This window comes from Equus asinus, chromosome 13 (assembly GCF_041296235.1).
Source record: "Equus asinus isolate D_3611 breed Donkey chromosome 13, EquAss-T2T_v2, whole genome shotgun sequence".
NCBI classification, from domain to species: domain Eukaryota; kingdom Metazoa; phylum Chordata; class Mammalia; order Perissodactyla; family Equidae; genus Equus; species Equus asinus.
Window position 1 is genome coordinate 30,720,832 of NC_091802.1, and position 71,136 is coordinate 30,791,967.

A 71,136-nucleotide genomic window follows, 5' to 3' on the forward strand; every position below is an offset into this window, starting at 1 on the left:
AGCAATTCTAAACAATCTCTTCCAGAAAATAGAAGAAGAGGGAACACATCCCAACTCATATTATGAAGCTATTATTATCCTGACACCAAAATCAGACAAAGATATGACAAGTGACTGAAATTGCAGACCAAAGCCCTTGAAGCTGGGTACCTGAGGGTGACTGTAAATATTCAATAAGAACATGATTACTCTTTGACCTTGGTCCCAACACAGACACAGATGAAAAGAGTTAATCTTGTTAATTTGCTCTTTTCTTGCTTTACTTGAGAGGTGACTCAAGGGTCACAAGGATTTATGAGCTTGTTTTGCAGAATAAAAAGAATGCTTTCAAGGAAGTTATGATCACCAGATAACCAGCCCCAAGCTCCCATTGACCGCAGAAGTCTGATTGCCCAACAGCATTTCTAGAGTGAAAGAAACAAGAATTTCCTCTTTGTTTCTCCAAAACTCCTCCTCCCAAGCTCCTTAGCTCTGTAACCCCCTCTGCTCCCACCTTTCTTCTTTTGTTAATGTGGATCTGACAGAACCTATCCTCCTGCCCTCTCATTTTGGCTAATTCGAATAAAGTTTTCTCCATCTCCAAGCATGATCTCTTATTGCACATCAGGCACACAAACTTGAGATTTAAAGTTTTGATATCATTCTCATGAATATAGCTGCAAAAATCTGTAACAAAATATTAGCAAATAGAGTTCAGCATTATATAAAAAGAATTATTTACCATGACCAAATGGGATTTACTGTAGGGGTGTAAGGCTCAATATGCAATATTAAAAAAATTAATTGATGTGATCTACCATATTAACAAGATAAAGAAGAAAATAATATGATCATATATATCAATGCAGAAAAAGATCTTGACAAAATTAAACATCCATTTATGATAAAAACTTTCAGGGGCTAGCCCGGTGGTGTAGTGGTTAAGTTTGCATGTTCCACTTCAGCAGCCCAGGGGTTGCTGGTTTGGGTCCCAGGTGCAGACCTACACACTGCTTGTCAAGCCATGCTGTGGCAGGTGTCCCACATATAAAGTAGAGGATGATGGGCACAAATGTTAGCTCAGGACCAGGCTTCCTCAGCAAAAAGAGGAGGATGGGGGCAGATGTTAGCTCAGGGCTAATCTTCCCCCCCCCCAAAAAAAACCTTTCAGAAAATAGAAATGGAGGAGAACTTCCTCAACTTGATGAAGAACACTGACAAAAACCTACAGCTAACATAAACTTAATGGTGAAAGATTGAACGCTTTCTCTCTAAGAGTGGGAAAAAGGCAAGGATGTCCACTCTCACTGCTCGTATTCAACGTAGTACTGGAACTTCAGCGGTGCAAGAAGGCAAGAAGAGGAAAGAAAAGGCATACAGATTTCAAAGCAAGAAATAAAACTGTCCCCATCTGAAGATGATCTGATTGCCTCATAAAATCCCAAGGAAACAACACACACCAAAAACCCTTCTGGAACTGATAATTAGTTCAGTAAGGTTGCAGAATACAAAATAAACATGTTAAAATAAATTGTATTTCCATATATTAGCAGGGAACATATAAACACCAAAATTAAAAATACAATGCCATTTACAATTGCTCAAAAAAAAAAAAGAAATACATAGGTGTAAGTCTATCAACATTACGTATAGGGTTTGTATGCTGAAAACTACGCAACCCTGATGAAAGAAACCAAGATCTATATAAACAGAGAGACATATTGTGTTTACGGATTAGAAAACAATATAGTAAAATGACATTTATCCCCAAATTGATATGTAGGTTTAACACAACTCCTATAGGAGTCCTAGGAAGATTTTTGTAGATATAGACAAGATTATTCTAAAATTTACAAGGAGGGGCCAGCCCCATGGCTGAGTGGTTAAGTTTGTGCTCTCTGCTTTGGCGGCCTGGGGTTCGAGGGTTTGCATTCTGGGTGCAGACCTATGTACCACTCATCGAGCCAAGCTGTGGTGGCATCCCACATAGAAAAACTAGAATGACCTACAACTAAGATATACAACTATGTACTGGGGCTTTGGGGAGGAAAAGAAAAAGAGGAAGATTGGCAACAGATGTCAGCTCAAGGCTAACCTTCCTCACCAAAAAAAAAAAAAGAACTTAATTAAAAAAAAAAAACAGAATTTACAAGGAAAGGCAAAGGAACTAGACTAGCTAAAACAATTAGGATGAAGCATAAATAAAGTGGGTGGAATTAGTTTACCTGATTTTAAAGCTTACTGTGTAATTACAGTGATCAGGAAAGATTGTGTGTTATTGGCAGAGCCATAGACACACAGATCAATGGAACAGTACAGAGAACACAGGAAAGGCCTACACAAATATGCTCAACTGATTTTCAACAAAGGTTCAAAAGCAATTCAATGAAGGAAATATAGCCTTCTCAATAAATGGTACTGGAACAATTGGATATCCAGAGGCCAAAATAATGAACCTCGATATAAGCCTCACAGTTTACACAAAAAATAACTCAAAATGGACCACAGACTCGAACGTAAAACATAAATTTAAAAATTTTAGGGAAAAAAGGAAGAAAATATGGAACATAGTGTTGGGCAAAGAGTTCTTGGATTTCACACCAAGAGCATGATCCACAAAAGGAAAAATTGGTAAACTGGACTTCATTAAAATGAAAAACTTCTGCTCTGTGAAAAGCCCTGTTAACAGAATGAAAACACAAGCTACAGAGTGGGAGAAAATATTTGCAAACTGTATACCTGACAGAGTACTAGTATCTAGAATATATAAAGAACTCTCAAAACTCAACAGTACAAAAAGCAAGCAATCCAAGTAGAACATGGGTAAAAGACCTGAGGAGACATTTCACTAAAGAAGATGACAAACACATGGAAAGATGTTCAACATTACTGACCATTAGAGAAATGCAAATTAAAACCACAATGAGATACCACTACACATCTGTCAGAATGGCTAAAATAAAAAATATTGACGATGCCAAATGGTGGCCATGATGCGGAGAAATTAGATCACCTCATACGTTGCTAGTGGGAATGCAAAATGGTGCAGCCACTCTGGAAAATAGTTTGGGAATTTCTTGAAAAACTAAACATGCAACTATCACATGACCTAGCAATTATTCTTTTGGGCATTTATCCCAGAGAAATGAAGACATAAAAACCTGTAAATAAATGTATATGGCAGCTTTATTTGCAATAGCCCCAAACTGGAAACAACCCACATGTCCTGCAACAGGTGAATGGTTAAACAAACTGTGGTTCAACAATACCATGGAATACTACTCACCAATAAGAAGGAACAAACTATTGATATAAACAACAACCTGGATGAAGCTCCAGAGAACCATCCTGAGCCAAAGAAGCCTGTACCAATGTCACATCCTCTACGATTCTACTCATAGAACTTCTTGAAATGACAAAATTATAAAAATAGAAAACTTTGTGGGTGGCTATAATGGAGCAACAAGAAAGATCATTGTGGTGACGAAATTGTTCTGTATTTTGACTGTATCAATGTCAAAATCCTGGTTATCACTGGGGGCAATTGAGTAAAGGGCATATGGGATCTCTCTGTATCATTTTTTACAACTGCATGTGAATCTACAATTATCTCATATTGAAAAGTTTAATTTTAAAAAAGAAATCAAGTAGAAGCATAAATATATGCTGTTCTGCTCGTTGCTCTTTCTCTCATCATACCTTAGACACCTTTCCATAGCAGTATATGTGGAACTACCTCAATAGGGATTTCACTGAATAAATTACGATACATCCATACAGTGGAATTCTACACAGTCGTTGTATGGATGTAGACTAATTTATTAAATTAAATCCCTATTGATGGGTATTTACTTTTCTTTGTCACTTGCTATTGTAATGTTTCAATAAAACTTGCACAGGAGTCTTTGCACATCCCTGTTAATTTATCTGTAGGATAAATGCCTAGAAGTGGAATTGCTGGGTCAAAGGGTACACGCATTTATAATGTAAACAAATATTGCCGAATGACCCTTTAGAGAGCTCTAAATTACCTACAAAGGGCCATTTGACAAAAAGTAGATCCCTTTCTAGAAATTTTTGCAATCATGAATATTGCAAAATACAGATAAGCACACAGTATTGTGTACCTACCATTCATCTTCCTTTTTCACCTCCTGTAGTCTTTCTTTTTCTTCTTCTTTTTTTTTTTTTTTTGAGGAAAATTAGGCTTGAGCTAACATCCGCTGCCAATCGTCCTCTTTTTGCTGAGGAAGATTGGCCCCAAGTTAACATCTGTGCCCATCTTCCTCTATTTTATGAGTGGGACGCCTGCCACAGCATGGCTTGATAAGTGGTGAGCTTGTCTGCACCCGGGATCCTAACCCGCGAACCCTGGGCCGCCAAAGCGGAGCACACGAACTTAACTGCTGTGCAAATAGGCGGTCCCTCAGTCTTTATTAAAATAATGTTAACACTTTGGTTCTGAGGCTTACTTTAGATTTGACAATCAGATTAGATCTAAGATTAGATTTTAGATCAGATCTGACTTTTGTCCTCACTTGGGTCCCCCTAGTTGGGAGAATGGTGGTATTTTACCTACCTCTAGGAAAGGAAAGGAGAACAGCCAGGTAAGCACTTAGCAGCCACCCACTGCTTAGGTAACTCTGCACGTTTTGGAGCAGCAGTCTTCAGACTGGGAGAAGTATATCCTGAGGAGGACTCAAACACTTTCCAAGGCGAGGCGGGCATGGATGGTTTTAAGAGAATGAAGTTCCACATCTCCCTCTTTCACCTGGACTCTTTCCTAAAGCTGATCACCTCAGAATGTGCCTGTTTCTGTTCTCCCAAAAGAAATGCATCTATCCCTCCACATCTACATAGCCTCGCTGGCACCTATTTCACTTCTTTGTTTCTATCAGGTATTATTAAATTTAGATTAACTTTAAGGGGGGAGGGCAAAAGGGGTGATTAGGCTCACATGTGAGGGGATGGACTATAATTAGTTTTCGGGTGGTCAACATGATGTAATCTACATAGAATTTGAAATATATTATGATGTACATCCAAAAATGAATGAATAAATAAAATTAATTTAGATTAACTTGAGAAAAAAGTAGCGGATTCTACTGTAAATAATGCACATAACAGCAATCATTGATACATAAAATCTAGTAAGTCCCTGAACTTAAGAAAACAGCCTCATTTTATTGGGATTAACTCTTCTTTCTTAGATGTTGATATGCTCTTCCAATTCTGTAAATGCTTATTTATAACCATATTTGATTTCAAGTATCAGTATAAATTGCTAATCTATATATAATAGTCCACGAGTGTTCATCTCTCTATCCACCTCTCATGAATATACAGTTCTTTGACCACAATCCCTATTTTTATGGAATTGTTGTTTTTACCCTAGTTTCATCTAATTTTAGCTTCATAAACCAGGCACCTCTAAATGTAAGAGTAAGCGGTATAGTAATCACTTAAGTTCTAGGAGGGCCTTCCCAGATATCAAGAAAGGAAATGACCCAGGTGGCTGGGTAAACACACCTTTTGAAAGTGAAGTGATGCTTAATTCTTTGTTTTTAACATGATCGAACCTAAGTGAATTCTTGACTCACGGAGTACTGAAAATAATTTTTAAAGAAAGATCTCTAGGTGATTTTAGCATGTAACTTGGAAGGAGCTTAAGAAATTGACTGACATTGCCAATAACATAAGTCCTTCCATTCTTACTTACTTACATAAATGAACAAGTTGTCTCAGGACTTCATATCTATAAAAAAAAAGAGGTCCAGAATTGATGTGGAGCCCTAGTCTCATTTAGCAACATCCATGCACAGAGACTTGGACTCATTAAAAAAATAAAACCACACAGCTCCATCTATTTCATTATCAGATATGTTTCCATGTCCATTTTACTTTCCCAATTAATAATTATGTACCAAAATGTGTGATGTTTTATGCTATTTTGATCAATTGTGTACCACTAATAATAGTAACGATAACTCAATCCAAAAGACCTAGAGCAATAGGGTCTAAGTAAAATAAAACTTAAAAAATTTTTCCTTTTTTTTTTGGTGAGGAAGATTAGTTCTAAGCTAACATCTGTTGTCAATCTTCCTCTTTTTTGCTTGAGGGAGATTAGCCCTGAGCTAACATCTGTGCCAGTCTTCCTCCATTTTGCATGTGGGTCACTGCCACGGCATGGCTTAAGGAGCCATGTAGGTCCATGCCTAGGATCCAAATCCGAGAACACCAGCCAGCGAAGGGGAGCATGCCAGACTTAACCACTGTGCCAGGGGCTGGCCCAAAACTGAAAAAATTTTTTCAATGTATCTACTGACTGCAAGGTATTAGCCAGTGACCTTGGGGAAGTTACATAATCCCTCTCAACTTTTTTTTTAATTTTCAAAATGGGAATAGTAATAGTTCATAATTCATACCTTTGTCAGGAAAACTTGGAAGTGTTAACGTATTATGTGGGCAAATGGCCTGGAAATTCAAATGATGTAAAATTTCTGATTTACTTACCTAAAGGTTAATAAGAGATCTTATTTTTCTATTTTAAAATATGGATGGTGGTAGGTATTAAACTGCTAAGGTATTTAAATTCCACTGGCTACATTTAAAAGAGTGATTAATAGTTTTATTTTAAAATGTCAATATTTGCAATACGCTAGGAATTCCATCTTTTGCAACTCTTCATGACGAAAAATTTTGTTAACTAATTGTATGGGGAGTTAGTGTGTTTTGAAATTTGGTATATAAGCAAATATCCTAGAAGATCATTGCTGAGAAGTGCTAACAAGCACTTCAAAACCAGAGAGTTGCCTAAATTCGGACACTGCTTAGCAGGAAACGGATAAAGGCATTTCATTTACACGCTTCCCTAGCCTTGTCGTGAAGAGAATTGAATTTGCGTCAACCCGGCCCCGCGTTCTTGCCATTCACGCAGCCTGTAGTAGCCACTTGCCACCGACAGGTGGCAGACGTCAACAGGCTCCAGGGGGCGGGCCGCCCGAGCACGCCTCTCCGTAGCCCTCTGGTGCCTCTCGGCTTCCGTTGAGCATCGAGCAAGATGGCAGCCTCCGAGACGGTTAGGCTACGGCTTCAATTTGATTACCCACCGCCAGCCACGCCGCACTGCACTGCCTTCTGGCTTCTGGTCGACTTGAACAGATGCCGAGTGGTCACGGATCTCATTAGTCTCGTTCGCCAGCGCTTCGGCTTCAGTTCTGGGGCCCTCCTGGGCCTCTACTTGGAGGGGGGGCTCTTGCCCCCCACCGAGAGCGCGCGCCTGGTGCGAGACAACGACTGCCTCAGGTGCGCGCGCAGCGGGCCGGGCGGCGGGCCGGGGACGCGCCTGCGCACGCCCGTGGGCGCCTCGGGGCCGGGAGACCGCGAGGGAGTGGGGGAGGGGGAGGCGGAGGGGGAGGGGTGGGCGTGGGGTGGGGTTGTCAAACCGCACATTTGTGAACCCAGAGATTCTGATTGGTCTAGGCAGGTATGGGGCTCCGGAATCTGCATGGTAAGGAGCATCCTTCCTCGGGATGCTTCTGGTGCGGCTGGTTGGTGGACCAAACTTGGAAAAACTCCGATCTTGTGTGTGGGTAGGGCCGGTGTTTCTTAAAGCTTGATGTAGGAAGCCATCTCTTAGCCAGGCGCTGTGTGAGGTGCGCAGGAGGCAGGTGTGCCTGCGACCCGGCCTTCCCCTGGCGGCTGGCGGGGTCAGGGGCGGGAGACCCAAGCAAGCAGAAACAGTCCTGTTTTCCGCATAAGGGCAGGTTGCTCGCCCTTATGCTCCTGCGAGATTCCCTGAGACTTCTGGTGGGTGTCATTCTGTGTCCCACTTGGGCGTTTTGTGGTTCGCTTAAATAGGTGTTCGGGACTTTTTGGGTTGTGAATTGCGAAACAAAATAGTTTTAAATATGCTTGTGGAAATTTTTAAAAATAATACTGAAATGAGTCTAGAGGAGCAATTGTGGTATGAGTCGTCCGTGTGTGGTTGATTTGTCCCAATAAAATAAGACATGATCATTTCAGTTCGGATTCGTATCTTGGACTGATTTCTTCAGGGCTCCTTTGTAAAGCTTCAGCTACAGTGAATAAATTCTAGAGCTGTGACTCAGGCTACTTCCTCTTGCTTGCCCTTTGTGGAATATTCCTTTCCCCAGAGCATGTCCAATTCTTAAGATTTCTTCAGAACATCAGGGAATTTAATTGGAACAATTACTACCTCTTTGAGAGTGTGTGTATTGCTCTCTCTTAAAATCAGGAATGTAGGATTTATTAATATTGTTTAGCTGTTTCTAATGACAATCTGAAATAGTCCAATTTTCAAAGAGTTCTTTTTCCTTTTTATTGACTGTGAAGTGGATCTCCATTCTCACTGCAGTTTAGGGACTATTTAAATATTACAATTGTAATATGAAGTTTACTTTCTGAACTATCCCCTGCCTAATGAATTAATAACTTGCCGCTAGCTAACTGCAGTTATCCTTCAATCAATGAATCATTTGGGCATCATACTCTTTATAATGAACTTAATGTCAAAAGCAAACTATGGGAGCTGTCATAAGAAATACATACAGCACAATGGCAGGCAGAATTCCTACTAAACATTTCAAATGCATGGTTGCCTATGGCAAGAAATACCTCTGTCGCTGGCTTCAGTGGTAAATGATACAGATCTTAGGAAAAAATTGAACCTGGAAAAGTTTTATATGTTTTTGTGGTTTCCTGTCCCCCCAGTCATTTTCTGTCTTCCCTTGACAGACTCACTTTTGTCAGAACAGAAGAAAACGTGTTCTCTTTTCTCAAAGGTACCTAGTATTGTTGGAGCAGCCAAAAATAACTAGTTTCATGCTTCTGTATATTCTGTTGTGTGAGGCTGGCAGTCAGACTGGATAATTATACTAGGTTATGCTGCTATGTGCAGAAGATGGTCGAGAAAGGAGAGATCATCGCGGAACACAAATGGTCGGGGAATTTAGCTGTGCCTTGAAGAATGGGTAGGAAACGTTGGACGGCCTCGTTGTGGAGGCGGAAGCCAGCCTGACTTGGTAAAGAGACAGTCCGACCAGCAGAAGGATTCTGTGGGGCTTGCTGGGAGTACCAAGAGAAGCCTAATGGGGAAAGGTGGAGCGAGGTTGGGGGAATCTTGAAATAACCCCAGAGCTTCAAGAGGCGTCTCTGTGCTTGTGTGCCATGGTCGTTTCCTCACAGCCCATTCCCAAGGTGAAGGTGTTGGCAGGTTTTTTTTTTTCGGCGGCCTCTCTCCTTGCCTTGCAGATGGCTCCCTTTTCACTGTGTCCTCACATGAGCTTTTCTCTGTGCGCAGGCTTTCCTGGTGTCTCTGTGTGTGTCCCAATTTCCTCTCTTAGAAGGACACCAGTCAGATTGGATTAGGGCCCACCCTAATGGCCTCATCTTAATTTTATCATCTCTTCCAAAGCCTTGTCTCTAAGCACCGTCACTTTCTGAGGTACGGGGGGTCAGGGCTTCAACATATGAATTTTTAGGGGACATAATTCAGCCCATAACGCCCCCTGAAGAGGGCTCCACAGAGGCCTGGCCGCAGCAGCTGTTTGGGAGAGCGACCAGGTGGAGTGGAGGTCTCTCTGTTAAGTCATTCTGTGAGGAAACGAGAGGTGTTCTCTCTTTCACTCTTTTGACTCTCTGTGGCACTTAATACTTGATTAATTTTAGTAATGGATTCTCATTTCATATTACTGTAATGAGTAGCTCCTTGGCTAGCCAGTCAAGCCCCTCTGAAGTGTCTGTGAGGGCTGACGTGTCTGTGAGGGCTGACGTTGCCTAGGAGGGCTGACGTTGTCTGTGAGGGCTGATGTTGCCTGTGAGGTCTCATGTGTCTGTGAGGGCTGACGTCTGTGGGCTGACGTTGTCTGTGAGGGCTGACGTTGTCTGTGAGGGCTGTTGCCAGTGAGGGCTGACGTTGCCTGAGAGGGCTGACATGTCTGTGAGGGCTGGTCATGGGAGTTAAGAAGACAAAGTGTCTGAAGCAGGCTGAGGGTAGTTTGGTTTCCTGAAACCTCGAGTGCCAGAGATGATACCTGCCATTAAGATTGCTGATCTTTGTGCAGCTCTGGGTCTCTTGACAGTGAATATTGTTTACAGCATGCTAGTGGTTTCTAGGCTATAAAATACTGAGAGCTGTTCTCTCTCACTGAGGAACATGTTTGTCTAATGCCTATGGGTAAACAGAGACCAGTGGAAGTTAGGCCTGGGCTGCTTTCATTCTGGAACATTTATTTGTGGTCCCTTCCCATTCTTTTTTTTAAAACAAAAACAAAAAAATGTTTATTGTTAAAGACATTGTATTTCAAAATTGTTCAAAGTAAAAAAGTTCCTTATTTCTCTTCTCACATACTCTTCCCACATCCCACTCTCTGGAAGTATCCTCAGTTATGTTTGGGGCATAGCTTTCCAGATCCTTTCCATACAAGTGCAAAATAAGTACTTATACTTTTAAATACACGTGTCATCATAATATACATATTGTCCTGCACCTCACTTTTGTACCTGACATATTGTGGATATCCTTCATTTTAGTATATACAGTATGTGATGTATATTCTTTTTAAATGCCATACAATACTCCTTTGTATGATCATGTCAGTTCTTTTAACCAGCCCCTTGTTAATGGGCATTTTAGGATTTCTTAGTTCATTTGAGCTGCTATAACAAAAATACCATAAACTGGGTGGCTTATAAACAACAGAAATTTGTTTTTCATAGTTCTAGAGGCTCAGGAGTGCAAGATCAAGGTGCCAGCAGATTCAGTGTGTGGTCGGGGCTCGCTCTCTGGTTCACGGATGGCACTTTCTCATTGTGTCCTCACATGGTGAAGGGGAGTAGGGAGCTCTGTGGGGTCTCTTTTGTCAGAGCACTAATTCCGTTCATGAGGGCTCCACCCTCATGACCTAGTCACTTCCCAAAGGCCCCACTTCCTAACACCATCACCTTGAGGGTTAGGATTTCAACATATGAACTGGGGGGGACACAAACCTTCAGACCATGGTAGTTGTTTTCTGTTTTTCACTTTACATACTTCTGTAATGAATATTGTATGTTTTTGTGTACTTTGGTAATGATTCAGTAGGATACATTCCTAGAAGAGGTATTCCTTGGTCAAATGTTAAAATTTGATAGATACTGTCAAATTGGCCCCCAGAAAACTTGTGCAGTCTGTATGTATGCCAACAATATATGGTGGAAAGTTTGGTCCTAATTGGTTGTCTCAGAATTGTAACTTGAATCATAGCATTGCTACAAATGAAAACAAATGGATCAAGAATGTCAGAGAAGGATCCAATATTCTGGAAGTTCCCAGAAGTTTTTAGATTCACGGGATGCCCAGCTAGCTTTTGCCAGTTTAAGAATTACTTCCTTCCTGCTAGATGCTGAGGTCCACAGCTGGGAACAGAAGGTAATGTGTTTTTATAACTTAAATCCCTGCTCTGTCAGAGTTTTATTTCTCTCGATATCAGTAGCATTATGTTACCTTGACTTGTAGGTGTCTGTGTATTTGTGTATTCTGAAGAATAATTGAGGAATTTTTTCAATTACCACATTGAGATAACTCCACAGGATTACTATACCTTGAAAAAATTGAAAGAATGCTTATAACTTCTTATTAATCAGTTGTACTTTATTTTCAAATAGGATTGTGTACATCTTTCCCTGGTCACTGAAAAAACTTGGTGAAAAATATGGCTGGATATAAATGTACTGAAAGTGTAATGTGTGTTTTTAGCAGGCATCTTTAAGTACCCAACGTGTGCTTGACGTTGGAAACACTCAGCTTTCTGTCATTGGGCCGCATGTGTTAGAATTAGCCATTGCCAGTTCATGGAAGAACAGAATTCCTTTACTATAGTGTAACCATTTTGGATGGAGTGTGTATTAGTCAGAGCTCTGCAGAGAAACAGAAGTAATAGGAGATGATATAGGTAGCTATATAGATAGAGATATGAGATTTATTGGAAGGAATTGGCTTATGAGGTAATGGAGGCTGAGAAGTCCCAAGATCTGTAGTCGGCAAGCTGGAGACCTAGGAGAGCCAATGATAAAGTTATAGTCCGAGTCTGAAGGCCTGAGAACCAGAAGAGTTGGTGGTGTTTAAGTTCTAGTTCTGGTCTGAGTCCAAAGGCAGAAGACCCATGTCCCAGCTCAAAGGTAGTTAGGGAGAGAGAGCAAATTCTCCCTTGCTCAGTCTTTTATTTTATTCTATTCAGGCCTTCAGCGGATTGGGTGAGGCCCACCCACATTGGGAAAGGCAGTCTGCTTTACTTAGTGTACCAATGCAAATGTTAATCTCATCCAGAAGCACCCTCACAGACATACCCAGAACAGCGTTTAAGCAAATAACTGGGCACCCCATGGCCCAGTCAGGTTGACACATTAAATTAATAATCACAAAATATGGAATTTTACAATGGCTATCACTACCCCAGAGAACATGAATTATTCAGTAGTTTCCTATTTAATTTAACCAAAATAAAAATGAAATCTGATTTCAAAAAAAGCAGCCCACATTTCAAAACAGAAATAGATACTTAGCATTATCACCATTTGGGGTAGGCAACATAATATAGTGGAAGGATGGTGAGCTTTTTTTTTTTTTTTAAAGGTTTTGTTTTTCCTTTTTTTCTCCCCAAAGCCCCCTGGTACATAGTTGTGTATTTTTTTTTAGTTGTGGCTCCTTCTAGTTGTGGCATATGGGACGCCACCTCAGTGTGGCCTGATGAGCGGTGCCATGTCCATGCCCAGGATTCGAACCCGCAAAACTCTGGGCTGCAGAAGTGGAGCACGCAAACTTAACCACTTGGCCACGGGGCTGGCCCCAGATTGTGAGCTTTGAAGTTAGACAGACTGAGGTTTGAATCTCATTTCTGCTGCTTATTAGCTGTGCGTCTTGGGCAAGTTACTTGTCTGAACTGTAATTTTGTGATCTATTTTAAAGTGAAAGATGCCTACTTCCTGGTGGTGTTTAGATTAGAGAAAATGTATGGAAAATGTTTGGGATGCAGTAGATATTCAATAAATAAAACTAGTCATTTGAAAGTTGACCATAAGTTAGGTCATTTAGGCTATTTTGTTGAAAAGAGTCTTTTGTTCTTAAGTGACGTTTTCTCGTTGCCTGATGGTAGTGACAGTTGGCAGTCATCTCAGTATGTAACCACGTCCTGGAGACATGCTTATGAATTACTCACCCTGGCTTTCTCTCTTATTCTTTTGATAGAGTTAAATTAGAAGAGAGAGGAGTTGCTGAGAATCCTGTAATAGTCAGTAATGGTGACGGTACTCATTCATTACCTAGAAAAGCAAAGAAGCGGGCATTTAAGTTGGAGGAGGATGAAGAAACCGAACTAGGTTACAGAGACTCAAAGAAGCATTGGAAGAGGCAAGAGAACAATGACAATGAGAGGACCTTGGATCCAGAATCAAAAGCTGTCACAAATGAGAGTGTGAGGAAAAAAAACAAGAGGAAAAACAAAGCCACATGTGGTCTAGTGGATGATGATGATGAAGAGACCAAAAGAAAATCACCAAAGAAAAAGGAGAAATGTGAATATAAAAAACAAGCAAAGAATCCCAGGTCTTCTAAAGCACAGACAGTGAAGGAATGGCCCATCCAGAAGCATAGTCCTCCAAAACATTCTCCTGCCAGAAACAGCACTGTTAAATCCAAAAGGAAAGGTGCCGTGGACGTTCGTGCAAAAGACAGTCCCAGTTCCTCCTCAGAGTCTGAGTCTTATCATGAATCAACCAGTGATGGTCTCAGCAATGTCATCGTGGAGGTCAGAAATTCCTCAGAGAAAATATCCACTGAGTTATCAAAGGGAATACCCTCTACAAAAAAGACAGCTGCCAACAAACCGAATATAAAAACTGCGTTTAACTCTACCCCCACCAAGGGCAAGACCACCAGAGCATCATCTTCTAGTTCAGACTCTAGTTCAGATTCAGAGGACCAGTGTGTGTTGTCAAAGAGCACCCCGGAGCGGGCTGCAGGTCTCTTGAAGACAGTAGGCCTCTTTGCAGGAAGGGGTTGTCCAGGTCCAGGGCCATTAGCACAGACTCCACATGCTACTGGATGGAAACACTCTGACTCAAATGCTGGCAGGCAGGCTGCTGGGCCTCCTCCCAACGTGACTCTCCCCACCAGTATGGGAAGAGGTTGGGGTAGAGGAGAGGACTTTCTTTCTTGGAAGGGAGCTCGGGGTCGGGGCATGCGGGGGAGAGGCCGAGGACGAGGGCATGCTGTTTCCTGTGTTTTAAATAGAAACGCTGAATATCAGAAGCAGCAGCAATTAAATGAAATGATAACAAACTCATCTACTATTATCCAGGCAAGTATTATTTATTGTGAATTTACCCTATGTTGTGTGTCTGGAGTTGATGTCATGGGTTCCCAGTTTCTCACCAGTTACAAAGTCACACGACTAATACTGTTTTTCAGAATCCAGTAGAGACACACAAGAAGGACTACAGTCTGTTACCGCTGTTAGCAGCTGCCCCTCAAGTTGGAGAAAAGATTGCATTTAAGGTATGTTTTCAAACAACAACAAAAAAGATTATTCCCCCTCCAAATGAGCTTACTCATTAGCAGATCAGGTTAAATATATTTTAAAAAAACCTTTCCAGATCATATCTTTCATGTTCTCTTGCCTAGCTCAGTGTTTGCTTTGTGAATGAATAAAAATGGCTTAGCCTGGTGTCTAGGACCTAGCAAGGCTCAACGAAAGAAGGCTATACATATCACCAGAAAGCCCCCAAAACCCAGAGAAACCTCTCCCACTGGAACCCCTGTTTTACCATAGGTTCATGGCAGGGCTCCCCGAGTGGTGGAGTGGGCACCCCAACACTGCATGTTTTCTCGGGGGTTGGGGAGAGGTGCTACAGGGCTTGTGAATTTGTGGGGTTTTTCTTTTTTAGCTTTTGGAACTAACATCTGATTATTCTCCGGATGTGTCTGACTACAAGGTAAGGCTGTTTATTTGAAAATAGTTGTGTCAGTGTATTAAAGAAGCTAAAGTCATATTTAATACTGCTAATGTGGATAATATAGATTTTTTTGAGTAAAGAATGTTGTAAAGTAGAAATGGAAAACGTCAAAATGTAAACTTTTGAGTAGTATCCCTGTGTGGTCTCCCAGTGGTATATTCCTTAGGCTTGGGAAGATTGTAGAATGAGAATGACGACTTTAATTTTTTAGTCACTTTTTTCTAATCAGCTTAGACATAGAGACTTATTTGAGTACCCCTCCTCCATGATCCTAAACTTTGAAAGAAAAGAATAGCTCTCAGCCAGAAAGTTTGACTGTTTTCATCACAGGAATCTATTTTCTATATTTGTGAATTACTACTGGTTATTATGGTCTAATATGGTTTCTTTTACCTGAACAGTTAACCACAGGTAATTCACAAATACTATCCTTGGCATTTACTCACTTAGTGTCTATATGAGACTTCATATTGGCATATGAGCTTTATAACAGCTCAGTAAAAGCTTGACTCAGTCAATGGGATTACAGAATTACGTGTTTCCTTCCCTTTTTCACTCATTCAAAATTTTGTTGAAAATCTTGTTAAAATGCATAGTTTCTTATTTTGATGTAATATACAGAATATAAGTACATTTTTAAAAAGTAATAATTGGTAATGTTAATATAGCAATATAAAGTACGAGGAGATTTGATTTAATCTGAGTTGATACCTTGGAAGACTTTTAAAATCTTGGTGAGAACCTTTTTTCAAAAGCAGCCTAGGAGAAGAATCAGTTTGTGGAGGGCCTGGTCAGTTACTTCTGGGTAATTGGTGTTTTATCATATTTTTCATCTTCTTAGCCCCTTTAATATGGGTGACCATATAATTTATCATCTCAGCAGGACACTTGTGAGTGAAAAGGGTTAATATCATATTAATAATTATGCTGGAAAGATGTGTAAACAGATGTGTTGTGGGCAAACCAGGATGTTTTGTCACGCTACCATAGATAACTAATTTAAATCTGTGATATGTGAGGAAATGGAAATAAATATAGAATTGATACAGCCACAGCCTCTACAAGTTGTGATTCTGGATGATACTGATTTTTTTAAATGCATATTAAATAGTGCTCATCATAGTGATTACCTTGAAAAGCTATTTGCTTACTTTCTTTCTGGGTATTTTTAGAACTTTTTTGAAAGTGCTTTCAAAACCATTTTGAGAGTGAAAAATCAATTGCTCTTTTTTGCTTTGGCCTCAAGTGCTGTTATCCAGCTTGAGCACCGGCTTCATCACTAAGGTTGTCTTCAAAAGTCAAATCTATCTGCAAGAGATGTAGTCTCCTCAGCCCCTGACGCTGTCTCATTTGTACCTGTGGGATTTTAATTTATGGAGGTGACTGAGTGATGATACAGAGAGTCAATGCTATTGAAAGAGGAGTTTCTTACTTGTGTGTGCTGAGAGAAGGGGAATGCCACATTGAGCAGCACCACGGAGGAAAGCACCTGGGTGTGGTCAGGAGGCAGAAGCAGGAGGGAGGAGAAAGCCTGGGCCAGAGCCTGTATTGGGGTTTTCTCGGGCAGGCAAGACAGGGTGGGGGAAATGGGGTAAGGTTGGCTAGCTTGAATGACTAGCAGGCTTTGGCCTATCGGGGTGGTCCCTGGTTGTGTGTACCTGACCTTGGGATGGTTTAGATCAGGGGATTTTGGCTTGGTGTGTGAGAGTTTTATTTCCCCTACATATTGATTTATTTTTAAATTTTTTTATTGAGATAAAATGCACGTAACATAAAATTCACCATTTTAAGTATTTTAAAGTGTATAGTTCAGTAGTTTTAGTATATTCACAATGTTTCACATGATGATTTTTGACTTGGACTTTTGTTTTTGAAAGGAAGGAAAAATATTAAGCCACAATCCAGAGACCCAGCAAGTAGATATAGAAATTCTTTCATCCTTACCTGGTGAGTCTTCTAGAAAAGAATTTGAAAATTTAGGCTCTTCATATCTAAATTGGTTTCTAAATAGCTTTTATACGCAGGAGCTGCTGTCTTCATTGGCCCCGCGATTAACTGGTGCTCTCCACTCCCTCTGTCAGCACAAGGCAGCCTGGGGGCCTGGGCTCCCTCCCACTAGTGGAGTTGTGTGTCTGCTAAGAGTTGTTGGATTTGTTCCCAAAGCTATTAGGCCAGTTGTTCTTATTAGTGTAATTATGTAACTTCATAAAAATTACATGAACTGATGAAAATTGATTACAAAAAGAATTATTTCTATGAAACTTAAGTTGAATGCTGACTCAGGAGTGTTAACTAAAATATTTGCTGTTGAACTATGTGTGGGTGGGTCAGCTATAAGAGATTGGGAGGAATTCGGTAAAAATCTGGAAAGATTCTGCACTTAGATTACCTTGCTAGTTTTTGTATTCTTGTATCACTTAAAAAAACTCAAAACTGGAAATGTGGAAATCACAGACACACTTTAAGGATATGGTTTATAAAAGGACAGCTCTAGTCCTTGGACTCATCAGACCGACTCAGCTCTATTTCAAAAGATTGGCAAATGCACAATGCACCTGCTTCTGTGGGTTAAGTCAAAATAAAATGTCTAAAGTGTACGTGTATACACACTCTTCCACATTATTTTAAATGGTTCCTTGCTTTATCTGTGATTCACTCCACCCGTCATTGCTTCTGAAATCCTGGCATAAGAAGGCTTTTACTGCATATGGCTTAACTTGGGTAATGTTGTAGTGGTCCCTGGCCAGAGAGCGAGGGAGATCCCTTTTTCTTTAGCAGACTCTATGGCAATTAATTATCTTCTGTTTGTGTTTAAATAAGGTAATGGATAAAAGATTCAAAACTCCAGCACACAGAAATCAGTCAAAGGATTCTTCCACAAAGTCCCTTTATGGTTAGACATAACTTACACTGGTTTTCCAGCCTTCTTCTGATTAGGTTTCCTTTGAAGAAACCCTCCTTCTTAGGAATCGTGGACGGAGAAGTTTGTCCCTAGTCAGATTCCATGGACACAGCCTGATCACTGCTTGTCGGGTGGTTGACAGTGATGACTTTCAATTAGAACTTTCTTTATTTGGGGCATCAAGAAATGGCTTTGTCTGTGCTATATAGAAATACTGGTAGTCCTCACTTTGCATGGTTCTAATATACATGAACTTCAGTTACCATGCGTTAGTTCAATAACACCAGTCTCCCAGTGACATTGGGTATGATAACTAACTGTGAGTAATTGCATAACGTGTTGCTAGCTCTTCAGTCCATAAGTCACTATGTAAATAACTGATGCCCATCATGACCAGTGACCAATCACATCACTTCTTTCAGAGTCTCTTGGTGATTGGTCAGTATGCCTCTGTTACTCAGTTCCCATACACACAGCAAAATATATGGTTGTGCTGCCTCCGTGTCTCTCAGTGATAAATTCACATGACATTTTACAAAAATAGGTAATTGAAATAGGGAGTGGATCAACAAAGATGAAAGCACAATAAAGAAACAAAAAGCGAACATGCTGGAAGTGACATCCAAATGGAATTTCAGTGGAATTATAGAAGAAATACTTAACCATGGGAGTGTTGACACTGGTTTGTGTGAACTTCCTGACACAAGTGAGGAAAGTGGTTGTGACTAAAGGAATGACCATGTCCCGGAAGTGACATCAGCAAAAAAACCTTCACAAAATTGTGAAAAAGAACACTCTCAGAGCTATTTCATGACATTAAGGACAAAATATTGGAAGCTGACCCAAACTTAGAAAGGAGTATGACAGTTCTGCAAAGCATAGAAGAAATTCTCACTCTGTGTTGTTACATGACAAGAAGGCAAGCACTGTTCAAACTACCCTTGATACGTTTCTTACAAGAAATAGGACTCTTTAATTCTCAGCATTTCTAGTGTTTTAAATTACAGTGTAGGGCCCGCCCCATGGCCGAGTGGTGAAGTTCATGCGCTCCGCTTCAGTGGCCCACAGTTTCGCAGGTTTGGATCCTGGGTGCGGACATGGCACCACTCGTCAGGCCATGCTGAGGTGGCATCCCACACAGCACAACCAGAGGCACTCACTCCTAGAATATGCAACCATGTACTGGGGGGCTTTGGAGAGAAGCAGAAGGACAAATAAAACAAAACAAAAGACTGGCAACAGTTGTTAACTCAGGTGCCAATCTTTAAAAAAAAAATTACAGTGCACTCCTTAGTTTTACTATTTTTTCATTTTTCTGTACACTAAAAGTTTCAATGTTTTGACAGAAATTTTTGAAGATTGTCAGGCAATCATAATTTTCCCATTGATAATATTGTTTTGTATGATTTCAGGCTGTGTGGTCATTTTTATGGCCCCACATTACCCTGCAAAGCGAGGACCAGTGTATTACCAAGTAGTAAGCATGTATAATTTCTGAGAACAGAGCAAGATATAAGTATTTTGCAGAATTCATACTACCTTCCCCTGTTGAAACATCAATTATCTTTTTGGATTATCTTGTGGTTACACATTCTTTTCTGGGAGTACCAGTGATAGTGTATCAAGCTTGTTTCTTTTTGCTTTTTCTCCCCAAATCCCCCCAGTACATAATTGTATATTTTAGTTGTGGGTCTTTCTAGTTGTGGCATGTGGGACGCCGCCTCATCATGGCCTGACGAGTGGTGCCATGTCCACGCCCAGGATGTGAACCGGTGAAACCCTGGGCCGCCGAAGCGGAGTGTGTGAACTTAACCACTCAGCCACGGGGCAGCCCCTCATTTCTTTTTGATGAAGGAAAGATTGTCTCTGATAAGTGGCTCAGAAGCTCCCATCTGCTGGTGCAGGGTTTTCTGAGGCCCTTCTTCCTGAGCACTCCGTGCTTTCGTGTGCGTACCCAGCCTCCACATCAAGGGACAGTTTGTTCGTGCTTGTTTTTCTAATGACATAAATTCCCTGAAGAGGAACATTTTCACTACTGGGAAATGACTTATTGTCTCTGCTCCCTACCGTCTGGTTTCAGCTGTGAAAGAACCTGGGAAATTTGATTTGGTTTATCACAATGAAAATGGAACTGAGGTAGTGGAGTACGCTGTGATGCAGGAGAAGAGGGTAGGTGCACTTCTCTTCTTGGGATTGCTTGCTCTCTCGACTGGTTACTGGTGGTCTGGAAGGTGATGTTGTAGCTTACTGAACTGTCTGTATTAAAGTCATAAAGGATCTAGGCCCTGGGGATCTCTGTCCTGCCTGCAGGGTGACAAGAACAGTGCCAAGTGCCAAGTTAGGGTGCCATCTGGGACCTCCAAGAGCCTACAGGACAAGATGCACAAATAACAAACTCTTTTTTAAGAGTATAAAGTTGCATAGAATCGTAGTCATATAAGAGTTTCAGTAGAAAAGAGTAACTATTTTGAAAACTTTTTTATTGACATATACATTCAGAACAGTTCCCATAAGGGTATAGCTTGAATGATTTTCACAAATGAACATACCCATGTAAGCAGCATGCAGATCAAGAAATAGGACATTAACAGCCCCTTTAGAAATCTCCATTGTGTTTCCTTGCAGTCACTACTCCCCCCTAAATGTTACCACAGTTCGGACTTAACAACGGCATAGAGCTTTGAAGAATGACGTAAAATGATGATTCTGTCTTTTGACTTTGTTTAAATCCTTAAATTGCCATTTTAGGAAGTATATGGTTTGGAGCTTTTTTAGGTAGCTAGACTTCCAGAGATGCTGGCAATGGCTGGCTCATTGGGCTATGCCAGCATTAAAGTAAAAAGAATTTATATTTAAGAAAATACTTCCTCTTAAGGTGTTTATATTTGAAGTGTTATAAACATTATTCTCTAAGTTTTAGTATTGCACACTCTTATTTTATCTGAAATATAAACTTGTAGAAAACCTAACCAGACTGCGTGTTTTGCTTTGTCTTTAGGATAGATGACACTCAAGGATTTATTCCGAAAACACATTTTTAGGGTCTGTGGTAGTATCAGCAGATTTGGCCCAGTCTCCTGTGCGTCTGTATTTGTGATATATGCAGCCCCACTTTTTTGTTGAAATGTATTCTTGGAAACTACCTTGGAAAATTAAACCTTGGAGGCTTTCCTCTCTGTGCCTTAGGAAACAGAGGCCTCAAGTGGAGCCTGTACTAACCTGTTTTGACACTAGGTGGCCCTCATTATTCATCCGTATGGCCAAGTGTTAGGACTTTGCTTTCTCTTGTTAAAATGTGAAGTACCTCCTGTGTTTAGGCAGCACTAGAGAGGAACTACAGAGCTGCACTAAAGGGCGTCACCGTCTGCTGATAACCCTCTGGGCCACATCTGCCTCCCGAGAGGTCCGGGCCGCCTGTCCACAGAGGCTTGTTGGGCAAATCCTTCTGACCCTTTTGTAAGCAGCTGCCATAACCACATCTGCTCTAAATCAAAGAAAGATGGATTATGTTTAATGAAAAATTTAGCTGCCTTCTAGGTAAACAAGTTCTTATACCTGATTGAACTCAGTTTACTGGAACGCAAATTATTTCGAGTCTTCAACCATTCTGCACGAATGGAAATTTACTTGACTGAAGTTTTTAACTGATGAAAACCTGTGTGACCTCAAAATAAAGTCTCTAAACTGAATACTTTGTCTTTTTCCTCAGATCAGTGTTTTTTGGAGAGAGTTGATTGATCCAAGGCTGATTGTTGAATCTCCGAGTAACGCATCAAGTACAGAGCTTGCCTGAGGACGGCCTCTCCACCTCGTGGTCTATAAATGTCTTGTTTGTGAAAGTGGCTATAACCTGAACTTTAAAAAAAAAAAAGATTTGAAAGTTGTATGCATTTTTTGTTCTCTTCACTTTACTGCATAGGAAAAAATCTACCTCATCATTTAAAATAATGTGGGTGTTGCTTTTGTAGCTTCCTCCCCATTTTTTTTCAGGTTTAATTTTAGTAACAAAATTTAAAATATGACATTCCCTGCAGGCATTGTTAGATACCAATATGTATGGTTTCTTCTCTTTTTTAATTTTTTTTTGACCATCAAGTAGCCGTCATCAGTAGGAGTTTCTAATACCGAGTACTAGAAAGTGCTGCATATCTTGTCTCAGTAAGTTTTCTTAAGTAACATTTTAAAATATGAAAGCATGTTACTTGACATAATTTTTTAACATTTGAGTTGTTCCATTAAATGTGGGACAGCTTATAAATTTCAAGTATTTTATACTTGTAATTGTCAAGAATTGACAGGTAGTTGGATTTGTGGCAGGCAGTGAGTTAAGGAATCCTTTCACATCTTTCTCAACTTTAAAATTAAGCCTTCTCAGGGCCCTGTGTCGAGCGGTGAAAGTCAGAGCTCGAGTGTGTGCCTGGGGAAGAAGTGGTGTTCCACCTGGCTGAGAGGACTTCCTGTGAGTTCAGAGCTGGGGACGTGTTTTCTTGCTACAAGATCCCAGGCACCTGGCTGAGTGTGCTGGAGGGCAGATCTTGAACAGAAACTTCCTTTTCTGTGATTATTCAACACGAAACTAAAATGGCTAAATATATACTGTGAAAATTGCTTTCTTTTAACAAAAGATCCGATCCCTCCTTCAGCCTTGCAGATTTTTAAATAAAATCATATTGAACTAAACTTCCATGCTGAGTCATCATGTTTAGCAGAGCATTGCAGATCGCTGTCTTGTTTTATGATCATTGAGAGAGTAAAATTTTCTGGACGAGAAGGTTTGCCTTGACTAAAGAGTCTGGTGTTGCAAAGTTTAGTCCAGGGGAGTTCGTTGGATCTGGGAGCTTTGGACCGCTGAAGATGCCGTCCAGTTTTAAGTCATTGATGTGCATTAAAATGTGGATTTGTTGATTTGTAATGTGGAATATTACTCCAGAAAGAGTGAGATTAACGTCACTAATGGGATCTTGGCCCTGGGGCTCTTGTGGAGCACATTTTCTTTCCGAGGTTTGGAAAACAAATTAAGATAACTAGTAAACACCAACAGATACATGAAAAGATGCTCAGCATCACTCATTGTCAGGGAGATGCAAATCAAAATCACAGTGAGCTATCACACCTGTTAGAATGGCTATATCAAAAAGACGAGATATAGGAGCTGGTCCGGTGGCGTAGCAGTTAAGTGTGCACATTCCGCTTTGGCGGCCTGGGGTTCACCAGTTCAGATCCTGGGTGTGGACATGGTACCGCTTGACAAGCCATGCTGTGGAAGGCATCCCACATATAAAGTAGAGGAAGATGGGCACGGATGTTAGCTCAGGGCTAATCTTCCTCAAAAAAAAAAGATGACATAAGTGTTGGTGAGGATATGGATAAAAGTGAACCCTTATGCACTGTTGCTGGGAATGTAAATTGGTGCGGCCACTATGGAAAACAGCATGGAGGTTCCTCAAAAAATTAAAAATAGAACTACCATATGATCCAGCAATTCCGCTTTTGGGTATTTAACTGAAGAAAATGAAAACACTAACTTGAAAAGATATCTGCGCTCCCCACCATGTTCATTGCAGCATTATTTGCAACAGCCAGGTGTCCATAAATGGGTGAATGGATAAAGGAAATGTGGTGTGTGTATATATGTGTGTGTGTGTGTGTATGTATGTAGTTCAGCCATAAAAAATAACGAAATCTTGCCATTTGCAACAACATGGATGGACCTTGAGGGCATTATGCTAAGTGAAATGAGTTAGAGAAAGACAAATACTGTATGGTTTCACTTATGTGTGGACTCTAAAGAAAAATGAAAAAATTGAAGTCATGGCTACGGAGAACAGATTTGTGGTTGCCAGAGAGAGGCGGGGGTAGTGGGTGGGTGAAATGGGTGAAGGGGATCAAAAGGTACTCCAGTTATAAAATAAGTAAGTCATGGGGATGTAAGTATGGCATGGTGACTATAGTTAATAATACTGTATTTTATATTTGAAAATTGCTAAGAGTAGCCCCACTTGTCAAGCCATGCTGTGGCAGGCGTCCCACATATAAAATAGAGAAAGATGGGCATGGATGTTAGCTCAGGGCCAGTCTTCCTCAGCAAAAAGAGGAGGATTGGCAGCAGATGTTAGCTCAGGGCTAATCTTGCTTAAAAAAAAAAAAGGTATACCATATCCAGTAAATTTAAGTTTGCTTTGTGAAACAATTTACATGTAGCCATGTATGTACTGGAGCACCATGTAAAATGTAAATTTATTTCCTACTGCTTGAAATCAGAGATATAATTGTCAGATGTTATTCTAGGAGTGAGAGAGAAGAGGGGAGATGAAAATAAAGGTGGCAGGCAAAAACCTACATGACAGGGACTAAATCTTTGCCTTACTGCTCCTGGGCTGGTGGTCCAGCCCCGTTCTAGATGAGGAAAAGAGCAAATACACAGATGGCAGCTATTTAGTACAGGGTTATTCCATGGGCTTAACGTGGTAGCTCATCTAACTCCTCTCAATTCAATATTGAATAAACTTGCCCAAGATCAGCCAACCAGAAGAGGGAGAGTCTAGTGTAATTTTAGAGCAGGCTGTTTGGGTGGCTGTCCCTAAAGGGACTGTCCTGGCCTGGGTGTAAGCAGCAATGGGATGCTTCCTTCCCATTTCTGCCACAGCTGCCTTTATCCTCGGGCACATGAGCCCTCTGGCTAATTACATTTCTGCCACCACGACTCAGTTTTGTCCATCTTCAGGTTGTCTACTCACCATTAAGTTTATTAAGTTCCTTTTTTAAAATTGAATGTTTATTATTTTTTTGTTTGGATTAAAAGCACTTTTTTAACTGCTTTATTCATGTGTAGTTGATATACCAAAAACCGCCCATACTTAATGTCTTCAATTTGATGAGTTTGGACATATGCCTACACTCGTGAAACCATTATGACACTCAGGGTAATAAACATCCATCATCTCCAAAAGTTTCCTCCTGCTGTGATTTGTTTTTGTTTTTGTGGTAAGAAGACTCAATGTGAGACCTACGCTCTTAATGACTTTTTTAAGTGTACAATACAGTATTGTTAACTATGTTATACAGCAGATCTCTAGAACTTACTCATCTTGTGTAACTGAAACTTTATGCCCATTGAACAGGAACTCCCCATTCCCCACTACCGCCAGTTTCTGGAAACCACCATTCTCTGCTTCTATGAGCTTGATTATTCTGGATACCTTATATAAGTGGAATCATGCAGTATTTGTCCCTCTGTGACTGGCTTATTTCGCTGAGCATAATGCCCTTTGGTTCATTCACGTTGTTGCATATGGCAGCATTTGCTTTTTTAAGGCTAAGTAATATTCCATTGTATGTATGTACCACATTTTTTATCCATTCATTGGTGCATGGACATTTAGGTTGTTTCCATATCTTGGCTATTGTAAATAATGCTGCACTGACTGTGTCACCATTAAGTTACAAACTGCTTTAACTCTTGGACGTTCAACTTTGTATAAAAAGACTGACCCTGACTTAATCAGTCCAATACCCCACTGGATCATTTTTCCCTTCTTGTGAAAGCTTCAAGCTCTCCAACTCCATTCACATCACTGATGGGATTGGTTTCTTCTTTGCTGGCCTTGTCTTGGATACTGTGGTGATAACTTCCTTACCTGTTAACTTTTTAAAGCTACTTCCAAACCTGGATTGGTGGGATCATTCACTCCCTATTCCTGTAACTCTTCTGAAGGGATGATGGCACCAAAACTCTTCACAGGTGAAAGAACTAGCCCACTCAAAATGTAGGTTCTATTTGGTTCTTATTTTCAACTTCTTTCTTTGTACCTGAAAGATCTTCCCAACTTTCTCCCCCACCTGTACCTTCCTTCCCCCGTGCCAAGTGGGCAGCTCTTGCCCACTTTATTATTCACAAAGATGAGGAGGACTGGCTGGAACGTGCCCTCTCCTCGCTCCCTTCCTTCACAATAATGACTGCTGCTTGGTTTTTCTTCCCAGGTGACCGTTCTCAGCTCTTGCTTGCAAGGCCTGCTGTTTCAGCCTAGATCCAACCAGGAGAGAGAAATCACACAGTGATTCAAACTCCAAAAGTTTAAAGAGTTACTAACTGCAACAGGGATTGGAATGAGCGGCTGGCTTTTAAGAAATAAAGAGAACATAGGAATAGCAGATATGAGGAGCAGCACTACCCCCGGGGCTGAGATAGAGCCCCAACACCACTGTCGCCAGGCTGTGATCCAACCTTGTTGGGAGGTCATGGCCATACCTCACTGAAGGGTAGAGAAGTCACTGTGATGCTGCACTAGCAGAACTTGCTGGAGATTCACCATCTTTCAAGTGCTGACACATTTAATTATGTGATATTTTAGAATTATATTTATCAATATTGCCAAATATCTGATCTCATCAGAAAAGTCTTTAAGTATTGGGAAGCTGTCAGTTCACTGTAGCAGGTACGAGTTTTCCAAAATTCTAGTTTTTGCTTGAAAGCTCAAATCTTTTCACTGGCAACTAACAGTCAGTTGTTCTCCTGGAAGTGAGAGGCTCCGTTCATTGTCAAGAAAATGAGTGCCAGTACTCACGTCTGATGATCACAGGCTTTCTGTGAGTAATTATTTCAAGTAACAACGGTGTTCCATGAGAAATGCAGGCAGCTCAGCTCACAATGCTACAACTGCACAAGTGCTTTTCCTTGAGGCGCCCACTGTACTATGGTATGCAGTGGAAGATATGCCTTTAAGGGTCACAATTTAACAATGTAATTGTCACTGCTCTATCAAAGACACGCTTAAGTACAACTGGTTTTTTTTTTCCTACTGTGAGTAGAAGGCAAGCATTACCACTGGCTAGATTCATGCTGAAGTGCAACAGTTCATTGCTTTTGCACCATCACTGCAAACATCAATGCACTGAAAAGACAAATAACATCTTAGTAGTTTGACCTCGTGGACCCCCTAAAAGCATCTTGAGGACCTGCAGGAGACCACAGACTACACTTAGAGAACTGCTGGCATGGTGGAAAGAAAACGAGTTTTGAAGTCAGAGTTGGGTCCCCATCTGAGCCGAGTGATGTAGGGTGAGTATCTTCATTTGTGGAATGGGCTTAACTCACCCTTAGACTTATAATGAAAAGTCAAAACAGTGCTTGTAAAATGTGACATTTAGGAAGTGTTCGTCTACTCTTAAGCCTCTAATCAGACTCAAAAGAGGCTAATTAGGGGCTGGCCCCGTGGCCGAGTGGTTGGGTTCACACGCTCCGCTGCAGGCGGCCCAGTGTTTCGTTGGTTCGAATCCTGGGTGCGGACATGGCACTGCTCATCAAGCCACACTGAGTCAGCGTCCCACATGCCACAACTAGAAGGACCCTCAACGAAGAATACACAACTATGTACCGGGGGACTTTGGGGAGAAAAAGGAAAAAAATAAAATCTTAAAAAAAAAAAAGAGGCTAATTAATAAACTCCAGCTCATTAACGTTCAGGAGGAAAAGTCACAACTGGGTATTGATATCGAACCTGAAGTGAGTTCACTTACCCGTTGCGCAGAAAGCCAATCTCTGACACCGGGTGTGGTGGAAGAATGTAGGAGTTTTATTATTGCACAGCACTGAGCAAGGAGAGAGGGCAGCTAACGCTGAAATCCCAAACTCCCTGAAAAGCTAAAAGGAAGGGATTTTATTTGGGGTTTTAGGTAGGGGAGGGGGAGCATATGGCCTTGCTGGTCAGAGCTTTCCCACCAGCCTGTCTTTGGCCTTGAGACTACTTGATGAGAGGAGGGAGCCCGTGACCTTGCTGGTCAGCAGCTTTCCCACCAGCCTGTATCTCTTTGTGGGGAGGAGATAATGAATTCAGGTGCTTGTCCTTGGCGGTGTCTGTCTCCATGAAGGATGGTGGATTCTGGAGCCAGGAAGCCAGGGAGTAAGCAGGGAATGAGTGTTTTGGTTTTAACACCACATATGCCGGTTTAATGTAGGGAAACTGCTATCAGGGTCGGTATCAGTATCAGCGTGGGACAGTCTTCATGGTGGGTTCACTTCATGTTGCAGTTGATTTAGTCAAAGGGCTGTTTAAGTGATTCAGGTACCTCCATGGGAATGTGACAGCCATGAGAATATCAGCTCTCTGTGCCCCAGTGGACTCGGGGAGAAATAAAGCTCTGATCTAAACCGTGAGCCTTCACTGAAATCTCTGCATTCAATCTTTGGTCACTGTAGGGTCATAAAGTGTTAAAGCCAGAAGCCCTCTTTGAATAGTGAAGCCCAAGCTCCATTTTACTCTGAGACAATGGTCCCAGAGGAGGTGAAAGAACAGTGTGCAGTTAGAATGTGGGCTCTCGAGTTGGATGACCTGGGTGCAAATTCTGCCTTGGCATCTTAGTCACTTCACCTTGGACAAGTTATCTAACCTTTCTAAGCTCAGTTTCCCCATCACAGTACCCACCAATAGGAGTGTGGTGAGGATCAAACGAGATGATAATGCATGGGAAGCATTTAGCACAGGACCTGGCACATAGTAAGTGCTCAATGAGACATTAGTTATCATTTGTTTACATTCCTATTATGTAACTTGCCCAAGATCCCACTCCAAATTTTTGACAGAACTTGAATCCTCTTCTTTTTAATTTATTTTCATCTGTTAGAAACAGCTTGTGCCATATTTTGTATTATAGCTGCCATGTTTTAGACCTTCTTTAATTACATCTTTAGGTAGGAGGAAGTCAGTCACCTATTTCTCATCAGTGATGCTTTTATTCTAGAAGGCTTGGAGATTTTTGCTAATGACTCCATCCATCCATTATCTCCGAACCGTTGTGTCTTATCTTAATATTTAAGCCGTATATGACTCCCCCCCAGGGCTCTAGGCACTTACAACACAGGATCCCCCTTTCAAAGAGGTTCTATTAAGAAAACAACTTAGGTATTTTGTTTTTGTTTTTGTTTTTTTTCAGTTAATGGGATAAAAGTCGTTCAGAGATGAACTGGTGAGGGATTAGGAACATAAGTACGATGAAACCCCAGAAAAATGCATTTGGGATATAATGGGATTGGGAATCGGCTCCTGTCCTCTCTGCAAGACACTCAGCCTAGTGGATTTGTTAACCTTGCAGTAATGCCACCCTACGTGTTAAACGATTGGATTCGGGAACACTATTTATAGGGTTTTACCATATGAAATGTGGTTATAAGGTAATATTTGATTTATTAAAAAAACAAACCCACCATAACAGAGTCCAAAGGCCCTGGCATTGGTTGTGTTGGTTACATAGCTTGGCTAGCTCGTTTCCACTACTGCTGGTCAGTTTCACTGAGCTAACCCCGTGTTGTCAACAGCCCCTGCCAGCCCATTTGCTCCTGGGCTTTTCCCCTCGAATCTGCCTGGTGGAAAGACGCCTGGTTGAGCCTTAAGGGAAAGGGCAGGGTGAGCTAAGTCAGGACCTTGCTGCTCCAGTGGGTCTGCAAATCAGCAGCCACCACTTCCGGGGAGCTGATTAGGAATGCAAGGTCTCAGCCCCACCCCGGACCTGCTGGACTGGAAGCTACATTAACTGATCCCCAGGTGCCCATGACTCTGGGCAGCACCGAGTTAGAGGAGAACCCAGTTGGGACATTGGTGCTCTCCCTGCTCATTAGACTAATAAAAGTTACTTCTGCCTGACTAAACCTGGTCTCTGTGGAGCTTTTTTGCAGGGCTACCTGGCAAACCTGAGATTCTCTTTCACTGTAGAGGAAAAAGGGAGTGACACAGCCTCCAACTAGGGGCTGGCTCAGGGCTTTCAGGAGGCTGAAGGTTTTATTTGGGCTGGGACTGACACATTCAGTTGAGTACTGTAAGCAGCGCTTCCCAACCTTTTTCGTATCAGGGCACGCATAGAAAATGATATTTGTGGGGCACGTTGGGATAAGCAAATAATGCTATCAGTGGCCATAGGCCACCACCCATGGGTTCCGGCTGCCCCAGAGCTGGGATCAAAGTCTTGGAACACCGATGATATGAGCCGTTTGAGCCCGCGGTGTTTTATGACACGGCAGTTAGTTCAGGAGCAGGAAACAGACCCAGCAAGCCCTGAGCAGCCCTGAGCACGCCGACCTCCACGCTGGCCTGGTCACTGTCGTAGCCTAGTAAAACCACCACTGCCATTCTGGCTCCAGATCGAGACCCACAGCCGGAGATGAGATGATCATCACAAGGAAGCTTGGAGAACAGAAATGACAACAATAGCTATGTGCCAGCTGTTTTTCTAAGCACTTTACGTGTATTAATTCATTACATATTAACCTTGTTAGATAGGTGCTATTATCTCTCTTTTACAGCAGAGGAAATTGAGGTCCAGAGGTTAAGTTCCTTCATTCACAACTCGTGAATGAAGGAGCCTGGGTCCAAGTCCAGTTTCTCAGCTCCAGAGGCTGTTCTCTTAAGCGCCCTGCCCTGCCACCTCTCCAGCAGTAGAAGATTCTAGGGAAGAAACAGATGTAGCATTAAGTGAAAAAGCAAATTGTGGCATGTTATATATTTATAGAGTATATTTCCCATTTGCATTAAAAAAGAGGCTCCTTATATGGGATATGTATAGAAATGTTCTGCAAGGACATCTGTGAAACTCAATAGTGGTCACCTCTATGCAGAGGACTAATAGGGAGGGAGCTTTTTACTGTTTTATCTCTTTCTTCTCTGTAAATGTTTTGCTACATGCATGGTCTACTTTTATGATTTTGTAGTATGTTGTAAAAGGGGTATGGTATCAGTAGGAATGTTACTTAGGAAGACATCAGGAAGTAGAACCATCAGGCAACAAGATGGCTAGCCTGTAGAGTTGGAGGGTGAGGGGTGAGAAGAGGATGTAGAAACAGCGAGTGATACAGGCCCTGATGGCGTTCCAGGAAGAAATAAGAAATGTCCAGCAGACCTTGGCCATCATTGATATTTCTCTCTTCCTGAGGTTCCACAGTTATCTAAGGGGACTGAGGGGAAAGAATAAGGGATCTGCTAGTGCTCCAAAAGCATATCCCTTCTGTGGAGGTGGACAGGGTAAGGAGCCTCAAGGAGTCGCAACTCAGGGCCAGCATCTGCCTCAATCGTGCCTCCGCAGACATCCAGACCTGACAGCGGCCAGTCGGCCAGGTGAGAGGTCATCTGCTTCCGGGCTGGTGGGGTGTGGCCAAGCATGTAAGTTCCCACCTCCTCATCACCTGGTTAGTAACAGAGCAAGAGGAAACAAACACAAAATTCCACCATTAGGATTTGAGCAAAAGGCTTGGAGCTGAATCTCTTAAGAAGGTGTTCTTGCAAAATCATTAAGTGAAAAAAGCCAAACATAATTGAGCTCAAGAATGTGTTTCGGCTCATTGACAGATAATCAGAACCAGCTTCTCTGTCTGTGCAACATGAGTGATTTTTTTTTAAGCTTCTTTATGGAAATGACCAATGCAATATTTTAAAAGTTTTTTTCCCCTTCAATATAAATTCACATGTATGTTGTTTCATTGCCTGGTCACATTAAGACTTTTAACAACTGCATATAGAACATCCTCCCCATTCCCATTTTTAAAAAACAAAAACTGTCTTACAAAAAACCTCTTGGAATTCCAAACACTTATTCCATTAATGCTACCAGTTTGCCAACCATCTTTGGATCTCCTTTTGGGCAACAATCTTGAGAACTCTTGTCGAATAATCATAGTAATAACATCAGTAGAAATATAGCTAATTGACTTTTTTGAATTCTCACCTTTTAAGCATAGATTTAATTTTGGGAAACAGCCAAATTTGGTGACTCCTAATCCATTTTTAAAAATAGACTTTATTTCTAGGACAGTTTCAGGTTCACAGCAAAATGGAACAGAAAGTACAGAGAGTTCCCATATACCCCTTGACACCTCCCCACCCCACCCCGACAACCGCAGTGGTACATTTGTTAAAATTGATGAACCTACATTGACACATCACAATCACCCAAAGTCCAGAAGTCCATAGTTTACATTAGTGTAACTAATTACTCTTGGAGTTGTACATTCTATGGATTTTGCTACTTGTATAATGACATGTATCCACCATTACAGTATCACACAGAGGGGTTTCACTGCCCTAAAATTCCTGTGCTCTGCCTGTTCATCTATCCCTTCCCACCTTGCCCCTGGCAACCACTGGTCTTTCTACTGTCTCCATATGTTTTACCTTATCCAGAATGTCATACAGTCGGAATCACATAATATGTAGCCTTTTCAGATTGGCTTCTTTCACTTAATAATATGCATCGAAGTTTCTTTGATGTCTTTTCATGGCTTAATGGCTTATTTCTTTTCAGCAGTGAATAACATTCCACTGCCTGGATGTACCACAGTTTATTTATCCATTTACCTACTGAAGGACATCTTGGTTGCTTCCAATTGTTGGCAATTATGAATAAAGCCACTATAAATATCCATGTGCAGGTTTCTGTGTGGACATAAGGTTTCGACTCCTTTGGGTAAAATGTCAAGAGCATGGTTGCTGAATTGTATAGTAAGAGTATGTTTAGTTTTGTAAGAAATCGCCCCACTGTCTTCCAAAGGGCTGTACCGTTTGGCATTCTCACCAGCAATGAATGAGAAATCCTTTGGTTCTGCATCCTTGCCAGCATTTAGTGTTGTTAGTGTTCCAGGTTCTGGCCATTCTAATTGGTGTATAGGGTATCTCGTTGTTGTTTTAATTTGTAATTCCTTGTTGACATATGTAACATCTTTTCACATGCTTATTTGCTTCTGTATGTCTTCTTTGATGAGGTGGCTGTTTGGATCTTTTGACCATTTTTTATTCAGGTTGTTCTTTTTTTTATTGTTGAGTTTTAAGAGTTCTTTATATATTTTGAATCACAGTCTTTTGTCAGATATGTCTTTTGAAAATATTTTCTCCCATTTTCTGGCTTGTCTTCTTATTCTCACGATCCTAATCCATTTTTAGGGTTAGGAGGCAGAGTCAAAAAAAGGAAAGAAATGGAATAGTGTGCAAGATAGAAAAACACCTGGACAAGGAGAGCAGATTGGTAGTTAACAGAGGGGAAGGGCGTGTGGGGGGGCAAAAGGGGTAAAGGGGCACATATGTATGCTGATAGATGAAAACTAGACTGTTGTTGGTGAACACGATGCAGTCTATACAGAAACTGATGTATAATAATGTACACCTGAAATTTGCACAGAGTTACAAGCCAATATGAACTCAATAAATTAATGTTTTTAAAAAAGAAATGGAGTAGGAGACAGCATGGTGCTGGATTACCCAAATGGAGGACTAAGCCTAAGTTCAGGGCATCACTAGAAAGGAGTGTCAAAAACATGAGAAAAAGAAAGTTTTGAAAGAATCTGACGTCAGGAAAACCTAATAATGTCCACCTTTGGTTATAACAGAGTAGTTGGCACAGGCCTTGCCCTCCCTCTGAGCAACTACAAACTGAAGAAAATATATGGTGTAACTGTTTCAGGCATTGGGCAAAAGGTAGCGTAGGACTACGATTGCGGAGAGGAGGGAAACGCAGGAGGTAAGCCTCACGATCACTCTAGATTTCCGCAGGGAGGTGGAGCCCAAGTGGAAAGGTGTCTTGCTGAGCTGAGGAGGCAGAGTCTGGATTAGTGGGCTGTTGAAGCAGCTAAAAATCGAGGGGCAGACAACTGAAGAAGAGGCAGCTGTGTGGGGGGAGGGGATGCGGGAAGTCTGCACGGGGGCTCTGAACGGGCCCTTGACTGAGGACTGCGCTGCACAGGCTCAGGGCAGGCTCTGCGAGGCCTCGCAGAGGTGATCTGTTGCGAGGCTGGGAGGCGAATGGTGATGCTAGGGACTGAGCAGTTGTGGGCGATGGTGGTGTTCTGGCCTAGCCAGAGAGGAGACACTTCCATGAGCAGCTTGGACTTTCAGGTGAAACTCCAGAAAAGACATGATTTAAGAGTCAGGAATATGTCTTAGTTTAAGGGCCGAGCCCTAAGATTAAAGCCCAAATGAAAATATGCCCATTCGAATAAAGACTAAAGCCAAGGCTGACAGGGCCAAAAGGACATGCCTATAATGTAACTGCCTACCAGAAAAACAATTAATGCCCTTTAAAGGAAGACAATATGATGCAGATTTCCAAAACATATCACCCACAATGTCCAGCATACAATAAAGAAATGATTAATGTGAAAAAGCAGGGAGATTTGATCAAGCAAAACAAAAAAATAATCAATAGAACAGGCTCCAAGATAACCTCAGTGTTGGAACTAACAGAGAAGGATGTTAAAGCAGCTATTATAAATATTATTGAGGTCTTAAAGGAAAATACAGTCATAATGGGTGGATGCATGGGAAATCTCAGCAAAGCAATGGACACCACAAAAAGAACCTTGTGCAAATTCTAGAATGGAAAAGTAAAATATCTGAAATGAAAATTTAACTGTAGGAGATTAACTTCAAATTAGAGACTTAGGAAGAAAACATTAGTAAACCTCAAATCAGGGCAATCAATGGTGCTGGCCCCATGGTGTAGTGGTTCAATTTGCGTGCTCCCTCTGGCAGTCCAGTGTTCGTGAGTTTGGATCCCAGGTATGGACCTACACACCGCTCTTGAAGCCATGATGTGGCAGCAACCCACATAACAAAATAAATGAAGATTGGCACTGATGTTAGCTCAGATCTTCCTCATGAAAAAGAAAAATCAGGTCAACAGAAATGATGCTATCTGAAGAATAAAAAGAAAAATGATTAACAAAGCCTCCATAACCTATAGGACAATATCAAACAAGCTAACCCTGTATTTAATTGGAGAGAGAATGGGGACAAAATAATTAAAGACACAAAGTCCAAAAATTTGCCTAAATTTGGAGAAAAACATCAGGTTACAAATCTAAGAAGCCTAGAAAACCCAAAGCAGGATTAAACAACAAAAAAAGACAAGGGGCTGACCCCATGGCCAAATGGTTAAAGTTCTGCTTGCTCTGCTTTGGTGGCCCAGGTTCATGGGTTCCGATCCTGGGCGTGGACCTACTCCATTCCTCAGCCATGCTGTGGAGGCATCCCATATAGAAAATAGAAGAAAGCTGGCACAGATGTTACCTCAGAGATGTTAGCTCAGTTTGCTTCCTCAAGTAAAAAGTAGAAGATTGGCAACAGAGGTTAGCTCAGGGAGAATCTTCCTTACCAAACAACAACAAAAGGACACCTAGGCATATAATAGTTAAAATGTTGAAAATCATAGTTAAAGGGACAATCTCAAAACCCACCAGAGGAAATAAGATACATTACCTATAGAGGCACACCAATACAAACAACAGTTCCTGTCTCATCAGAAACAATGGAGGCCAGTAGACAATAGAATGACATCTTTAAAGTGTTGAAAGGAAAGAAAGTCAACCTAGAATTATATATCCTGTGAAATTATCCATCAAAACGGAGCATGAAATAAAAACATTTTCAGATAAACAAAAGCTGAAAGAATTCGTTGTCAGAAGGCCTGCACTACAGGGTATGCTGGAGTAAACTTGTATCCGTAGGAAGGAATGAAGGGTACGGGCAATGGTAACTATGTGGGGAATATACCTATCTTTTCACATATAACTATATTTTCTTCTTCTTCATTTTCTTCAAAAGTTAACAGACTATTTAAATTAAATGTAATAATATGGTACTGTTAAAAGATAAACCGAGGCACATTAAATTTTTGAAGAGCTTATTTGAGCAAACATCGATTCGAATCAGGCAATGCTGCACTGCAAATGGTTAGGGGCGCTCTACTGGTAGGAGGTAGAGGAAAGTCTTTTATTATTTAATTGGCTATAGCTTAAGCAGTTGTCTCGTTTGGGAAAGCCTGATTGGCTATTTGTGATTGTTTCTTCTTAAGTTTGCTTTCTTAAACTTGAGGCAGTTATAGGGTTTGACTCTGGCTGAGTTTTAGGCTTGCTTATGTTGGCTGCCAAAGCATTAGAGTCACTTCAGTCTATCACCTCCTTGTTAACGACTTTCAGAAGAGTATGGGGTTTATTATATATGTGCATGTAAAATATATGACAACGATAGCAAAAGAGGTGGTAAATAAAATTTTAATGTAATAAGATTCTCATATTTTATATGAATTATTCAATACTAATTCTAAATAGACTGTAAGTTAAGATGCATATTATAATCCCTATAACAACCACTAGAAATATAACAAAAAGAAATATAGATAAAAGGCCAATAAGAGGAAATAAAAATGAGATGTAAGGTGTATTTGATTAGTCCAAAAGAAGAGTGGAAAAGAGGAAGATAGGAACAAAAACCAAAGAGCAAATAAAAAACAAGTGGCAATTTGGTAGCCTTAAAATCAATAAGTACATTAAATACAAATGGACTAAACACTCTAATTAAAATGCTGCGATTGTGAGACTGGATAAAAAAGCAAGAGCCAACTATATTCAGTCTATAAGAGACTCATTTTAACGAGAAGTTGAAAGTAACAGGATAGTAATAGGATGTGTAAATAGAAAGATAAGAAAGCTACTGTGCCTATATTGCTATCAGACAAAATAGATTTTAAGAAAAAAGATTATTATGAGAGATAAAGGGAGACTTTTCATAACTATAAAAAGGTTAAATAGCAAGAAATACATAAAATCCTTAATGTGTGTGTACCTGTATTAGTTTCCTAGGGTTGCCTTAACAAAGTGTCTGAAATTAGGTGACATAAAAAAACATTTATCCTCTCACAGTTCTAGAGGCTAAAAGTCTGAAATAAGGCATCAGAAGGGCCATGTTCCCTCTGGAACCTGTAGGAGGGACTTCGTTCTTGCATCTTCCTGGATTATGATGCTTGGCCAGCAGTCTTTGGTGTTTCCTGGCTTGCAGGTACAGCACTTCAATCTCTGCCTCCATTGTCACATGGTGTTCTCTCCTGATGTGTGTTTGTCTTCACATGGCATTTTCTTAAGTCATATTCCATTAGAGTTCACCCTAATGACACCATCTTAATCAATTACATCTGCAAAGACTCTATTTCCAAATAAGGTCATATTCACAGATACCAGGTGTTAGCACGTCAACATATTTTTGGGGGGATACAATTAAACCCCTAATAGCACCTAATAACAAAGCTTCACAATACATGAAGAAAAAAGGGACAAATACAAAGTGAGAAATAGACAAGCTCATTATCACATTGAAGAAATTGACATGTCCTCTCAGAAATTGGTAGAACTACACAGAAAAGTTGAGAAGGATATAGAAGATCTGAACCTTGGTATAATCGAGATTTATACATTCAACAACTGCAAAACACATTTTTTTTTAAGGAAGATTGTCCCTGAGCTAGCATCTGTGCCCATCTTCCTCTATGTTATATGTTGGATGCCTGCCATAGCATGGCTTGATAAGCAGTGTGTGAATCTGCGCCTGGGATCTGAACTGGCGAAACGCGGGCTGCCAAAGTTGAGCACGTGAACCCAACTGGTATGCCACCAGGCCAGCCCCAACACATACGGTTTTTTTTTAAGTGCATTAGGAATGTTCACTAAGATAGACCAAATGCTGAGCCGTTAAATAAATCTCAACATATTTCAAAAGACAAACATCTTAGATAGTAGAGCTGACTAAAATGGAATTAAATTAGAAATCCATTACAATAAGATATCCAGGAAAGCTCCAGATTTTGGGAAACAAAGCTGTATCCTTCTAAGTAGCTAATGTATCAAAGAAAAGATTATACTCATGTGCTACATAATGACATTTCAGTCAATAATTGACACCATATATGATGGTGGTCCCATAAGATTAATACCATATAGCCTAGGTGTACAGTAAATGTTACCATCTAGGTTTGTGTAAGTTCACATAATGACAAAATCATCTAACAATGCATTTCTCAGACTGTATCCCCATCATTAAGTGATTCCTGACTATCCAATGGAAATTAGAAAATATTTTGAATGGAACGATAATGAAAACACTTGTGGAATATAATTAAAGCAGTGCTTAGAGAGAAGGTTATAGTTTTAAACACCTATATTAGAAAAGAAGAAAGTTTAACAATAATGATCTAATGTTGCAACTTAATAAACTTGGAAATAAGAACAAATTAAACCAAAAGTAAATAGAAGGAAATAATAGATAAGAGAAGCAATCAATGAAAAAAAGAGCAAATGACAGAGGAAATTAAAGCCAAAAGTTGGTTCTTTGAAAGAAGTAATAAAATTAATGATCTATTAGATGGATTAGTCAAGAAAAAAGAAAAGAAAACACAAATTCCTCATATCAAGAACGAAAGAGGAGTTATTACTGCAGATTCTACTGACATTAAAAGAATAATATGATGGGGCTGGCCCCGTGGCCGAGCGGTTAAGTTCGCGCGCTCCGCTGCAGGCGGCCCAGTGTTTCGTTGGTTCGAATCCTGGGCGCGGACATGGCACTGCTCATCAAGCCACACTGAGTCAGCGTCCCACATGCCACAACTAGAAGGACCCACAACGAATAATATCCAACTATGTACCGGGGGGCTTTGGGGAGAAAAAGGAAATAATAAAATCTTTAAAAAAAAAAAAAGGAATAATATGATGACATTAGCAGAAATGGTAGAAAAAGGACCTCTGAAAATTCTACCTCCATAAAACAAAAGTAACAAAAATTATCAGGATCAACTTTTTCAGAAATCGGGAAATTAGGAAAGAGCTTGCAACAATTCAGGGAACACTTATTCAAGAAAAGTGGCCAAATCTTGGTAAGAACAGCAAGCCTTGTGGTGTTTTAACTTTCCCTATTCTCATTGCCCCCACCCCAAACTCCATGGTGTCTTGAAAACCAACAGTCTGCAAACAACTCCAAGCCCTTGGGAAACTTACTGGCTCTTGGCATTTAAGGAAATGTCTATCCAGTCATTAGCCGATCACCAAATTAACTGAGTTAGACTTTAGTAGCGACACATGACATAGAAGACAGAGTTTACAGAATTAATTCAGCAAAGTCACTAAGCAAATAACAACAACAACAAACAGCCACCACCACAAACCCTGGGGAGAGGGGAATCTGGTGTCCACAGTGCTAAACTGTATTGTCTTAAGTGTCCAGTTTTGAACAAAAATTTGTGACACATACAAAGAAACAAGAAAGAATGGCCCATAGAAGAAGAAAGCAATCAGTGGAAACTGCCCCTGAGGAAGTGCTGATGTTGGACTAACTAGACAAAAGCTTTAAATCAGCTGTTCAAAGAGCATTAGGAAACCATGTCTAAAGAAATAAAGGAAAGTATGAGAATGATGTCTCTCTAAATAGAGAATAACAGTAAGGAGATAGATTTTTTTTAGAAAAATGAACCAAATGTAAATGCTGGAGTTGATAAGTACAGTAACTGAAATGAAAAATTCACTAGAGGGGCTCCACAGCACATTTGAGCAGGCAGAAGAAGGAATTCATGAATCTGAATATGGATCAACTGAGGTAATCCAGTCTGTGAAATGGAAAGAAAAGGAATAAAGAAAACTGCACAGAGCCCCAGAGACCTGGGCACACCAACAATCCTACCAACATCCACATGATGGGAGCTCCTGAAGGAGAGGAGAGAGAGGGAGGGCACATGGAATGTTTGAAGAAATAACAAAGGAATGAAATAGTAGACTAGAAAAAACTTAATACAAAAGAAGGCAGTAATGAAGAAAGAGAAGGGCGAAATGATGTAAGACATAAAAATAAATAGCAAATGGCAGATATAAATCCTACCTTATCAATAATTCAGTGTAAATGGGTTAAATGTTCCAGTTAAAAGGCAGAGATTGGTAGGATGCATAAAAAGCATGATCTGACCCTATGCTGTTGTTAAAACCAAAAGCAAATGGAGACCAGTCTTGAAGCTTCTCTGAGTCGACAAGTCAGTTTAGTCACTAATTTTCTTAATTACCAATTACTATGAAGACACTGCCTTCTCACTATACAAGCTGCTTTGTAACACTATACCTGTGGGCTTCATTCCATGTTTTGGTTTGAGTGCTGCCGGTTTGCAAACTATCTTTTTGGGGTGTGCACAATAAATTTTTACTAATTACTATTTCAGCAATTCCTTGGTTTTATTTTGGCTATTTCTGAACCTTTGATCCTGTCTATGAGGCATAATTTAGATTCAAAGACACTAATAAGTTGAAAGTAAAAGGATGGAAAAAGACATACCATGCAAACAGTAACTGATAACAAGAGAGACCATATTCGGGTAATAAAACGAGTCTCCATAAATTTCAAGAGACTGACATAACACCAAGTGCATGCTTTATCCACAATGGAGTGAGTGTAGCATGACAGGTCTTAGTAAATATCTACTGCATGGAATTTGAAAACATAGTCTGTCCCTCCTAGTCATCCTCACTGTCTAACCAGCGCTTCTGAACTTCTCCGCCTGGAGAGGGACTTCGAGAAACGTTCCGGCGCGCATCACCAGGCCACCTCACCCACAAAAGCTAGCTCACAGGGGACTTCATGGTCTTATTTCCTGGAAACTGCTCCATCCCTCCCCTTGGGAAGCAGCACTTTCTAGCAGGAAATGCTTGGCTTCTGGAAACAGATAGTTTAGATGCCAGTATTCATAGTCTTTGGCAAGTTATTTAGTTTCTCTAAGCCTCAGTTTCCTCATCTGTAACACGAGATAATGACACCCACCTCAAAGGGACTTAAAGGAGATACTGTGCCTAAATCCTAATTTCCTACTCTCCCCACCCCCACTCTCCCGTCTTCCTCCTCCCCATGCAAACACTACCACCACACTATGAGAGAACAGATGGGGTAAAGGGTCCTGGAGGAACAGAGGTAGGACAGCCAGGAGTTAGCATGCTGAGTAAAGCCATCCTGAGCTGGAATCCGGTCCTACTTTGTCTAAAATATGTGACACCACCCCCCCCCCTCCGTAAGATGGATGTAATGACTTCTGTCTTGTAGCGCTTATAGAGATTCTGAGAGAGAATATGTGTGACTTGTCTAGCACACAGTAGGTGCCCCATAAGTGGTAGCTGTTACCTTTAGTGGTAGTCTAAGACATTTTTTCTCATTTTTTGCTGCCCACCCTGTCCCCACTGCCAACTCCAGCTAACTCCTCCCAAAACACTGTCTTTTTCTTTGTCCCCCATCCCCTCTCTTGAACACTTCTCACCTCCTGTACACCCACTTTTCCTGCATCCAGGCCAGAGGGGGAAAACAGAGCCTGAAAAATGAAAGAAAAAAATCTATACATACAATTTTCAGAAAAATCTGTAATGCCAACATTATTTTTTGAGTGCATGTGTGTATAAATGCAAGTGTGTATGCTGAGAGAAAACCTTTGTTAAACCGGAAGGTCTCCAAACCGCAGCGAAGTAGAAATGGAGAAAAAAAAGCCTGTTACATGGGAGTATGGAAAGAAATCACCAAGCTTAAGGATAAGTGTGTGATTATGTACTCCAGTCTATAGAGATCAGGGATCGTATGCCAATACGCCAGAGCCCAGGACCAGGAAACAGGAAGGAAGGATTTAAAAAGTAAGAGAAAGTTCGTCGTTTAACTGTTGCTCCGGTTATTTGATAAGGCGGGTCCTGATATGACAGCCTGGCCCGCGGGGGCGGTGGGACGTCTCCGGTCTGGCTGAGTTCTCCGAAGGAAGGGACTTGCTGCAGGCGCCTTAGTGCGGAAGCCGGGCTGGATCCTGCCTCTGACCCCGGGGATCCAGGGTTCTCCACCCGACGCGTCAGTTTCCTCATCCGCAGAGACACCCTAGGAAGCCTCCTGGGGGGTCGGAGGATCATCTGAAACCGTGCTCAGCGCCCCGTTAGTTCGACTCGGACCGCAGAACCTTGGCTCCCCGGGTACCCTGACAGGCCCGCCCCACCCCCTCGCCCATCCTTCCCCCGCCCCGGCCCGCCCTTTGCCCTCAGGTGACTTTCTGAAAGGTAGTGGGGACCTGCCCTCCGGTCGCTCAGTTTCATTTCCTGGCGACCCGGGTCGACAGTGCAGCAGTCGCGGCCGTGGTTCCAGCGCGTCCCCTCGTTCGCCCCAGGAGAACCATGACGGAGCTGTTTCCCCTGACCGAGGAGCTGTCGTGCTCCATCTGCCTGGAGCCCTTCAAGGAGCCGGTCACCACCCCGTGTGGCCACAGCTTCTGCGGGGCGTGCCTGGACGCGTCGTGGGCCTCCCGCGGCGCGCCGTACGGGTGCCCGCAGTGCCGCGCCGTCTACCAGGCTCGGCCGCAGCTGCGCAAGAGCACGGTGCTGTGCGCGGTGGTGGAGCAGTTCCTGCAGGCGAAGCCGACCCGGGAGGAGCTCCCCCATGGCTGGACGCCGCCCGCCGGTGGCGCCGCCCACACCCGGGTCAAGGCCGGCGCCAAGACCCCCGCCAAGGTCTCTGACCCCGTCGCCCAGGTGATCTGCGACCACTGCCTGAAGGAGGCCGCCGTCAAGACGTGCCTCGTGTGCATGGCCTCCTTCTGCCAGGAGCACCTGCAGCCGCACCTCGACAGCCCAGCCTTCCGGGACCACCCGCTGCAGCCGCCCGTCGGCGACCTGATGCGCCGCAAGTGCCCCCAGCACAACAGGCTGCGGGACTTCTTCTGCCCAGAGCACGGCGAGTGCATCTGCCACATCTGCCTGGTGGAGCACAAGAGCTGCTCGCCTGCGCCCCTGAGCCAGGCCAGCGCCGACCTGGAGGTAGGGGTGGTGGGTGAGGGCGCAGAGGGGCAGCCTGGGCCTGCTGGGCTTGCTGGGCCTGCTGGGTTGTGCCACTCTGGCATGCCGGCATACCCTGGATCGCCTGGGTTCCTCGCTGGGCCAGGAACATCCCCGATGTCACAGTGGAAAGGGGCTGGGAGAACATACAGCACTGCTCTCTCCCGCGTGGCCCATCCCCACCCTCTACTCCCCATTTTGCGGAGGGGACCAGCAAAGACACAGATGATGTTGCTTGCCTTAAGCCTGGTACTTGTCTGATGGTGGTTGGTAGAGGGTTTTGAACGTCGACTATGAGCCCTGGAGGTTCATGCCTCTGTTCCCTCATTAAAACCTGGCAGCACATGAGGTGGGTATAATTAGTTCCATTTAGCAGTTGAAGAAATGGAGGTCCAGAGCTAAGCCAGTAAGAGGCCATGTGGGCACTGGGACCCCAGCTGGTTCCACTCCAGTTTGCGTTTCTCCCCATGGACCAGCCTGCTGTCCGAGTGTGCAGAGTCCAGAGCATGGGACATTCCTGGAGGTTTGAGGTCACGTGAGCAAAAGCCTGTGGTCAGCTGGAAGGTTGCAGTGACCAGAGAGGATGGTGAGGAGAGGGAGGGTCGGCAGAGTCCCCAGAATCCCTGGATGTGACCCCAGGTGGAGACGAACTCTTGCACCATAGAGGCCTCCTTCCTGGCAGTGCGACTTTGAGCCCAGGATGTGGCCCCTGGGTCCGAGTGGTCATCAGCAAAAGAGGGAGGTTGGACCAGCAGGATTGCTAAGGGGCCTTCCGGGTCTGTGATGATCGGAGTGGTTTGGGGGATCGGAATTTCCCTGTGGGCCCAAGGCAGAGGCTGGAAAGGTGTAATCAGACTGCGTTTGCTCTGTCGGTCTAGGCTCCTAAGCGTGGCCTGATTTCCTTTCGTTCTTGCAGCAATGTCAGGGAGAACAAGGGCTGTCCTTGTGTTGTCAAAGGAGACGTGAGGCCTGCAGGAGGTTTGCAGTAGCGCCAGGACGAGGATGCGGGCCCTGCTCCCGTCTGGCCATAGCCCTTCCCCGGGCTGGTCTGCTTCTCCTGGTCTGAGCTGGGTTCCTCTGGACTTGTTCCCCGAGTCTCAGGAGCCAGACCTCCAGGTATGGCCTGAAAGGTCACCTCTGAGACACAACAGAGTTGACATCAGGTCCAGCCACCTGGGTCTCCCCCGTCACCATGCAGAACCTGCCTGGCCTTTGGAGCCAGGAGCCCCGCTCTGCCTCACATCAGCCTGTGGTTTAGGGCAAGTGATGGCAGTTCTCTGAGCCTTGGCTTCCTCATCTGTGAAATGAGGTTAATGACGTGCCCTGCCCTCCTCCGAGGTGGTTGGGAGCCTCTGGAGGGACGAGCTGTGTGGTGAGTGTTCCGTGTCAGGCCCAGTGTCAGGCAGCGTGGCTGGTCGACCCGGGCTCCGAGCAGAGCTGGATGTTGAGGCCTGGGTTTGAATTCTGGCTCTGCTTCCTAGCTGGGACATCCTGAAAGCGGGTGACAGTAGTCCCTATCTCAGAAGGTATGGGCAGGATTAGATGAGGCATCTATAGACAGCGTAGGCAGCAAACACTCCATAAGAACCGCCACCGTCATTTCCGCTACTCAGGCCCAGGGGAGAGGACAGCTTTCTGGGCGGAGTAGGTCAGGCTGCCCAGGTCTTCTTTGCCTCAGCCCCTGAGGACCAGGGCAGCCTAGCTTCCGCCGAAAGGCCCTTCTAGGAGTTCTTATCCATGGAGACAGAAGGCAAGTGTGGGCAGGAGGGCCCTTCTCGGCCTGGCCCGGAGCCTCCACTCTTTCTCAGCCTCCAGGGCCGGGAGCCTGCAGTCAGTGCCCAGTTTATTTGTGTGCCCTATACACTTGGCTTTTTAATCCTCGTCTTCCCCTGCCATCTCCCCCCTTGCTGCTGCTCACTGCTGGTGGCAGAGCCAGGTCCAGCTGGGCAGAGCCCCGGCTGTGGGTGGCCGGCCTGTCTCAGCCCCTGGTGTGGGGTGGACTTAGGACTCTGGTGCCTCCCATGTGGAGGCCCCAAGCCCCCAGTCCATGAAGGATCCTCAGACTTTATAAAGTTCTCTTCCATTGATTGAGAGATTGTCATGTCTGTCGAAGTCCTCGGGCCACTTTCCTTTTGTGTGGAGCTGTGAGGGCCCCTCCCTACCATCAGGGGGCTGTCCTGTGCATTTGATTAATTGTGGGTAAAATCTTTTGAAATAGTAAGGTTCAGGGGTGCATTGCTAACAGTGACTCTTGGAGGTGCAACAGTTCTCAGCCCCTGGGTGTTCTGGAGTCTCTTCCAGCTCTGAGACCTTCAAGGCTCGATCTGGCTGGGCCTAGCCTTCTGCCTTTGGCCCATAGTTTATCTTGGCCACTGTTAGAGGCCCGGTCAGAGGGCGTTGTCACAGAGGTTGAATCTGAAACATCCTGTGTGACTTGGGCCTTTGGGGTGGGGTTAGTGTGGCCTTAGTTTCTGTTTTTGGCCCTACAAGTGACTGTCACTGGGTTGTTCAAATCCAGAGTCAAGATCAGGTTCAGCCCTGAATGCTCGAGTGGAGTGGGAGAGGCAGGAAAGTGGAGGGGAGGGCCACAGTATGTTGAGTCAGCTAGTTAGGGGAAGTTCAAGTTTTTTTTCTAGAAATTTCCAGCATTCTCAGTTGGGACCTGTGCCTGTAATTGTAAGGCCGGGCTCATGTTTTCTTCTTCTTTTTTTTGTTTTATTGAGTTAATGATAGGTTACAATCTTGTGAAATTTCAGTTGTACATTATTGTTTGTCAGTTGTGTTGTAGGTGCACCACTTCACCCTTTGTGCCCACCCCCCACCCCACCTTTCCCCTGGTATCCACTAATCTGTTCTCTTTGTCCACATTTTAAAATTCCTCATATGAGTGGAGTCATACAGAGATTATCCTTCTCTAACTGGCTTATTTCACTTAACATAATTCCCTCAAGGTCCATCCATGTTGTTGCAAATGGAATGACTTTGTTCTGTTTTACAGCTGAGTAGTATTCCATTGTATATATGTACCACATCTTCTTTATCCATTCATCTGTTGATGGGCACTTAGCTTGCTTCCATGTCTTGGCTATTGTAAATAATGCTGCAACGAACATTGGGGTGCATAGGACTTTTGGAATTGCTGACTTCAAGCTCTTTGGATAGATACCCAGTAGTGGAATGGCTGGATCGTATGGTAGTTGTATTTTTAATTTTTTGAGGAATCTCCATAATGTTTTCCATAGTGGCTGCACCAGGTTGCATTCCCACCAGCAGTGTATGAGGGTTCCTTTTTCTCCACAACCTCTCCAACATTTGTTCCTATTAGTTTTAGATATTTTCGTCATTCTAATGGGTGTAAGGTGATATCTTAGTGTAGGGTTGATTTGCATTTCCCTGATCATCAGCGATGATGAGCATCTTTTCATGTGCCTATTGGGTAAGGCCAGGCTCTTGTAACACGAGTTAATAGTGATGTGACCCCGGGCAAGCCACCGAATTGCTCTGTACCTCAGTGTCCTCATCTGTAAGGGTGGGGGCCTCCTGCCTCCTGTGTTGTCCTCAGCCTTAAATAAGTTAATCCATGGAAAGCGTTAGAGTGATGGCTATAGTAAGTCCATGATAAACACTGGCTCTATTCTTATGGTGCTGGTGATTTTCCTTCCCTTTTCTAAGTGCCAGTATTCCATGAGCGGGGGGTAGGACACTCAGCTGTTGATCATGAAAATGTATAGCAATTCTGCGAGGCCTCGGGTGATATCCCTTCCTTCCTACATCATTTACCCTTGTTTCTGGAGGCGACTAGGGCCTACAGGTTCTGAATCACCTTGATTCATTTCAGGGATTGAGCTGACTGGCGGCTGGTCTACCGCTGGCTCTTCCTTGTTCCTAGGGTGCAGCCCGTGGAGGTACCCACCTGTGGGGCTTACCGAGTGAGCTGTGGACTGTGAGTGAGCTGTGTGGAGCCCCCCACTTCCTGGCTTCTGGAATCGGCAGATGGCCCTGGGAGAGCATCCCAGATGCTCAGCTTATCTCCCTGGGTTACCTTCTCCCGGATCTTGGCTCTCATCCTCCTGCTTCGTTTGTACTCCATTACATTATAGCAGATGTCCCCTCCAGTATTTAGTTTGCTTTCTGGTTGTTTGCAGTGGGGGAGTTGGTTGGAATGACCTCATCTGTCATTTCTGAAGCAGCTGTCCCAGCTTGTTCTGTCTCTGCGTGAGCTTGGCCACCTTGCTGTCCTCCTTTCCTCAGTTTCATTGTCTGTAAAATGGGTCCTAGTGACGAAGCTCATTATATTAGCAGCGAGCATTCAGTTTGTCCTTACCAAGATCCCGGCACTGGGCCAAGGACTTGCATTTTTAGTTCATCCTCCTGCTAGGCCTATGAGGTGGGAAGAGTTACATCTGTTTCTCGGCCAAGGAAACTAAGCTGAGAGACAGCTGCACAGCCAAGAGTCAGAACTGGAACTCTGGTCTGTCCTGCTCCAAATCCTGTAACTTCTTTCCTGTCCCCCTGGAAGGATGAAGGGAGGCAGTCAATACGAGAACGCTTCCAAAAGCTCCAGGCAGGCGGTGGAAACACCTGTGGGATAGATTCTGGAGACGGTGCCTGATGGTGGGTGGGGGCTGGGTGAGGTGCTGTCTCATCCTGATTTGTTTGCTCCACAGAAGAAGCTGAAGTCTAAAGTTACTGTCATGCGCGGTTGGCTCAAAGATGCATCGAGATCGCTGGAGGATGTGAAAGCCAGGCAGCAGGATGTGCGGGTGAGTGACAGGGCTCTAACATAAAAAGTGGTTAGGTTTAAGTGGGAGAAAAACGGGAAGCAGAAGTGTATGCTCACTAGAGTGCCTCTATTTCTAAAAAGGAAGTGTATTAGTTTTCTAGGGCTATCGTGACAATTCACCACAAAGTCGGTTTACAACAACAGAAATGTGTTCGCTCACCGTTCTGGAGGCCACCAGTCCAAAACCAGAGCATCGAGGGGGCCATGCTCTCCCTGAAAGTTCTAGGGAAGAATCCTTGCTTGCCTCTTGCAGCTGGCAGTCCTTGGCTTGTGGCTGCATCACTCTGGTCTCTGCCTCCATCTTCACACGGCCTCCTCCTCCCTGTGTCGTCTCCCTTCTGTCTCTAAGAAGGACACTTGTCATTGGATTTAGGGTACCCAGGATGATCTCATCTCAAGGTTCCTGCCTTAGTTACATCTGTGAGGACTTTTGCTAGGTAAGGTCACATTCACAGGTTCTGGAATGTGGACTTATCCTTTTGGGCCACCATTCAATCCATTACAGGAAGTACAGGAAAAACGACTGGAAGCAGGTATAGTAAAAGGCTAGTAGTGCAAGTGTTGGAGAGGCAGGATTAGGCTGTTTTTTTCCCTCTAGTTTCACAGTTTTTAGAAGATTACGTTGCTTTTTTACGGAAAGAGGATTTGTGTTTTCATATCCTGTCCTGGAGCTGCAGCGTCCAGCTTTATGTGGCAGCCGTGGCCTCATTAGGTGAGATCTGGGTGAGGATGCCAGCTCTGTCACACCCTAGTCTGTAACACTTTGATCTGGTGCCGGGTATCTGAACCTTAGTTTTTCTTTTTGCACAACGGAATCACAACTACTTTCTGAAGGTGCCCTAGAGGCTAAATGAAAGGATGCACGTGAAAGTCCCTGTATGGTTGGGGGCAGGTAACAAAGATACCCCCGAAGGTCAGACGCTAAAAGAAGATAGAAGTTTATTTTGCTCACTGTGACAGCTCAAGGCCAGACATGAGCACCCCGGACTGGTGGGCCGGCTCTGCTCCACGTGATCATTCAGGGATTCAGGGTCTTTCCTTTGTGTTGCCCCACTACTCCATAGAGGGTTTGCCTCATCTCTCTGGTTGAAGCTGAGTCACCATGACGTCTTTGTTCCAGCCTGTGAGAAGGGGGACAGGGAAGAAGTGTGTTGCACATATCGCTTCTGCTCCCACTGCACTGGGGACAGCGTGCCACATGACCAAGCCTAGCTGCAGAGGATGCTGGGCAATGTAGTCTGTGGCTGGGCAGCCACCTGCCCGTCTAAACTCCAGGGGTGGTCTGTCACTGAAAGGAAGAAGAGGAGAACACTCAGGGACATTGGCTGTCCCATTGGACGTGGCAGAGCAAAAGTTGGGTAAAGAAATAATTGAACGCCATTCTCCTGCATACGGCCCCTCTCCTGTGTGTTTCTCTCTGTGGTATTTGGTTTTGAGCTATTGAGGTTACCCAACCTGTAAAGGGAGACTAACTCCTGGAGCAGTGCCGTCCAATAGCAAGATCATGTGAGCCTCAGGTGTAGCTCTAAGCACATTTGGTTCACACGTGTAATTAATTCTAATAATACATTTTAACTCAGTGTATCCAAAATGCTACCATTTCAACATATAACCAATAAAGGGGCACTAATGAGATATTTTATGTTCCTTTTTTTGTACTAAGTCTTTGAAAGCCAATGTGTATTTCACACTTAGAGCACATCTTACTTTGGACTAGCCATATTTCAGGTACTTTGTCGCCACGTGTAGCAGGTGGCTATGGTATTGGACAGGACGGTTTTAGAGGATGATATTTTCTAGAACAGCTTTATACTCTTTCTTTAAAAAAATTACCAATTTACTGCTTCCCAGCTTAAGAAACCAAATATCACCAAGGCAGTTAAAGCCCCCACTTTGCTTCTCCTTTTATACCCCCCGTCCTCTCTTCCAGAAGGGACCACTATCCTGAATTCATTTGTTCGTTCCCATGTGTTTCTTTATCCTTTTATTCTGTATGTATGCATTCCTTTAGTAATAAATACTGCTCTTCTGTTTCTTTCTAATCTTTATAAAAAGAGCATGACACTGTGCGTCTTCTACAAGTTATTTGTCCCTCACGGGAATTTATCCCAGTTCATTAATTTTCATTTCTCTTTACTATCCTGTCCTCTGGATAACTTGCAGCCTATGTATCCAGGCTCCTATTGGTAGACATTCAAGTTGTTTGCAGGGTTTTGCTAATTCATACGATGCTGCCATGAGCATTCTTGTGTGTGTCTCTGGGGCAGGTGTCTGAGAATTTTTCTTTTTTTTTTGTTGAGGAAGATTAGCCCAGAGCTAATAGCCACCGCCAACCCTCCTCTTTTTTGCTGAGGAAGCTTGGCCCTGAGCTAAAATCCGTGCTCATCTTCCTCTACTTTATATGTGGGATGCCTGCCACAGCATGGCTTGATAAGCGGTCCTAGGTCTGTGCCGGGGATCCAAACTGGTGAACCCTGGGCCACCAAAGCAAAGTGCAGCAGCTTAACCACTACACCACCGGGCTGGCCTCATGAGAATTTTTCTAGAATATATTCCTTGGATCAAGACGTTGGGTCATAGGGAATGAGCACCTTCACATTCACCAGATATTGCCAACTTGCTCCCCAAAGTGGTTGTGCCCATTTGCACTCCCATGAAGTCCAGGAAAGAGCTCGTGCTGCTCCACAGCTCGCCACCGTGGTCCTGCAGGCTTCGCTTCCTGCCAGTCTGATGGATGCCCTCTTGTTTTCGCCCTTTTAGGAGGCTACACAGAGGAGGATGGAGCAGCTTAGGGAAGAATTCACGGAAATGAAAGCTCTCATCAGTGCCCTGGAGGCCAAGTCGATACAAAAGATAGAGGAAGAGGAGAAGAGGGTCAGCAGCAAGTTTGACCACAGCTACCAGGTCCTCCTCAAGAAGAAGAGTGAGATCCAGAATCTGAAGGAGGAGACTGAACTTGCCCTGAATAAGGGGGACGAGTTTGAGTTTCTGGAGGTGGGTCTTGATGAGGGCGTTGTTGAATGCTCTTTCTGCCTGGCATTCTGATGTTGAGTATAGGTGCAGTGGGGCTCTCCAGGAGTTGGGGCTGTGAGAGATCGTTGTAAGCATCCCTGAGACACACACTGTATTAGTTTTCTCTGCTGCTTGACAACTTACCACAAATGCAGTGGCTTAGAAGAACATCCACTTATGGTCTCATACTTTCTGTGGCTCAGGAGTCTTGTCTTCTTAGGGTCTAACAAGGCTGCAATCTGCATGTCGGCTGGGCTAGTGGGCTGCGTTCCTTTTGGAACTGAGGGATGTCTTCCAAGCTCACGTGATGTTGATAGAATTCAGTTCCTTGTGGTTGCAGGACTGAGGTCCCAGTGTTTAGCTGGCTGTTAGCTGGTGTCCACTCTCAGTTCCTGGGGGCTGCCACACTTCCTTGTCATGTGTCCCTCTCTCAACTTGGCAGCTTACTACTTCAAAGCCAGTGGAGACTTTCTACCTCCAGGAAGGCCCAGGCTGTCCTTTAAGGGGTTCTCCCTGACTAAGTCAGGCCCACTGGGATAATCACCTTTCTGGTTAACTCAAAACCACCAGGTTCAGGATCTTAATTACATCTGCAGCATTCCTTCAATTTTGCCACGTAATCTAACCTAATCTAAGGAGTGAATCCTATCCTATTCACCATCCTGTCTATCTCCAAAGGGGGCGGATTATGTAGGCAGTGTACCCAGGCAGGGGGGCACCGTGGGAATATTGGGAGCCATCTTAGAATGTTGCCTACTACGTATGCCTCCACCCACTTCTACCCATTGTCCTCCGCAAGGCCCCTGAAGTGTCTTTCTAGAGCACAGACCCCCTGCCCTTTGTGGCTTCATGTTCCTTAAGGTGGCCCACAAGGTCCTTGGTGACCAGGCCTTGCCTTTGCCAGCAGCCTCATCTCTTGCCACCCAGCCCCGGCCCGTGCTGTAATCACAGGCACTCACCATTCCTCAGACTCAACAGGCATTGCATGGGAATGCCACGGCCGACCTTCACTGCCTAGGGAATCCTGTCCTTTTTCTGGGGCAACTCCAGTTTCCCTGTCTTCCTTGGGCCCCATTGTTCTGCCATTACTGTGGTCCAGAGCATGTTACACTACAGCCTCTGCTATAGCACTAGACAACATCTCATCTTGCTTGATTTCTCATCCTTTTCTGCAGGGCCCATCCCTTCTTACCGCCCTTCTTCCTGCTGGCATGTCCAGCGTGAAGCAGAGTGCCTGGCATGCAGTGGGTGTTCCACTGAGCCCATCAACTGGGTGACGTGCTGTGACACCTCCAAGGTCCGTAATCCTTGTTCAGGTCATGGGGAAGGTATAGGAGTGAGAAGGGAGCCTTCTCTTCTCCCTGCTCAGACTTCTATCCATGACCGGGCTGGGTGGCATTCAGTTTCCTCTAAGGTGCTCATTCCTGTTTGTGCAGTGGCTGCACCAAGCTCTCTGAGAAGGATTCAGGCCCATGTGTGGGCCTCTTGATACTGTCTGACCTGATGTTGTCTCAAGGTTGGGGCTTTTAGTCAGACCATCCCTCTCCGTCAGATGTGCCCCAGCCGCATCCCTTGAGGCATCCTTGAACGCTCAGAACATGTGTTCAGAGCTGGTCCTCGAGGGATGGAGACGGTCCTGCGTCCCCCAGACTTTTTCAGCCACAGCTGGAGGAGAGGAAAGAGCATTATCCATGGGGGTCGGGGGACTCGTCCCAACTTTGTCTGTGACACTAACTGGTAGCGTTCCTGGCAGGACACTTGTCATTTCTTGACTTCAATTTCCCCGTCTGTCTGGTGAGTGACTTCCAGGGCCCTTCCCGCTCCAGATCGCTGTGTCTGAAAGTGGCAGTTTCACCCTGGGACCTCTGGTCTGTAATTTGAGAAGGCTGATTTGACTTAGTGCCCTTGGGCACAGGGAAGCTCCTCCCGCAGTTCATGAGACCTGAGCCCTGGCCCTGGCTTCACCAGAGTTCCCTGCCCTAACTCCCTGGATTGTTCCAGAAAGCGGCAAAACTGCAAGGAGTCTCAACGAAGCCAGTCTACGTCCCCAAGGTGGAGCTGAATCAGGAGCTGATCAAGGGCGTCTGCCAGGGTACCTTAGACCTCAAAAGCAAGCTGAAGCAGTATATCCAACAGTCCCAGGACAAGAAGCCCCTTGAGCCCCCTGGCTCAGGTAACCACTGGGCCCCCTGAGATGGGATGAGTCCCTTGGGGGCTCTGGGCTAGGGGGAGGGTCATGATCTGGAGCAGTGGGGCTTGAGTTCAAGGGTCCTGGCTCATCTGCCCTTCCTCTGGGGGGACGTGGGGAGTCTCTGCTTCATCCTGAGATTGTCGCGGTCCTTCCTAAATCATTTCTGGGGGCTGGATCTTATGCTGGGCCTTTCTGGATGGGCTTGTTTAGCTGTGATCTTGCGGCCGACTCAGATGGGTCCTGAATGGAAGCTGGGTTGTCAGGGTATTTGGTGGGGGTGTGGCTAGTTTTGGCATCAGAGAAACCTAGAACTTCTCCTTCCATCTGTTTTCCTTCCCCTCCTATCCAATCCATCCCCCAATTTTGCATCTTAAATATCTGCTGACCAGGTCCCTGGTCCTATATCAGCCAGCACCGGCCTGCTCTCTGTTGCCATCACCTGTGGCAGCTTCCTAAATAGTCCCTCTGCATCCACTGCTGCAGCCCTAGAGAGCTTTTCAGGATACAAATCTGACCTGCTGGGACCTTGTCCCCCTCACCCCTTTCAGGGAATTTCCACTGCTCTTAGATTACAGACCAGACTCTTGACCTTGACCTACAAGTCCCTGCCTCAGGCCCTGTCTGTCTCTCCAGCCCTGAAGTGCCACCTCCTGCCATGCATCTCTCTGCATTCAGTTCCTCAAATATGCTAATCTTTCTGCCATAGGGCCTTTGTATGTGCCCTTCGTGCTGTCTGGAAAGCTCATACACCACCGTCTTCACAAGTTAACTCCTCTCATCCTTTGAAGATCTGTTAAAACATTACATTTCTCAGCCAACCTCCCCTGTCACCCTTCTCGTTCCCCTGACTAGGTCCCAGGATCTTCATCACCCCTTGGGCCCCTTTGTAAATCTGTCATTTTACTCTTCCTTGCTGATCCCGTCTGTCTCGCCTATCGGATTGTGATCTTTGTTGGGCAGGCGCTGGAGCAGTTTCCCATTGAACACTCTCTCCGCGGTGCCTAGCACCGAGCCTGGTTCGTAGTGAATCTTTGCTGTGGAGTCCAGGGGGTGGGCTTGAGTTTCAGCTCGGCAAGCCGAGTGTCCTTGCCAAAGGGCTTCTGAAACAGGTGTGCGTGGCTCCGCTGTGGAGGGTGAAGCTGTTGGTGGATTAGCCACACATACTTGTTTTCCTGTTGCACCAGCGATCCCTAGTCAGGGGGCAGGGGGAGAGAGAAAACCAGAGGGAAGGGAACTAGCACTACACGCCAGGCGTCTGATCCCAGCTCCCTTGAGCGAGGGGAATCATCCCCACCATATGCTGGAAGAAACGGAAGCACAGCGAGCGTTCAGAGCTCCCGGAGCTGGGTGCTGGTGGAGACTCAGCCTTGGCTATGTTTTAAGCCAGAGAGGAGAGGGAAAATCCCAAGCTGGTCCTTCTCTTTTCCTGTTTCTAGTTCTTGTAAATGAATGGATGGGGAAGGTCAGTGGAAATGAGTGTTTTTGCCAATCCTCTACCTGCCCGCCTGTGGCAAAGCTGGCTCTGACGGTTGCTTTGAAACAGCTGAATGAGTTGACCCCTTCTTTTTGGGACAAGGGACCGTGGAGAGCATGGCGATTGCTCATACCCAAACCCTTTGGCCCTGTGAAGAATGTCCTGAGTAGGTAACACCACTGCTATCCCTGTGGCAACAGCATGGCTGTGAGTGGCTGGTCCTCTGGCTGACACAGGCGTCGCATACCTCCAGAGGGGCACACCCATCCCGAGTCACCTTAGGTGCCCAGGTGCTTCTGGAGAGAAATGTGGCTACAAGACCCCCTGAGGAGAAGTTGAAGGGGCTGTTGCAGGAGCTCCCCTGGTTCCCTGAGGGGTCCGGCCCATCAGCATTAGATATGCAGGCTGTCTGGAGCAGCAGGATCACCCAAGCTGGCTGTCTTGAGAAATACTTAGGACACCCAAGTTCTAGCCCTGGGCAAAGCCTCCTGGAGGAGACGGATGGTGGTCCCAGAGCAGCGGAGGCTACACTGAGCTGGCAGCTCAGAGCTGCCCCGTCTTCAGCTGTAATGTGCTCCTGTTGTTAAGCGCTCCCCGACCTGCTTTTCACTATTGCCCTCTTGTCGCCTTACTCCCTGAGCCACGTTAGACTCTTTTTTTCTGATTGCCCCTGCCCATGAAATTTTAATGCCACACTTATGTGTATATCTGTTTGTGTACTGTGCTTTTGTACATAAAAAGAGTAAGACTTCCCCCTCTCCCCCCGAGAATCAATTCTTGTCCCCTGAGGGGCTGTGTCACCTTGTTGAGAAGGCACCTGGTCCTCAGTTTCCTCATCTGTCAAATTTGGACATTAACGGTATCGACTGTGCGGGATGATTGTGAGTGACATTTACAACGGACACTGATTGTGACAGCTCTTTAAAGACCCTAACTGTGCCCCGGAACTCTTGGCTGTTGCTGCTTCCCTGAAAAGTCCGTGTGCACCGAAGAGTGATGCCCACAGCGCTGGGTGTTGGTGGGTGAGAGAACTCTGGGCTTGTTTGTGTGGTCGGTTGTGTCAGTGTTTGGGTTGTCTTTGGCAGACAGGTGTGTGGAGTCCATCCCTGGAGCAGAGTCAAGGGCTGGGATGCAGATGGAGAGGGAGCCCGTAGCTGAGCTGGAAAATGTAGAAAGGCACTTTGTAGGCAAAGGGAAGCGGAAGAGTAGGTGAAAAACACTGTAGGCCTGTATCCTTCTCAAGCCACACGCCCCCTGAGAGCTCCCTCGCTGCTGCCCCAGATCACAGGCCCCAGCCTTAGCCCGCGGGAGCTGTGGATGCTGCCACCAGGCGGAGATGGGGAAATAGGCAAGGAGGGGTGGACTAGTCACAGTGTAGATGAGACTCCTAAGGCTTGTGATGACCCGGGCGGGGGCCCTGTGCCCTAGGCCGGCCTTGCAGCCTGGGGACCTCCCAAGATGCTGGTTCAATGAGGGTGGGCAGGAGAGGAGTGGAGGGTGAGGAAATGAGGGAAGAGTGAAGACAAATGGGCCAGGTGGGACGGAGGGAGGGTCTGTTGGGGACAAGAGGAGAGAGCGAGGCTAGTCTGTAACATAAAGTCTCCTGCAGGCGGGCAGGGGTAAGATCTCAAACCCCCTTTTGATGCCAGTGGCAGGGAAGGTGGCCGAGTGAACCCGAAATGTAGCCCACTTCAACTTGAGTCTGTATCAGAGTCACCTGGGGAGCTCGTAACACAGATTGCTGGGCCCGCCCCAAATGTTCAGATTCAGCTGGTCTGGGGTGGGGCCTGAGAATTTGCATTTCCTACAGGTTCCCAGGTGATGGAGATGCTGCTGGTTTGGGGACCACACTTTGAGAACCACTGTTTTAGCTAAACTCAGTTCCCATCCCTGCACACTCTAGAGAGTTTGTAAAGACCATTGTGATACTTGGCCAGCATGTTTTTTTGCTGACTTTCTATTTGTCTTTTTTGCATTTTTTTCTTTTGTGAAGATATAATTCACTTACAGTAAAATGCACAAATTGTAAATGTACAGTTAGATAAATTTTGACAAATACCTATGTGTGTGTTACCCAAATCAAGATAAAGAATTTCCACTGGGACTGGTCCCATGGCCGAGTGGTTATGTTCGTGCCTCCGCTTCGGTGGCCCAGGGTTTCACTGGTTTGGATCCTGGGTGCGGACCTTGCACTGCTCATCAGGCCATGTTGAGGTGGCATCCCACATGCCCCAACTAGAAAGACCCACAGCTAAAATATATAATTATGTACTGGGGGGCTTTCAGGAGAAGAAGGAAAAATAAAAAATAAAATCTTAAAAAGAGGTATTTCCATTACCCCAGAAAATTTCTTCATGCTCCTTATTGGTCAGTCCCTGCCCCCTCAACCACTGATGTGGGTTTCTGTCACCACAGAATCATTCGCCTGTTGACCTCTTATATTTTTCAAGGCAAAACATACCAGCTTTATTTTTATGGGTAGAATTCATGCAAATGATTGTTATTACAGTGTTTTGAAAGTTCCATTGCATTGTGCTTTAAAATACCTGAATTCTGAAAATTTTCTTCTTCAGAAGGCAAAAAGAATACCAAGAAACCTGGTAAGTTGCACGTTTCTGCATCTGTTGTTTCTTGAGACTGCCTGAGCACAGAACTCAGTGCCGGCAGGGACAGCTGACCTGTCTTGTCAAGAGTCTGTGACGGGGCCTGCGTTCTATGAGTGTGTTCTGGAAGAGCGGACAGGCCTGAGGTTGGAGGAGAAGACAAGTATGAGGCAATCAGATGACTGTGGCCCTGTCTGGATGCACATGTGTTGTCCCAGTTATCTGAGTGTGTTTTGTGGAAGTGGTTCTTGAAAATCAGCTTGGAAGGGAGCAGAGGCCATTTTGTGTCATGTCCCCAATTCATGTTTCTCCTCCCTCATTTCCAGCCCCACCCAGAACATTTCCCTTTGAAGCCCTGGAATTGATAGTGGATTCAAAAGAAGTTGGCCTGGAGGGTGAGTTATTGTGAACAAGGGGCAGTGGGGTGTCCACTCTGAGTTTGTTCTAGAAGCCACTCTCTGTTTTCTTACTCAGCTGGAGCCAAAACCACCACCCCGCAGGCGAACTCGAGGTCTCTGAGGGACGAGGTGCTGGAGGCCTTTCTAGCCAGGTCCAGACCTGAGCTCCTGAAGTGTGAGTACTTCGGCTCTGGCAAGCGGTCCTGCTGGCTCTCGGTCTCTCCTGCGTGGCTCTGCCCAGTTTCTCGCCTCGCCTCTGTCCAGCGTGGTCAGCCTCTCCCTTGTCAGCTGCTCGCCTGTTCTCTGCTTTGTTGCACCCTTGCTTTCTCCCTTCTGTCAGCACCTGCCTTCCTTCACCTCCCGTCGTAGGCAGCCTAGATTCCATAATCAGTTCTTTAAATCCTCGTCTGGCTGTCCATTCTGGCTCAACCCCAGCTCTGCTTGAACACAGTTCATCCTTTTCTCTGTGCCCCGGATATCACTGGGCATCCCACTGCCGGCCCTCCTGCTCTGGTTTTCCTGCCGACGCCCCTGCCATTCGAAGACCTTCCCAGTTGCTGAAACCTCAGCCCTCTTCCGGTGCTCCCCAGCATCCTCTGCTTCACAGAGAAGAGAGGCGCTCTGGGAGGGGCTCCCTCATCCTCTTAGTTATTGTCATCTCACTTGATTCTATACCCTCTTCCTCCTGCCCTCGCTGTCCTGTCTCCCAAGGTCAGTCCCCTGGCCAGGAGTCTGGCTCTCATTCTTCCTGCTGTCTCTGGAATTTTACACTCTCAGTTAGGCCTCGGTTATGGATGTATGGATAGATGGGTTGATGTATGGGTGGATATGTGGATGGATGCACAGATGGATGGATAGTTGGGCGGATAGATGGATAGCCGGGTGGATGGATGGAGGGAGGGATGGCTGGATGGATGGATGGAGGGATGGACACATGGATGGATGGATAGATAAAAGAAATGAAACTATACTACCTGTTGGGGAAAAGTTTAAAAGTGAGAGTGCTTTGAGCCCCTACTAATTGATTCCTTGGGGTAATGCTTTCTTAGATGCTGTTAGAGTCATCCTGGACTGCAACACCGCCCACAGCAATGTGGCTCTGTCAAAGAACTACACCGTAGCTTCTGTGGCTGACGTACCCCAGAGCTATGAGTCCCATCCTCAGAGGTTCACTTCCTGCTCTCAGGTGCTGGGCCTGCACTGCTACAAGGAAGGGGTCCACTACTGGGAGGTTGAGCTGCGGAAGAACAACTGTGGGGTGGGCATCTGCTATGGCAGCATGCAACGGCAGGGCCCCGGGAGCCGGCTCGGCCGCAACAGCTCCTCCTGGTGCGTGGAGCAGTTCAACACCAAGATCTCTGCCTGGCACAAGAGAGTGGAGAAAACTCTGCCCTTCAAGGCCACGCGGGTTGGTGTGCTTCTCAACTGCGACTACGGCTTTGTCATTTTCTTCGCTGTCACTGACAAGGTCCACCTGATGTATGCGTTCAAGGTGGACTTTACTGAAGCTCTGTACCCGGCTTTCTGGGTGTTCTCTGCAGGTGCCACGCTGTCCATCTGCTCCTCCAAGTAGGCAGGCCATGGACAATGTCTCTGGCTGACTACCAGTGGAGTGCCCAAGACTCTAGTGAAAATGCTGCAGGTGGAGCTCTCTCGGAGGACTTCCCTGAGAGTCCCTAAGTTGAAAGGATGGGAGGGGAGTGGGTGGCAGGTGGGAGGGTGGGGAGATGGGATAGAGGAGGGATTTGGCCAAGGCAAGGGGTGGGGTGGCAGTGATTGTGTTGTGGGTGAGGAAGCATTTCTACCTCCCGGCGCCCATCAGGGCAGGGGGACCTCCTCCCTCTTGTTTTGGTAGCTCTCCAGGCTGCTGGGCAGCTGGATGGGGCTTTTGGGGACAAGTCCTTACTGCCCCTTTCCTCCTGGAGAAATCTGTAGCCACTGCAGGATCTTTCTTGCGTCCCTTGGTGTATGTCCGGTTGCTCTCCGGAGTGGCCTTCAGATTTTCGTGTTTTGATTACTCTCTATAGGGCTATTGAACTCTATAGATTTTTTAAAATTCCACAGTCATGGGATTTCAATGTTAGTCAGCCCCCACTACCCACGTGTCGGGCGTGGGGTGAGCGCTCAGACTCCTGGTTATTTTTGGTGCTTGAGGGAAACCACCACAGCAGACCTCCTCCCAGACCAGACTCTCCCCCAGAAGCGTGTCCTCCTCCTCCACTGGAAGGTAGCCCTGCTTCCCTGGTTTCCTGCACCCCTCATCACCCCAGTCAATGGTTTTGAAAGGTTTAATCGAACAGGAACTTTTTCAGCCTAAGGCTTCAAAGCATGATCTGAATCAGCCAATGCTGAATTTGCGATTCGATGTCAAGGTGACCCAGGTCCCGTGTGGACAGAAACCCTTCCCACTCCCCAGTGTCGTGAAAGGCATCTCCGTAGCCACCCTCTGGCTGCAGCTCTGGAGCCTGGCTGGAGGCCTTCTTCCCATAGCCTAGGCTTTGGGGCAAGGAAGTCCTCAGGGCAAGAGGGACACTGACCTGGGTTGACGGAAGTGTGATGATTTTGCTCTTAGTGTCTTGCCTTCTTTCTTAAAGATTGGCATCTGGGCTAACAACTGTTGCCAACCTTTTTTCTTTTCCCCAAAGATTGGCACCTGGGCTAATAACTGTTGCCAATCTTTTTTTTTTTTTTCTGCTTTATCTCCCCAACCCCGCCCTGTACACAGTTGTATATCTTAGTTGCAGGTCCTTCTAGTTGTGAGATGAGGGATGCCACCTCAACGTGGCCTGATGAGCGGTGCCACGTCCGCACCCAGGATCCGAACCCTGGGCCGCCACAGTGGAGCATGCGAACTTAACCACTCGGCCCCAGAGCCGGCCCCTAGAGTGTCTTGCCTTCTTAAGGATAACTCTCCTCAGTGACAGCCTCCCCTCCCCAGGATTGTGAGATGCTGGACTGGCTGGTTAGATACCACTGTGGCCAACACAGTGGAGTGACAGCTAAGCCCAACATCTGAAGCCTGTGTCATGCAGAGAGACCATGTGTAGTTGCCTCAGGGACCATCCTAGGTCACCTGCTGGGATGACAACCTATAGCCAAAAGGGCCTTCTGGCAGATCTCCTGGGAAACAGCAACATTCCTGTTCATCCTTGGCCACGCACTGCAGACCCAGCGCTGGCCCTTGCATGGACCTGTCACCGGCTCTAGCCGCTTCTGCTCTCTTCCTTGTCTGAGGCAGTTCCAGATGGGGGATTGACCAGGCTAGGGCTCAGGAAGACTTTAAGGACCAGGGAGGGAACAAGTTACAGTGCTCAAGCACAAGGGGCTGTTTTTCCTGCAGTGTTTCTGTGCGGTGAAAATAACCCCAGTCCACTAAGGGCAGGAGTGAATGGACTGCTGGAATTTCCCAAGCTCCTCATATCCTGATGTTGTCATCCCCAAAGTGGTAGAAATTTTACCTCTTGTGGTGAAATGAGTCCGGCTCTGGGCTTTCCAAGAGGAGAGCTCAGGTCAGGCTCCTTGTGATATGCAAAAGAGGTCATCTCTGGGGAAGGAAGGGGGACCCCAGACCTTCTCACATGGAAATTTGAGAACATAACGCATCTCTGGCCTTGTGCTGGAATTCCAGGGCACGCCATTCGGGCCAGGAGCACTTGGCCTTCCCGGCAGATGTGTTGATCTGTGTCCTCTCCCAAGGACTTTCACTTCCTTGGGAGAGAGATCATCTCTGTAGGGAAGACATCCCTGCAAGAGCCGAAATGTGGTTCTTTAAAGTTTTCTTCCTTTGTTACTGGGAAGAGGAGTTCCTTGGGGATTTTCTCTGCTTTTGGAGATGATGAAAAGCAACTTCATTGATCTTCTGAAAGAAAAACCTGTCTGAAGCCAGTTCATACTTGGGAAACAGCCGGGCTTAGGGGAGGAGAGTGCCAATGACTTATCCTCGGGTCGTGCCGCGGCTCTCTTCTGCACAAGTAGGGGCCACAGAGAGGCCTCTTCTCTGGTGAACACACAGCTCAGGATGGGGAAGACTCCTCCTTCTGTTTATGAGAGCAGGTAGGTGACCCAAGCCGAGCTCTGTGACAGGCGCTTTGGAGATGTCAATCGAGGAGTGCACCTTGCGGTCTCCAGCCTCACATTCCCTGGCCTTGCAGGGCCGCTGAGTCCTAGAGTGGGAGGAAACTTTGTATCCCTCTGATTTTTCATTTTGCAGAATATGTCTGATGGGGAGGTATTGGATGACTCTGCTCACTGCTCTCCCCATCCCATCGTGGAGGAGATTCCTCCTGGAGTGTGTGAGGGATCAACCCTGAACCCTGGGGACGTGTTAGAAATTCCCAGAAACACAAACATAAAAATACTCTTCAGGTATTAGGGACTGTCCCAGTCACTCTGACATGACAAACCCAAGGTCAGGGTCAAATCTGTATTATTTAAGATTTCTTGGTTGATTCCCCAGCTTTTTTCTTTTTGAGGAAGATTAGCCCTGAGCTAACATCTATGCCCATCTTTCCCAGTTTATATGTGAGATGCCTGCAACAGCATGACTTGATAAGCAGTGTGTGAGTCTGTGCCTGGGATCCAAACTGGTGAACCTAAGGTTGCTGACTTGGAGTGTGTGAACTTAACCACTGCACCACTGGGCCAGCCCCTTGGTTGCCCTGTTTTAATTACTCTGAAATGGATCTGTAATCTATAACTAATACTGACATTGTATCTCTTACCTATTCAGCACCCCCCAATTGATTTTAATTAATTAGGAGTATTTGAGCTGTTATTCCTTCGGCTTATTTTGTTAGATTTGGTTCTTTAGGAGATAATCAGGGCTGTGGACACGAACCTTTGGAATCCCACGAGAAATACCAGGGCGAGGCTGATGACATGCCTTAGAAGCCTTGAATGTAATCCAGTGGTGCTTGGTGTTCTCTCTGGCATCGCAGTGCGTGTAGAAAATGGTACTGATCTGTATGCTGGAGTCAGCCAGTGAGGTGCCCACCGTGGGAGGCTGCTGCCCAGGGCCTCTGGAAGCTCACCCCCAGGGAGTTGAGATTTCAGCGTGCCTATAGCCCATGTGAAGACTGCCGTGGGTGCAGCACCCCCTGGGAAGCTTTTGATAAAGAATTCTCAGAACCATAGGATGTCCTTCTGGGCTTTGCTTCAGGATAATCTGAGGATGAGCGGTATGGAGAAGGGCAGGGGGGTGTGCATGAAAGGGTAAGCCACATGCAGATAATCAGCGAGACGCTGATGGGAATGTGCGGGTTCATTATATTCTTTCTATCGCTGATTATGCTTGAGCGTTTCTATAATAAAGATTTTTAAGAATGACACAAAAAACAGCTGAGGCCAGCAATGGGCCCTGTCCAGTGGATTTTATTGCTGTTGAATAGGGATAGGAGTTACAGGAGGTGTGGACTTGAGGTTGTTGTAGAATAAAGACTTCGCCCGGCCTTTGTCCTGGTTCCTGGTGGGGAGATGTTAAATTCTTGGAATTTCCCAAGTAATAGGGGTGTCTGTTATTCCTGAGCCCCTGGATCACACTTGAGTTTAGGCCAAGAGATGAGATGACTCAGGATTGGGCCTGGTCACAGAAAGATCAGCCTTGGAGGGTTGGGACTCTGAGCCAGCCTGACCACCAGGAAGGAGAGAGGGACTAGAAATTGAATCGAATCCTGTGGCCAGAGAGTCAGTCAGTTATGCCTACGTAACGAAACCCCGACTAAAATCTCTGGACCCTGAGGCTCCACTGAACACACTGAGGAGCCAGGAAGGTGATGCACCCTTTTTCTGCAGGGAGAGAGTGTGGAAGCTCTGCATTTCGCTCCCTCCTAGACCTCACTCTATGTCTGTCCGTTTGGCTGGTCTGATTTGTATCCTTTACAATAAAACTGTAATCATAAATATAGTGCTTTTCTGAGCTCTGTGATTCTAGTGAGTTACTGAACCTGAGGAAGGTCATGTGCTATAGACTGAATGTCTGTGTTGCCTGGAGATTCAAATGTTGAAACCTAACCCTGAATGTGAGGGTGTTCAAGGTGATCAGGAAGGTGATAAGGTCCTGAAGTTGGAGCCTCGTGAATGAGATTAGTGCCCTTAAGAAAGAGACACCACAGAGCTCCCTCACTCTTTCTGCCGTGTGAGGACAGAGCAAGAAGTCAACCGCCTATGAACCAGGAAGCAGGTCCTCACCAGATACCGAATCTGCCAACACCTGGATCTTGGACTTCCAGCTTCCAGAACTGTGAGAAATAAATGTTTGTTGCCTAAGCCACCCAGTTTATGGCATTTTTGTTATAGCAGCCCAAACAGACTAAGACATCATGGGAACCTTCAGGGTTTGTAGCCAGTTGGTCAGAAGTGTGGGTGGCCTGGTGACCCCTGAAGTGTGGCTGGTGTCTTGAGTGAGTGCAGTCTTGTTGGGACTGTGACCCTTTGGCCTGTGGAGCCTAATGCTGACTCCAGGTGGTTAGCAGCAAAATTGCATTGCAGTACGCCAGTTAGTGTTAGAATAGAGGTGGTGGAACGTGCAAACTTCGGATGAACCCTTCTTGACCAACCTGTCAGAATAAAACACACTGTTCTTAAAAGCAGCTCCCAAGTTTCTTCTCTCTTGTGTCAAGTCCCCAGGGTGTAAAGTCCTGGGTTTTGCTCACTCTCATCTCGCCTCCCCCTCTTCTTGTGATTTCTTCTTCCTCACTGTCACTGTACCCAGAAAAATACTCAGTATGTCAGTTACAGATTTGTCCTCCCATTTAGAGATGCCGCTTAAACTGTCATGGGATGCTCTTCTGTTCCAATAAAAAGTTCAAGACGGTACTTTCAACTTCTCAGTAAAGCACAGCAAGGCTGTGAGTGCTGGTATGTGTGTGTGTGTGTATGTGTGAGGGCCTAATTTTGAAGTCACTTGTGCCCTGCTGGAGTGACCCATTCATAATATTTGATTCTTTCATGGGTCTTACATCTTCTTCTTGCTACTTCCTAGGTGCTCTTGAAGTGCCATTGCATCTTAAGTAATGGATGGATCCCCAGCCTTTATTGACCCTGGCCTGGTAGCTTGCCTGCATTTTACTGTGGAACAATCTTAACTCATAAACTGTGAGAAGGCTCTAAGAAAGTGGATCTAGGAGTGAAGGGGAAGAGAAGAGATAGCGATGCAATAAGAAAGACTCACTGAAGGGGTAATTTGGGTGAAAATGCCTAATGACTGATGATTTCCCACGCCCATCTTTTGTGACAAGATTTTCCGTGTTGAACAGTTACTTCCTCTCAGAAGTTCAGACAACTGAGTTTTTTTACTTTTCCCCATATGCTCCTGGATTTTCTTGATTGAAAATGTAGGTGGGGACGCATCTCCTCCCAGCTGGATTTTGAAAAGTTCCCGATGGAATGTGCATAGTGGCTCCTGCTGGACGGTCCCCAGTCTCCTCCCTCACAAGTTTGCTGATGAGATGCTGATGCATGGGGCTGGGGAATGGTGCACGCTGTGGTGCTTCTAGGATGTCCAGCTGATGTGTCCACTTCATGGGCTACAGTGTCTAATAGTCCTGGGAGACACCCCAGGCTCATTGGCTTCTGAAGAATTTCCATGGGATCCCCATGACTGACTTGGTGGGTGGACACAAATGTAATGTGACTTTAGGTCCCTCTTAGTTGATTGTCTGACTCTATAGAGATTTCCCAAAAGATTTATGTCCTAAAACCTACTCTCCTATAGATGGAATGTGAATATAGGATTTGAGAACCTGCTTCACTGCTAACTGGCTCTCAACCGTTTGTCATACACCATTTCCAAATGTTTCCCTTAGTGACTAATGATGCTTTTAGGTATCCATGGAAACATCAATTCATCTTATTAAAGGATTCATCTTGTTAAAGGATTAATCTTATTAAAGAATTCCATTTTGAAGACCCTACCTTGTACTCATTTGAGTTTTCCACAAGGATCCCATGGCCTTGAAGGGTCCCATTCCAACTCAGCCTTCTCAGAGCTGTCTCCATAACAAGAGATATTCTTCACTTTTCCTACACTCTGGCTCATGGCTTCTCCTCTTTTGATCTCTGTCAGCGACACCAGGTACCCACACTCAGGCTAGTCCTCCATCCAGTGTCATATGCAAAATGCAGATTTTTGCCCTACTCTTACTGTATTGCTGTCTATTTCTCCCTTTAGGTCTGTTCATGTTTGCTTTATATATTTAGGTGCTCCCATGTTGAGTGCATAATCATTTACAAATGTTATATCTTATTGTTGGATTGACCTGTTTCTCATTATGTAACGCCCATCTTTGTCTCTTACTACAGTCTTTGTTTTAAAGTCCATTTTTTCTGATATAAGTATAGCTACTCTAGCTTTCTTTTGGTTTCCCTTTACATGGAGTATCTTTTTCTATGCCTTCACTTTCAGCCTATGTGTATCCTTACCTCTAAAGTGAATCTTTTGTAGGCAGTGTATAGAAGGCTCTTGTTTTTTCTCCACTCAGCCACTCTATGTCTTTTGATTGGAGAATTTAGTCCATTTACATTTAAAGTAATTGCTGATAAGTATGTACTTATTGCCATTTTTTGAATTTTTTCTGGCTGTTTTTGTAGTTCTTCTCTTCTTCTTTTGCTCTCTTTCTTTGTGGTTTGATGATTTTCTTTAGTGGTATACTTATATTCCTTTCTCTTTCTCTTTTGTTTATTTACTATAGGTTTTTGCTTTGTGGTTACCATGAGGCTTACCTATAACAATTTATATGTATAACAGTCTAGTTTAAGTTGATAAAAGCTTAAGTTTGGTCCCTTAAGTTTCATTCTAAAGCTCAACATTTTTACTCCCCTCTCCTATTTTATGTTTTTGATGTCACATTTTACATCATTGTATCTTGTGCATCCCTTAACTACTTATTGTAATCATAACTGTTTTTACTACTTTTGTCTTTTAACCTCCATACTAGCTTTTTAACTCATTAATCCACTACCTTTACTATATGTTTACCTTTCTAGTGTGCTTTATTCTTTCATATGTTTTCTTGTTATTAATTCAGCACACTTTCTTTTCAGCTTAAGAAGTTCCTTTAATATTTCTTGTAATTTGAGTAAGTGGTGAAGAACTCCTTTGACTTTGGCTTATCTGGAAAATTCTTTATCTCTCCTTCACTTCTGAATGATAACTTTGCTGGGTAGAGTGTTCTGGGTTGGAAGTTTTTTCTTTCAGCACTTTGGATATATCATACCATTCACTTCTGGCCTGCAAACTTATGTTGAAAAATCTGCTGATAGTCTTATAGGTGTCCTTGTATGTAACAAATTGTTTTTTTCTTGATGCTTTTAATATTTTATCCTTGTCTTTAACTTTTGACATTTTAATTATGATGTGTCTTGGTGTGGGTTTCTTTGGATTCCTCTTATTTGGGACTCCCTGGGATTCCTGGATCTGCATCTTTGTTTCCTTTCCCAGGTTAGGGAAGTTTTTAGCCACTATGTCTTCAAACAGGATTTTTGCCCCCTTTTCTCTCTTCTCTTTCTGAGATCCACTGTAATATGAATGTTAATCCATTTGATGTTGTCCCATAAGCCCCTTATGCTATCTTCACTTTTTTCATTCTTTTCTTTTTGCTGCTCTGATTGATTGAGTTCCATTGCTTTGTCTTTGAGTAGACTGATCCTTTCTTCTGTTTTATCTAGCCTGCTATTGAACCCCTCTAGTGTACTCCTTAGTTCAGTTATTGTATTCTTCATTTATGTGACTTCTATTTGGTACTCTCTTGTATTTTCCATCTCTTTGTTGAAGTTCTCACTGTGTTGATCCAGTCTTCTCTTCAGTTTGGTAAGCATCTTTATGACCATTACTTTGACGTCTTTATCAGGTATATTACTTGTCTCCATTTTGTTAAGTTTTTTTCCTGAGGTTTATCTGTTCTTTCAATTGGAACATATTCCTTTGTTTCTTCATTTTGCTTCACTCTCTGTGATACCACTTACCTCAATAGATAGATCATGCAGACAGAAAATCAATAAGGAAACATCGGCCTTAAATGACACAATAGACCAGGTGGACTTAACAGATATATTCAGAACATTCCATCCAAAAGTAACAGAATACACATTTTTCTCAAGTGCACATGGAACATTTTTCTGGATAGATCCTATGTTAGACCAAAAAATAAGTCTTAAGAAATTTAAGAGGATTGAAATCATATCAAGCATTTTTCTGACCACAATGATATGAAATTAAAAATTGAGTATGAATATGAAATATGAAGACAACTAGAAAATTCACAAATATATGGAGATTAAACAACATGCTACTGAACGACCATTGGGTCAAAGAAGAAATTGAAAGAGAAATAATAACAATGCCTTGAGACAAACAAAAATGGAAATATAACAAAATTTGTAGAATGCAGCAAAAGCAAATCAAAGAGGGAAGTTCATAGTCATAAATGCCTACCTCAAGAAACAAGACAAGTCCTAAATAAATAACCTAACTTTATATCTCAAGGAACTAGAAAAAGAGCAAAAAAAAGCCCAATTTTAGTAGAAGGCAGGAAATGATAGAGCAGAACAGAAATAAGTGAAATAGAGACTAAAAAGACAATAGAGAAGATCAATGAAACTAAGAGCTGGTTCTTTGAAAATATAAACAAAATTGATAAATCTTTTGCTAGACTAACCAAGAAAAAAGAGGGAGGACTCAAATAAATAAAATCAGAAATGAAAGAGGAGATGTCACAACTGAAACCACAGAAATACAAATGATCTTAAGAGACTACTATGAACAATTATAGATCAATAATTTGGGCAACCTAGAAGAAATGGATAAATTCCTAGAAACATACAACTTACGAATACTGATTTATAAGGAAATAGAAAATCTGAACAGAAAATTACCAGTAAGGCAATTGAATCAGTAATCAAAAATCTCCCAACAAACCAAAGTCCAGGACCAGACAGCTTCACTGATGAATTGTACCAAACCTTCAAAGAAGAATTAATACCAATCCTTCTCAAACTCTTCCAAAAAAGAAGAGTAGGGAATCCTTCCAAACTCATTTTATGAGGCCAGCATTACCCTGATATAAAAATTGGACAAGAATGTGACAAGAAAAAAAAATTACAGACCAATATCCCTAATGAACATAAATTAAAAATTCCTCCACAAAATATTAGCAAACTGGATTCAACAATACATTAAAAAGATCCTACACTGTGATCAACTGAGATTTATTCGAGGATTGGAAGATGGTTCAACATCTGCAAGTCAGTCAGCGTGATACATTGCAGTAACAAAAAATGAAGGACAAAAATTGTATGATCATCTCACTAGATGCAAAAAAAGCATTTGACAAAATTCAACATCCACTTATGATAAAAACTCTCAACAAAGTGAGTATAGAGTAGATAGATATCAACGTAATAAAGACTATATATGATAAACCCACAGTTAACAACATAGTGAACAGTGAAAAGCTGACAGCATTTCCTCTAAGATCAGGAACCAGACGAGGATGCTCACTCTCACCACTTTTATTCAACATAATATTGGAAGTCCCAGCCAGAGCAATTAGGCAAGAAAAAGAAATAAAATCTTCCCAATTGGAAAGAAAGAAGTAAAACTGTCATTATTTGCAGATGACATGATATTTATATATAGAAACCCCTAAATACTCTGTCAAAAAACTGATAGAAGTAATAACTTCAGTAAAGTTGCAGGATACAAAATCAATACAGAAAAACCTGTTGCATTTCTATAGACTAATAGTGAAGTATCAGAAAGAGAAATGAAGAAAACAATCCCATTTACAATTGCATCAAAAAGAATAAAATACTTAGTATTAAATTTAACCAAGGAGGTGAAAGACATGCATATTGAAAACTACAAGACATTAATGAAAGAAATTGAAGAAGACACAAATGGAAAGATGTTTTGTGCTCATAGATTGGAAGAATCAATATTGTTAAAATGTCCATACTATCCAAAGCAATCTAGAGATTCAGTGCAATCCCTATCAAAATTCTAATGGCATTTTTCAAAGAAATAAAATAAATAATCCTAAAATTTGTATGGAACTGTAAACATCCCTGAATAGCCAAAGCAATCTTGAGAAAGAACAAAGCTGGAGGCACCACACTCCCTGATTTCAAACTATGTTACAAAGTTATAGTAGTTGAAACCATATGGTATTGGAATAAAAAACAGACCCATAAATCAATGGAATAGAATAGAGACCCTAGAAATAAACCCATGCATATATGGTCAATTAATTTTTGACAAAGGGGCCAAGAGTGTACAATGGAAAAGGACAATCTCTTCAATAAATGGAATTAGGAAAACTGGACAGCCATGTGCAAAAGAATAAAACTTGACCACTATCTTAGATCACACACACAAAATAACTCAAATTGGGTTAAAGACTGGAATGTAAGAACTGAAACTATAAAACTTGTAGAAGAAAACATAGGTAGTAAGCTCCTTGATGTATGTCTTGGTGATGATCTTTTGACTCTGACACCAAAAACAAAAGCAACAAAAACAAAAATAAGTGGCACTATGTCACATTAAAAAGCTTCTGCACAGTAGAGGAAACCATCAACAAAATGAAAGGGCAACCTACTGAATGGGAGAAAATATTTGCAAATCATATATCTGATAAGGGAGTAATATACAAAAAATATGAAGAACACATACAACTTAATAGCAAAAGAACAATTTGATTAAAACATAGACAGAAGAGCTGAAGAGACTTTTTTTCAAAGAAGACGTACAGATGGCCAATAGGCACATGAAAAGATGCTCAACGTCACTAATCATCAGGGAAATGCAAATCAAAATCACCATGAAATATCATCTCATACCTGTCAGAATGGCTATAATTACCAAGACAAAAAACAACAAATGTTGGAGAGGATGTGGAGAAAACGGAACCCTCATACACTGCTGGTTGGAATGCAAACTGGTGCAGCCACCATGGAAAACAGTATGGAGATTTCTCAAAAAATGAAACATAGAAATACCATATCACTCAGCTATCCCACTACTGGATATTTATCCAAAGAACCTGAAATCAACAATTCAAAGAGACTTATGCACCCTTGTGTTCATTGCAGCGCTATTCACAATAGCCAAGACATGGAAGCAACCCAAGTACCCATCGGCAGATGAATGAAGAAGATGTGGTATATATATACAATGGAATACTACTCAGCCATAAAAAAGACAAAATTGTACCATTTCGAACAACATGGGTTAATCTTGAGGTTGTTATTTTAAATGAAATAAGCCATACAGAGAAAGCCAAACACCATATGATTTCACTCATATGGGAAGATAAACAAATATATGGACAAAGAGAACAGATTAGTGGTTACCAGAGGGGACAGGGTGTTGGGGCATGGGCATCAGGGGTAAAGGGGTGCATACATATGGTGATTGACAAATAGTAATGTACAACTGAAATTTCACAATGTTATAAACTATTATGACCTCAATAATAAAAAAAAGAATGTGCTTTTGGCTCATTGACAGATAATCAGAACCAGCTGCTCTGTCTGGGCCACGTGAATTAGGATCTTGGTGATTTTTTTTTAAACTCCTTTATAATAATGACCAATGTAATATTGTAAAAGTGTTTTCCCTTCAATATAAATTCAAATGTATGTTGTGTCATTGCTTGGTCATATTAAGATTTTTAACAATTACATATAGAACATCTTCCACATTCCCGTTTTTTAACAAAACACACCCTGTTTTATAAAACCCCTGGAATTCCAAACACTTATTTCATTAATACTGCTAGTTAGGCAGCCATCTTTGGACCTTGTTTTAGGGAACAATCTTGAGAACGCTTGTCAAATAATCATAGTAATAACAGTAATAAAAATATAGCTAATTGACTATTTTGAATTCTCACCTTTTAAGCATAGATTTAATATCTAGAAAGAGCCCAGCTTGGTGACTCCTCATTTGTTTTGAAAAATAGACTTTATTTCTAGTACAGTTTTAGGGTCACAGCAAAATGGAAGAGAAAGTACAGAAAGTTCCCATGTATCCCTTGACCCCTGGCCCCCTGGTAACCACAGTGGTACATTTGTTAGAATTGATCAACGAACACTGTCATATCATAATCACCCAAAGTCCACAGTTTACATTAGTGCAACTAATTACTCTTGGAGTTGTACATT

General features: G+C 43.8%; 2 protein-coding genes across 7 annotated transcripts; both read left to right on the top strand.

The window, feature by feature from the left end:
• Positions 1-7,010: 7,010 nt before the first annotated feature.
• On the top strand, positions 7,011-22,573 carry COIL (coilin). 2 transcript variants are annotated; one of them, XM_014851812.3, is made up of 7 exons: positions 7,011-7,284; positions 13,226-14,336; positions 14,447-14,533; positions 14,923-14,970; positions 16,869-16,938; positions 19,974-20,062; positions 21,603-22,573. In XM_014851812.3, the coding sequence occupies exons 1-7, from the start codon at positions 7,040-7,042 to the stop codon at positions 21,684-21,686; spliced, it is 1,734 nt and encodes a 577-aa protein (XP_014707298.3). In that variant the 5' UTR covers positions 7,011-7,039; the 3' UTR covers positions 21,687-22,573. The 2 variants fall into 2 exon arrangements, with proteins under 2 accessions (XP_014707298.3, XP_044601233.2); XM_044745298.2 differs by lacking the exon at positions 19,974-20,062.
• An 18,525-nt stretch (positions 22,574-41,098) lies between these two features.
• On the top strand, positions 41,099-62,874 carry LOC106837979 (E3 ubiquitin/ISG15 ligase TRIM25-like). 5 transcript variants are annotated; one of them, XM_070482951.1, is made up of 9 exons: positions 41,099-42,497; positions 46,405-46,458; positions 47,183-47,278; positions 50,059-50,292; positions 52,312-52,483; positions 56,549-56,575; positions 56,905-56,973; positions 57,053-57,151; positions 58,026-62,874. In XM_070482951.1, exons 1-9 carry the CDS (start codon positions 41,859-41,861, stop codon positions 58,547-58,549), a joined length of 1,914 nt encoding a protein of 637 aa, XP_070339052.1. In that variant the 5' UTR covers positions 41,099-41,858; the 3' UTR covers positions 58,550-62,874. The 5 variants fall into 5 exon arrangements, with proteins under 5 accessions (XP_070339052.1, XP_070339053.1, XP_044601950.2 ...); XM_070482952.1 differs by lacking the exon at positions 56,549-56,575; XM_044746015.2 differs by lacking the exon at positions 46,405-46,458.
• The last annotated feature ends 8,262 nt before the right edge of the window (positions 62,875-71,136 follow it).

What these genes read in the sequence shown, in the direction of transcription:
- COIL (XM_014851812.3), top strand. Translation starts at nt 7,040, where the DNA reads ATGGCAGCCTCCGAGACGGTTAGGCTACGGCTTCAATTTGATTACCCA. An exon ending in ACTCATCTACTATTATCCAG is followed by an intron (nt 14,337 to 14,446) that starts GCAAGTATTATT and finishes ACTGTTTTTCAG; the next exon opens with AATCCAGTAGAGACACACAA. An exon ending in AATTCTTTCATCCTTACCTG is followed by an intron (nt 16,939 to 19,973) that starts GTGAGTCTTCTA and finishes GTCTGGTTTCAG; the next exon opens with CTGTGAAAGAACCTGGGAAA.
- LOC106837979 (XM_070482951.1), top strand. Translation starts at nt 41,859, where the DNA reads ATGACGGAGCTGTTTCCCCTGACCGAGGAGCTGTCGTGCTCCATCTGC. An exon ending in CCAGGCAGCAGGATGTGCGG is followed by an intron (nt 47,279 to 50,058) that starts GTGAGTGACAGG and finishes TCGCCCTTTTAG; the next exon opens with GAGGCTACACAGAGGAGGAT. An exon ending in AAAAGAAGTTGGCCTGGAGG is followed by an intron (nt 56,974 to 57,052) that starts GTGAGTTATTGT and finishes TTTCTTACTCAG; the next exon opens with CTGGAGCCAAAACCACCACC.